This window comes from Perca flavescens, chromosome 2 (genome assembly GCF_004354835.1).
Source record: "Perca flavescens isolate YP-PL-M2 chromosome 2, PFLA_1.0, whole genome shotgun sequence".
Taxonomy (NCBI): domain Eukaryota; kingdom Metazoa; phylum Chordata; class Actinopteri; order Perciformes; family Percidae; genus Perca; species Perca flavescens.
The window spans coordinates 36,708,146-36,780,234 of NC_041332.1; the positions used below are offsets into that span (position 1 = coordinate 36,708,146).

A 72,089-nucleotide genomic window follows, 5' to 3' on the forward strand; every position below is an offset into this window, starting at 1 on the left:
TTGTTGAGATATTGATGCGTTCAAGTGCGTCACAGCTACTGTTTTACAATTCATCTACTATTACAATAAAGTAGCCTATTACACGGCCCCAGAGCCTTCTGAGCAGTCAGCCTTTTAATCACATGCTTGTAGCCACATGCTGCACTTCTGATCGTGTGCAGACGGTTATGTTGATGTAGTATGGTGACAGTTTAGCCCCCATGTTGTGGAGTGATTTATCTATTTTGGGACTCAACGTCAAAGGCTACCTTACAGATCTTGATGAGTTAATTCTGTTTTATTTTTTGTAAAAAGCCAATCTTTAGTGGCTTGTGAGTTTGGCTTTTGAGTTTGCATCTGTGCATCATCTTGACATGCACTTGCATTTGTATAGTCCTTCTGATATCCACAACACTTCACAATAAGAATACTGCTACTGCTGTGTGTATATGTGTGTGTGTGTGTGTGTGTGTGTGTGTGTGTGTGTGTGTGCGTGCGTGCGAGCGTGCGTGCGTGCGTGTGTGTGGTTTCTGTCATACTGAAGGCCACATTGTGGGACACATTTTATACCTCACACCATTTAATTGGGGACGTCTTGTATAATTGGGGCCACATTTGGTGTACCTCATTTGATTTCAGTGAAGTTGCATAGAGCCCAATGTAAAATGGCTTCTGCCCTAATTGGGGTTAGGTTAAGGTGTGTGTGTGTGTGTGTGTGTGTGTGTGCGCCCGCAACTTCAGAAAAGAAACACACACAGGGGCCAAACAGTTGGCAAAGTACTGTTCAATCTCAGCAACTATAGGAAGCATGTCTATTTGGAAAAGGCTAAGTTTCCTCTAACCTTAGAACTGTATAATTCATATCAATATGCTAATCTGTTTGAATCTGTCAGATCATTCAGGAAACTGGGGTTAGGTTAAGGTGTGCCTGCGTGTGTGTGTGTGTGTGTGTGTGTGTGTGTGTGTGTGTATGTGTGTGTGTGGCTTCAGAGAAGAAACACTGTATGGGAAGGTGTAGCAATCAACTTTATCCCTTGCGTTTACAAAGATCAAAAAATAGTCCTAGACCTAATTCTTGACTATTTTCCCCCTAATAAGCTTCTTTACCCACCATGGGATCAAGCATATCCTCACATATCCTGTCTCCAATCAGAATATTTGTTATGACACTGAAGCGAGTAGAGAATGTGTCGTAGGGAAACGAGTAGCCTATCTTTTCAATACGATTGGAAATTGGAACAGGTCATTCTGCTGTGCGTCACAGCAGAAGGCTTCATTGCACCCTGACTGTGTTTACAACACACACACACACACACACAGACACACACACACGTATGCTCATACACAAATAGCTAATACCCAATCCAACAACACAGATACACACTCAGAGACAGACAATAAACCGACCAACTGTCCCGCGGTCTATTTAGCGATGTTGGGTTTTGTCCACTGTAAAAGAGGCGATGGCTCAGGCCAGTCTACCGGACAAAAGGCAACAGAAGTCGGGGAGGTGGGCAGCCGGAGAGTTGTGTTCTGCTAATAATGGGGAGGAGGGTGCTGGCATTCAACCTCGTGGACCAGGGCCACAGAAACAGATGTGAAGGAGGTAGCCGGGGGTGGGGGCGGGGTGTCTGTGTGTGTGTGTGTGTGTGTGTGTGTGTGTGTGTGGGGGGGGGGGTCAGTGTGGGGGCAGAGAGCTGGGACCGAGAGTGATTTGGTGGCATAGAAACGCACAGGAGATAAGAATTAGAAAGCAGTAGGACAGAAAATAGATGACAGTCAAGCGGAGATATGGAAAGGTAATGCTGGGCAGAGAAGGGGGAACGATAGTCACAGCTGCTGAGCAGACAATAAAAAAGAGAAAAAAGTAGGAAGAGCAGTTTGCAACAACAAGCAAAATATGCGACTAAGAATCAGCCAATATATTAGCGCGGGAGAAAAAATAGCGGCGAAAGAGGAAGCAAAGAGGAGCAGAGGCTGAGAACGTGAAAGGGGTCTTTGTTTCCCATAGTGCTCTGTTATGACGCCAGAGTCCAAACCATTCATTCTAAATGGCGACGGCAGCATGCCACTAAACACACACACACACACACTTAACGTAAATGACAATCACACCTCTCTCCCATTCTCGCTTCTCTCATCTCTCAGCTCATCTTGTACCACTTTCACACGCACTCCTCCAGCTGCTGCCAATTCAGATACACACACACAGACACACACCCACCGCATAATCAGCAGATAGTTCTTTTTCTGTAGCCTTATCTATCTTATGCAACGCTGTGTAATAGTGTGACCATCGTGGAGCAACCGTGGTGACGGCTGCAGTGGGTTAGTGGGAGCAAAACTGGCAGAAATCCCTAATGTCTCCATCGCTTTGGCTTGGCCTATTTTCTCTCCTTTGTAACGCTTGCCGTCTCACACTCCTTTAGCCGCTTGCTGTCATTAAAGTCAGAAGCACTTACATGTATATGTGCTGTTATAGAAGTCAGAGGCACTTATCGGGAAAAGAGTTTTAGTTCTTTGCGCTCATTTAAATAAAAGGCACTTTATAAGCAGCGCTTTTGTACACACTTGCTTATCGCCACTTACCTGCATAGGATTAGAGTGAAGGAAATGGTTGGATCAGAACTGCGTGGATTGTTGCTATCATTTAAAAGTACGCAATTTCATGCAAAGCCGACGTGGATGAAAACTGTTTTTTTTTTTTTTTTTTTTTTAAACCATCTTTAGCGCACACACACACCCACACATGGACAGAAATACACTTTCACATGCAAAACTTCAGAAGCAATAAGAGGCTAGTTCGTAACACTTCCTGACCTGCTACCTCACTGTGTGCTCCCTGCTTTGGCTGTCAGATGCGGTTAATGAGAATCTGTCTACTCCCATAGATCGGTGTTCCTATAGAGAACAGCCTGCTGGGATACACACACGGGTACATATACGCACACACAGGCGCCCGCATAGGAGTCCGAGAGCCTTGTCATCACACAGAGAGGGACCTGCTGGCCTATTGTAGATCCCCGTGGCACTGGGATCACCTCACATCCCCCGCAAACACACAGCACACAGCAGGCCAACGCCAAGCCACAAACACACAAGCGCATGCGCTCCACACACACACACACACACACACACACACAGTCCTGAGCCTTTGTAAGCACACATTGCGACTTTTTTCTCACATGTGCTTTCTCTTCAGCTCTCATTTTAATCACAGTTCTGTCTGCCGCTCCCCCCCCCCACCACCCACCCCCACCCCCTTTTCTCCATCTACCCCCTGTCTCTTTCATTATCTCTCTCTCTCTCTCCTAATCCCCCCCCCGCCCCCCCAACATCCATCTTGCTAATGCCCCTCATCATCCAAACACCAGCACCCCTCCTCTTTCTGCCACGTCCCCCCCCCACACCCCCCCACACACCCCCCACACCCAAGACAGACGACTTCTCCGCGGCTTCTGCTCTCCCATTCAGCCTGGCTTGTCCTCATGTATTCATAGAGATCGCTGATGGAGTGGGGAGTCTTTGTGAGCGGGTCAGCCTCCTATAACCCCCCTCTGACCCCATAATCTCCTCACACACACACACACACACACACACACACACACACACACACACACACACACACACACATTTGCGCATGCACACACACCTACACTGGATCCTTCTCACTTGCCATATGGCATGGCCAATAAAGGGCTAACAAAAGAGAGCTAAAGAGGTGTCAGGGAGGTTTGTATGTGTTTGTGTGCGCTGCATCAAAAGAAGGCTAAGCAGCCAGCCATGGGGCAGGGTCCAATAGATGAAATTGATTTCTGTTGTTCTGTTTTTTTTGGGGGGGTTTTTTGGACACGGAGAGGAGAGGGAGGAGACTTTACACCTTTTCTTCCTGCCGTCAAACTCACTGGCTCAATGAAGAGTAATGAGAGGAGGCCCTGATTGGAGCACAATAGGGGCACACTTGATGGAGCGTTGGCAATGCAGATCTATCTTCATCGCCAGAGCAGATTTGTTGGTATGACAACAATGCCATCTTCATCGCCAGTGTGTCATCATTGTGTCATCATCATCATCATTATTATCATCATTACAATGTTGGGCATCAGAGTGTCGTCATCGTCATCATCCTTACTTTCTTCATTCTTACAGTTTAACGGCACCCGTCTTTAACGCTAAAGTATTATTTTTAAGTTGCCAGCCACCGCCAGTTTTTTTTTTTTTTTTTTTTTTTTATAAAGGACAACACACATTAATCAACATTTCTGTGACTGTGCCAGTGTTAGCCAGCCGGCTAATTTTCAACTGCAGTCCTTTTGGCCAGATGATTTTAGACCAGAGCAACAGGAAGAAGCAAGACATTAGTACAGGTTAAATTATACAGACAGAAGTCAACAAGACAACACAGATAGCTAGAGCATCAGAGAAGCTATCCCTGTTTGCCATGCAGAGCCACAAGAAGCAGCAAAGCACCAGCATATCTAAACATCAAACAGCATTCACATTCAGTACAAGATATTATACAAGCATCAAAACGCGGCCAAGCAACATAGGCCACAAGCCATCTTCTAACAGCATTCAACCATGCAAAACAATAACAAGCCATAACGAAAAGGTAAAATAAGTTACATCACTCGTGAGGGATGCGTTAATATAGGACAGGTTAATATGATGGTAAAAATATGTAAAATACAAATTTGTTATTCATACATATTCAAGCAATGCAAAGCGAGCTAAGTTTAATACCTAGCAAGATATCAAAACATTAAACATATTAGCAGGAGGTTAGCAATACTAACAAAATTAATATAAAAAATACTAAGAGACTAAAAATGTTCACAAGTCTGACTATCCAAGAGCCAGGTGTTGAGACTTTGTGTGAAATTATGGTAGGTGGTGCAGTTTCTTATTTCATTTGGTAGAGTATTCCACCTATTAGAAGCTCCAACAGAAAAGCACGATTGACTAAAGGAACTGGACTTGTAAGGGGTTACACAGTCCCCTCTCAGAACAGACCGAGTGGTTCTATTCTTAGAGTTTTTTTGTTTAATAAAAGAATTGAGTGGTGGTGGAGCTTTACCATTTAGGATCTTGAACATTAGACTGATGTCATTATATTTAATTAGATTTTCCCAACTAAGGATGTCATATTTGTTAAGAATTTTACAATAATGATAAGTATTTTCTTTTCTGTCTAGCACTTTGAGGGCCTGTTTATACAGAGAAAGAACAGGCTTAAGGGTTGTATCGTTCGCTTGCGTCCAGGTTATCATACAATATAGTAGATGAGGAATAATCATTGAATTCAAGGATAATTTTGCTGCTGAAGTTGTTAGGCAGCTTCTTATATACCTAAAATTGGCAATATGGTATCTAGTTATTCCAATAACTTTTTTCACTTGTTTTTTGAAAGACAAGTTGGAATCAAGGATGATACCAAGATATTTAACATGAGAGATGACTTGAATATTCTCACCAGACACATGAACTCTGTGCTCACAATCTGAAGCGGAGTGTGTCTTTGAAAAAAACATACAAACAGTTTTCGATACATTTAAACACAGGTGAGAATTTTCAAGCCATGTAGTTACATTTTCCATTGTTGAATTAAGTTTAAGAGTTGCTTCTTTTTTGGTTTTTGCATGGACGTATATTATAGTGCCATCTGCATACATCTGAGCTTCACACCCTATACCAATTGATGGCAAGTCATTTATGTATAGGCTAAACAAAAGACGTCCGAAAATTGAACCCTGGGGCACACCCATCTCATTAATCATAAAGGGTGATGTTTCATTACCCACTCTTACACACTGAACCCTATCTGCAAGATAAGACTTTATCCAGTTTAGCACGTTTGATGAAAAATTTAAATTTGCTAATCTAGAAATTAGTATTTCATGATTCACAGTATCAAATGCCTTTTTTTAAATCCAGGAATATAGCCCCGACAACACCTCCTTTATCTAGTTTAAGTTTGATATTCTCCAGGAGGAAACAGTTTGCAGTCTCAGTGGAATGATTTACTCTAAAACCAAATTACATAGGATGCAGTGTGTAAGGACTAGTGTTGAGATGAGTGGTCATTTGTTCAACAACACATTTCTCGGCAATTTTTGAAACAACTGGTAAAATGCTAATAGGTCTGTAGTTGCTCACATCAGATGGGTCTCCTGTTTTATAGACTGGGACAACTATTGCTGACTTCCAATCTTTCGGAAATTTCTGTTCTCTAATTGAAGCATTTATTAACTTTGTTATTGGCTCAATTAAGGTACCTGTATGTCTTTTTATAAACATGGCATCCAGTCCAAAACCATCCCTAGATTTGGAATTTTTAAGAGAGTTCAAAGTTGTTTTTACTACAGATTCAGTTACATCTGTTAGGGAGAAGACTGGTTGAGAGTCATCTATAGATGGTAAATCTTGAGGTGCAGAATAATTACAGTTTACTATTTCCTTAACAGAGTTTACAAAGTAAGAGTAAAGGAGAGTTGCTGTTTCTGCAGCTCCTTTTACCAGGCAGCCGTTGTCATTAATTTCTGGCTGTTTTGTTATGTCATTATGCAGTTTTCCAGTTAATTTTTTTAAATTGTCCCAGATTTGTGTAGGATTTCCCTTAGCTTCCCCTATCAGGCTTACAAAGAAATTAGCTTTAGCCGCTCGGATGTCCTTTATTATCTTATTTCTAAGTGAAGTAAAGATGTGTCTGTCATTCAATAGTTTTGTCTTAAGAGAGGTTCGCAGAGCAAGGTTCCTCTTTTTCATTAGTTTCCGTATATCACCATTTATCCATGGCAGAGAACACTTACCGTCACCTTTAATTTTACTTTTCTTTAGAAATTGTTCTGTTATATTTTGAATTGTGGATAAAAACACATAAGTGTCAGCATCCACATTTGAGCCAGACAGTAGTTCATTCCAATTAATGTTTTTAATTGCATTTTCATAGTTACATAATTCACTCTTTGGTATTCTAAATTGGCCGCGCTTTGCATTAGATGACATATAGACCTGCTTTTTTGTGAGTTTCCTAACTATGAGGATTAGATTATGGTCTGATAGACCTGTGATCATGTTGAATGATTTAAGTACTCTGTCAGGTTTATTGCTGAAAATTAAATCAATTTGTGTTCTGGATAATGACGTTATCCTAGTCGGTCCCTTCACTAGCTGTCTGAGATCAAATTTACTTGTGATTTTTTCCAGTGCCTTTTTCACTGATTTATCATCCCAGTTTACATTAAAATCACCCATTATAATAACTTCCTTATCTGAACGGTATTGTCTTAGTATAGCATTTAATTTTTCAAAGAAAACTGATTTTGCAGAGGGTGGTCTATATACACCAATAAGAATAAAACCCATTTGCGGGGACAGTGTTACGTTTAAACAAATACATTCTATGTCATTCTCAGCCGAGTAATGAATCTCTGTACATGATATTTGATCTTTAATATAAAACAACAAACCTCCACCTCTTCCCCCAACTCTATCTTTCCTAAACACATTATAGCCATGGATAGACAGGGCAGAAGATGGCGAGTTTTTATGAAGCCATGTCTCCGACAAAAAGAGGAAATCTAGATTAGAATCTGCAAGATGTTTAATTTGTTCTCTTTTTGGGACAATGCTGCGAATATTCAGGTGCTTGTGATGAATAGAGCCTGCCAAGTTGGACCCATAGACAGTATACAATGGACCAATAGACCCCGTTGCTCTGGATGGAGACCAGTGAAGGCTATTAGAAGCACTTTTCCGGTGATGGCCAGCTTTACTGCGCAGCCTCCAACTGAGAGAATGTGACGTGAGCAACGTGTCTGAAAGTTGGAAGTCTTCTGGTAGCTGTGCCGAGAGAAATCTCAATCATTCCCAATCTTACAGATACGGAGAGTGTTGGTGTATGTAATGAGATAACATGGGCACAGGCTAATTATTGCTAACTAACATGCTAGTTAACATTAGTAATCACCCCCCCCGTTCACGCCCCCTACGTTCGGGTGTCAGCGGCTCTCCGCCACACACCGTCGGAACAGCCATCTCGCCATCCAGGCCCCCAGGTCCCGTCCATCCAGCAACCGAGGCCGACTCGGTCCACATGGCACTAGGGAAGCACGCAGCCACCTTATGTGGGTAATCCGATTTTAAAATCTCAGCATTGCTGATGTTTGTTTGTAACTGTAAAACGGAATACTGTGGTGTGTTTGGAGACCGTCCATAGGAGTTTCATTTGCAACTATGGGGCTAGACAATGGGCCTGGGCATTAGGGGTGGGGGAAAAAATCGATACAGCATAGTATCGCAATACTTTCTGTGGCAATACTGTATCGATACACAGACGCCAAGTATCGATCTTTTCTAATATATGTGTTGGTCAGTTTGTCTGCTTGACAATCTGATTTTGCAGCAATACAGTTGAAGTGAGATGAACAAACAGAGAAATGTATCTTTTTAGATAAAACAGATGTCGACAAAGTTTCCTTTTGGGGACATCATTTGAAATCGTGAAAAATTTGAAGTTGTAAAAAAGTTAATGATTTGCAATATATCGCAGAATATTGTAATATATTTAAAATCGCAATAATATCGTATCGTGACATAAGTATTGTGATGATATCGTATCATAAGGCTTCTGGTGATTCCCACCCCTACTGGGCATTGATGAATATCACCCGCTAATAGTAGGTTAAACACAATTAGAAGTAGGTCCCCTCGTTGAAGGTCTGCCCGGATTAGATACTTTTTGTTTGTAGACCGGTTTGCCATACCTGGCCAGATAAAAGTGTTGAGCAGGACACTTCTACCAAATCCAAAGTGTTTTTTTTGCACCCTCCTGATTTCTTTGTTGGAGCAACAGATTTAGTTCACATGGATTGTCATAAAAGCAGCATTCCACTTTAAAATGGGGGTTAAACGATCCCCAAGAACCGTAAAAGTTTGTAAGAAATGCATAAAAAAGAACTGCTGCTAATGCGCCCGTCCTGCCTGCCGCCATCTTGCTTCACCTATCTTCACCTTTTGATCACATTCACTAACATTCCAAGACACCCTCCCCCCCCCAGAAAATTTTGTTCCATGAATATGTAAACAGTGAATATATCAAAAGAAATAACAGACCTTCTGATTTTATACACAAAAAACAGTCGAGGGCAGTCATTTTCAAGCACAACATTGATTTCATATTAACATTGTTTTTCACTTTCTTTTTTTAACCACGCCAACCCCAACCTTTCAGTAGTACAATGACCGGGTGCCCTTGCTCTTTGTTGACGGCTATATGGATGTGAAACTTCAAGCATCAAGTGACAGACCCGTTTACAACTTCATCCAGCGCCGAATGTTGAACAATAATTATCAGAGTCTGAATCCATTAACAAGTCCAAGGCGGGCGCAATTGTATACCTCTTTGTGGGCGCCAAAGTGTTGTCTGACTCAGGCCAGCAACACAACTGAGTAAACTCATGGGGTAAACTCCATCCTCTTCTTCGCTTGTTTTTGGACCAGACAGTGCTCTACTATTTCAGAAGATCCACAACAGTGCCCCTACAGTGTAACAGTAAAAATCTCGTCAGTGGCTGGGAATGTGTTAAATGGCAGTCACCGTCGTTCCTTCCAAAAATAGAGTTTTTCCAGCTTGTATTTGCACTCGCAGATTTTTTTTTTTCAATGTGAAACTTATAGGGTCCTATTTTAACGATCTGAAACGCAAGTAGCTTTGTGGGCGGCGCTGTTGCTATTATACCGGCGGGATAAATGTCTTGCGCCCGACGCAAATCTAAAATGGGTTGGTCTGAAGTAGCTACATTACTCATAGACTGCTGGATCCGTGATATGAGAGAAGCAAAGTGTATGCACGGTGTGCACACTCTACATTACAGCCAAGCATGCGCCCCTAAAATAGCATCTAAATAACATGCCACTGACTTTAGACCCGGTTTTTCCTGGTCAGTGGCGGAATTGTTTTCTGAAACTGCAAAATAGCACCAAGTAACGTTTGCACCTGAACCCACCTCCTCTTTCTGCTGAACCGCCCCCAGGGAGCGCAAGATCATTCCCTAATTTACCGACGTGCGTCTGTGGAGGGGAAAGTCAGCTGTGCGTCGGGCGCAAAATAGGAATGATACATGCGTCGGTGTACAAAGTCAATTGCGCTGGGTGTAAGATAGGGCCCGTAGTCTTCAGACCCACCCGATGCTGAGGCAATTCATGAGATTTTGCACAGCTTCCTCTGGAGCTGCAAAAGGCATCCGTTATTACATACGTACGGTACACTGTCCCTTAGATCTGCAAACAGACTTTTTATGTATAAAATCCCTTTAGATACGCAGTGGTGCCACAGCTAAAACTGGTGAGGACAGCTCACAGTTGCCGGTTGTCATAGTAACGCAACGCTCTTTCCATTATCCACATGTTCCAGCTGCACAGCAGTCACAAACAACGAATGTCAGAGTAGTGATGGAAAGGTGCGTCAGTGAAAGCAGAGCTCGAACAAATACACTTCAGCCCTCAGCAGTCTGAGTCCAATCGATAGTACGATTAAACTACAGATTGTCTTTGTTAGGGGGAAGCTGGCCGACGTCCCACACCTAAATGCCCTCATCTGCAGGAAAACATGTCAAATCAAACAACAGCGCCAAATAAGTTCAAGAAACATCTCAAGACCAAACACACGCTCTCACTCCTCTTTAGCCAAAAGAATCAGTGTGTGATGTGTGTGCATTTTCTATCCTTGAAAACCACATAACACATAAGCTCATTTCACATTTCAAGTGACATGTGTGCTCGTAATTTAGTTTCCAGTTCAATATTTATCTGCAACTCTGCACAGCAACGTAGCCTAAAGCTGCTGCATTTGAGTGGTGCCGTGGAACAAAAATCCCCATAAAGGGTCTTGTTGTGGTTTAAAAAAAAAAACAGTTTAGGAAGCACTACTTTCAGTCAAAGCTTTTTGTGTGTGTGTGTGTGTGTGTGTGTGTGTGTGTGTGTGTCCTCAAACATCTGTGTGTCCACAGCGGGGTGGGCCTCATGGCCTATTTCAGTCAGGCCTGATATGATCAGACATCAGATTGTGAGCTCCTCGTCTCTCGTTGGCCCTTGGCATTTCTGCTCGGAGGTGAGAAAAGGTCTAAACGCTGACATCGCGCAACATTGGCTTTGATACCCTGGCACCACGGAGATATATATCCGCTCAAAACAAGCCTAGCACATCCAACAGTTGGAACACGGACATTCTGTGTTATAACACTGATAACATTCTGCTGCACAAAAAGGAAGGAGGGAGGTCAAGTGGGCTTAGACAGCCTTGGTCTATGAAAATGCTCTGAAAGGTACATAAAGAGGATGCTTTATGTCATTTTGAAAGAGTCCATGCAGGTTGTTTCGCAAGGTCAAAAGCGTCGCCTTCTTGAACATGATATATTTTTACCACCTGTAAATAAATGAGACAGATCTTAGAAATATTCAAGGAGACGCTTTATCTCCTCACCTATCCTTTTCATCTCGTAACATTTGTGAACTCGAGCCATTTAAAAACCATCAGGGCATACACTTTCCGCATCAATAGACATGTCATCTGGACAATGGTACACAGCAGCTAAACACAAGATCCTCTGTCTCCTCATGCAAACAGATGAGGGACGATTAGCCACAGGATACGTACAGTTAGGGACAGATGTAGCGCTCTGATCATAGTAATGTTACCACACGCTTACTGATTCACGTTCAGCAGTTGGTGAGGATATGGCTTTCCTTCTTTGGTTTCATAAATCGGTCTTATACTGTGTTGCAACCAGTCACATATAACTTAAACCAAGAATATAATACAGCTTTTGCTTTGATAGAACAACTTTAGGCGTGGAAAAGACATTTTAATGTCCCTCTGAACATTTCCACCAAAACATCTGGCCATCACACAAGATTCAGAGCACAAGCAATTTACAGTATTGCTGTATGTTGTTCTGTCTATGACACATACGGACTCACACACACACAAACATGGAGTCACTGACGTATGAGGAAATTCAGAAATCCAAATGGGTCAAATGAGCTCATGTACAATAAGTGGTCATTTAATTGATATAGTGCTTTAATGAAATGCATTTTCATGGTGGCTCATTTGATGAGCTGGGGGTGATGCAAGCACGGGATTTTTGAAACAGTGTAGGGACAGAAATGGGGGGAAATGTTAGCTCTTTCCAGCAACGACACTAGGGGGGTAAAGAAGAAGAAAGAAATTGGATTATTCAAGGTGAATGGCAGACTTCAGATCAGCACCATCCCCTCAGATACCCACCACATGGATTTTTCACATCACACATTAAACTATTTAGCTCAAAACATTTGATGTGAATTCTGAACAGTCTGTGATTCCTAAGTAGTTAAACTCCCACACACTTGATTTCAAAGCACTCAGATGAAACGAATAGGGGTTAAAAAAACAACAGGCATACAACAGTTTGGCTGGCATACTTCCTGTTCACACTTTCCCTCCTTTCTCACTCTGTTTCTCTTCGCCAATTCCCTTCTCTCCTCCCGTACTTAATTTAAACAATCATTTCCCTCAGCAAAAATCCATTTTTGTTTCCGCATGCGTGCGACATCTGTCAGAAGCCCCGGATAATTGTTAGCACTTTATTTTGAAAAGGAGCACCTGACTGTTTAGCATTCTGTCGACTCTGACGTGCACACACAAGGTCTAAGATAGGGGTGCTCACACATACATACATACATAAAATCCACAAATCACAGGTCTCATTTAGTTCCCTTTCTGTGTTTCAATTAGAGCCGAGGCATGCTAATCACCTCCTCAGTAGACAGCATCGCTAATGAGATGGAGGGGGAGGAGCTAAGAGGGAGGGAGGGAGGGAGGGAGAGAGGAGAGAGACGCACGTAATTGAGAGGAGCGAAGAAGAAGGACGGCAGAGGGGAAAGTGGCAGGGAATAAAGAAATAAGACATGAGAGGGTTGTTAGGAGTAAGTAGATTAGATGGAAGGAAGCGTGGGGAAGGCAGGGAGGGAGGGAGGGAGGGAGAGAGGGATGGATGCGCGACGCAAAGAGAAAAGAGGAATGAAAAAACAAGAGAGAGAGGGAGAGGTGGGTGGGTGGATGAAACAAATAGGGGCCGTGGAGAAAATGAAGCTTGAGTTGAAGAAACGGATCGACTCAAAGAGAGAGAGAGAGAGAGAGAGAGACACGGGGAGCGATGGAGAGGGACTCGGAGGAAGCAAACACAAAACAAGAACAGCAGAGGAAACTTCAACAGTGCAGTGGGATAGTGAGAGCGCAAGAGAGACGCCTGAGAGAAATAATGAGAGTCCCTTACCTCCCACAAAGCCAGCCATGTCTGCCCTAACTCCCCCCCCCTCCTCCCTCCCTTCCCTCCCTCTCTGTGGCAGCTCCTTTCATGCTGTCACCCAGTGAGTGTCTGAATGGCCTTTTATTATTCAACAGGCTGGGCAGGTCACTGGGTCATCTCACGGCCCACCACCCTGCCACCAGCAAACATCCTCTCAAACACACTCTCCAACGTGACCCCGCGCGCGCATTCGCGCACCCAAAAGAAGAATGTGCGGACGCAAGCTCCCACAAAACTTGGAAATCGCTGCTGGTAGGCGCTCAGAGCTACGCTAACGTCAGCCGCGGCGCGTCGACGACGCGTGGCGGTCCCTGATGCATTCATTATAACAGTTGTCCACTCCTTGTTAGCCTGCTATGTGCCCGATGCACGTGTACCGCTGGGAGCTAGTGTCCTGGCATTTCTTTTCCCCAAGTGTGTGCTCATGTGGTGGCGTCGGTGCTATGCGTGAAGGTATATCTGTCTGTGTGTGTGTGTGCGCGTGTGTGTGTGTGACAGGAGGAAAACAGAGATAACAGTAGCCTGTTGGTATCAGCTCCATCTTATCTCCTACACAGCCAGAAGCAGGTATACAAGCTAATTGGAAAGTGGCAGACACGCGGCAGACTGGTGAAACACGCGCTCACCTCGAGCTCAGCGAGCGAGCGAGCGAGCGAGGGAATTGGCAGCTGAGGAGAGAATAAGAGAAAACAGGGAAGGACCCAATTGATGGGAGAGACCGGAACGATAAGGTGAAGGACAAATGAGACAAAAGGGAGAAGAAGTGGAGGAACAAGAGGAAGAGATAGAGATGGAGATAGAGACGTTGGGGTGGGGGGGGACTGCAGGAAGACAGCCAAGCGCGGCGATACAATATCGCCCAGACAAACGGTAACTAAGGCGCAGTTGACTTCTGAGACAACACAGGTATTGTGCCTATCCTGTCTGTAGCTGTGCTGTCAGCACTGAGCGGAGGGAAAGTAGGAAAACAAATCGCATCTCCTGCATTACTCTACAGCGCGCGGCTCTTTCCACTCCACTCGGTAATGAGTCACTCTGTCAAATCCTCTCTCAAATGCCAGGCCCGACGTATTTACAATGTGACATCTCGTCCCGTATACTTCCCCTGTGATGGATGTCAAAGTCTATCCAAATTTTTTTTTTTTTAAAAAGACACCTTGACGGCTGAGGGGACTGGAGCTGCAGCCTCCGTTGCCTTCTTTGGCCCCCAGGACCACGTTATACATATATACTGTTTATTATCAGATTTTTTTTTAAGGAAGATTACGGTATATTTCAACACTGTCTTCTAAAAATTGTCTTCCCATACAATAAAACTAAATCAATCAATTAGGTTTTGAAGGAAACGTATTTAACGCCCGGCGCACGTTGTGAAACGGTCACTGTTTTAAACGGTGGTTAACGTGAATCGAAATCAAACTGCTTGGTTAGGTAAAGGCAACAAAATTAGGTTGCACTTTACTTGAAGGTATCTACGTAAGAGTGACATGACACTGTCATGAATGTTTCATAAACATTAAATGTTTATGACATAACGCTTCTTTTAGTTAGTGTCATTCGTTTTTTTTGTCATGACAAGTTAGGTTTGGGTTAAAACGCAACACCCGGAATGGGGCATGGGCACAAGGGGACCACTGGTGTGAATAAAAACACTTTAAAGAACTCCTTAAAAAACCAGGTTCGGTTAAATAAAAATGACAGGGCTGTTAAAAAGGGGGGGGGGGGGGGGGTTTGGATATTAAAAGGAGGTTAAAAGAACCACTGGAAAGGCAGGGCAGCGGGAATTAAAAACTTTGAATAAAAGGTCAACTCCACAACAACTCCGGTGTCCCAATATAAAATATAACTATTATAATCTTAAAACCATGTTATTTAAATTAAAAAATAAATACTGTCTGCGTTACTTGCTCTTGAGGTTAAAAATATCCATACACATACCATTCAGGGTTAATAATAAGTGCGATGTTAAAAGTGCTTTAAGAAGTAAAACATAAATAAATAAAAAAGTGCCACACAATAAATAACATAAATAATAATTTAAAATACATCATATAAATAAAAGCAAACTGTTAGTAAAAAATGCATAAAACCAATGGCATGTGTATAATTATGCTAAAATCTTGAGGCAAGTAATTCAATTCGTAATAATAAAATAAAACAAACAAAAAATTAATAAATAATAATAATAATAACAATAAATATAAATTATATATTAGTGACAGACAAAACAATCCAATCTTAGGGTTAGGGTAAGGGTTAGGGTTAGGGTTCATGTGTCATGACTGTGTCATGTGTTCATGACAGTGTCATGTCACTCTTATGTAGATACCTTCAAGTAAAGTGCTACCCAAAATGACTTGGTTAGGTTTAGATCAAGATCATGCTTTGGGTTACAATAAGTAAGTTTGTTACCTAGTTTATAGTCTATATCCACGACCGATGTCACTCTTTTCGGCCGGATGTCCGTTTCCTTCCGCTTTCTCTGTGTTGGAATTTTAAACTCTGGTGGATTTGTGAGGACTATGGTTAACTGCTCCTCAGATCTCTGCAGGGTAAATCCAGACAGCTAGCTAGACTATCTGTACAATCTGAGTTTTCTGTTACACGACTAAAAACAACCTTTGAAAGAGGCTATTTTGCAGCAGCACCGTTGCTCCGTCTGGCCCTTGGCGCCGCCCAAGGCGATTGTGATTGGTTCAAAGACAATGCCAATAAACCAGAGCACGTATTTCTCCCATCCAGGAATGCTGTGTGGACTAACCAGACCCTCATTCGCAGCGCTGTGGAGGAAGGTCTGGCAATGTGAGACTACCTAGTTTAAGTCAGGACGTACGTTAAGTAACCTCTGTTTCATAAAACCAGAACTCACACAAAAAAAAAAAAAAATGACTTAACTGTAGTCCGTTAATAATTGCTTTCCTTGTGATGTGGAGCTTAATGACCTTTCCGATGTAGGATAGCTTTGTTATCTGATATTTTCCTGGAAGCAGTTGGCGGTTTTGTAAATGATATAATGTTCATATTGCGTGTTGTACATTACCATGACCATGCAACCCGGTATCAAAGCAAGTTTCTGATACCAAATTCTAATTTTCTTTATCTCTATTGAAGTTTGTTATGATTCTATGGGCAAGAAACATAACTACAAAATTGGACATTGTTGTTCTATGCTTATCATAAGATATATTTGGCATTCCAACATGAGGAGCAGGCCTGGGGACAAGCAGTGTTTGTGGGTGCACTGTGTTGTTGTGTTTTTTTTTTTTTTTCATCTTAAAATGTCTGTGCAAGTCTCTGCCACACATTATTCCACTCTTTGCAGAGCTGCATTTCCATTTCCATTTCTCAGTCTTTCCAGCACATGAGTCACCATGGTGCATCTCCTCAGAATAAACCCTCAGACCCTCAGAGCAGGCGTTTCTCGAGGCTGAAAGGCAGGTGAGAAGTTGTGACGATGGTTATTGATCAGCGCACTAGCACACTGTGTCCCGTCTCGGGAAAAAGCCTCCGTCCCTCCGAGGCTGCCTGTAGGGGAATGTGTGGGAGAAAGATGTTCAATTGGAGGTAGCTATTGCTATATATAGCGTAATCAAGCGTGAACCAGTGCTGGTGTTGATGATGATGGAATTTCATTTGTCTAAATTTGACGGATGTTCATGAAAAAAATAGAAGAAAGAAAGAAAAAGCAGAGGGCATGATAATCGACAAAATGTGCTCGTATGTATTTCGATTTTTCCGCGTGCACATTGTAAGTGTGACTGTGTGTAACCTCGCTTTGGATCAGCATGTGTTTGTTTTGTGCCCGCGCTCTCCCGCCTCTCCTCCGCCGCCTTTGATGAGGCCCCTGGGAGCGATGCTCTGCACTTCAGCAATATTTTTTTTTTTTTTTTTTTTCTTCAGTCGGAGTTTCTCGAAAACTAAAACCGTGCAAGAGCCTCCTCGCCATTTGCTGTTTACTTGGCACAGAGGAGAGCTCTGATGTGAATTAATTGCTCGTTAGCTGAGAGCAGCCAATAATAACAGCCTAGCGAGTGATGCAGACTTGACAGGACACGTCTGCTGATTAGCCACGGTGATGAACGTTACTGCCCATCCTTTTTTTTTTTTTTTTTTCTTTTTAAGGCAGGATACACGCACATTTTAATGATTGAAATAGTATTTCTCTTGAGCATTTTTTAGTTGATGAACAAATGAATGCCTACTTTGCAGTTCGTTGAGTTTTCTGCCCCATCCCTAATTGTTTTGCATATGAAATATCTTTTTTTTTTTTGACATTTATTTGATATTCTTTGATTTCTCTCTTCACGGAACCATTACCATAATCGCAAGTAATGAAAATGATCGCCGTCCAGGTTAATAAGCACGGGTTGATCGAGCGGTTAAGTTTGCAAATGACAGGTTTTTAATGGAAAGTGTCTCCACAAAGTCTTCCATGTCTCTGTGTGAGTGAGTGATTGACAGTTGTCAGACGGTAATGCAATGCACGCGCCCGCGCGTCTACGCCCAGGTGAGGCGATCAAATCGATGAGGCCAAACGCAACGCGGGAGCGTTCACTCTAATTGGCGAGAGAACGAGGAGTGGAATTGTCTAAAATTGGATCCACCGCGGCGAAATGTCACTCCTCCATCCATCTTTGGCTCCATCCATCCATCCATCCATCATCCGCCGAGTCAACTTTTCCACATTTTGTCCGTTTTCTGTGTCTCGTCTGTGTTTTCCTCCAGTCATCCGTCGCGTTGTGTTCCTCCCCCTATCCCTCTCCCTCGGCAACGCGCCGCCTGCTGAGCTGATTGAACGTTTGCTGTTCGCCGTTTGCAGGATTCTGCCCCCAAATCCCCCCCTGCGTGAACTCAAAAACACCATGTTAGGCGTTCCTCGGTAGAGTCCGACAGCTTGTGAAATAGGCGGTCAATCTGTTCTCTTCTGCGAGGGAACGATTGACCAAAATTCACTTCATCTCCCCACTTAGAATCACCCCTTTTCAAGGTTTTCTTTCATTTCTTTTCATTCTGCAAACCAAATCAGCATTGAGATCAGGTGTGGGTAGGCTGCTGTTTGTCTAATGGATGCTCTAAACACTGCACGCACACGCGCGCACACACACACACACACACACACACACACACACACACACACACACACACACGAAGGGAGCAACACCTAAGCGCGCACATACACACTCGAGCCCTCTCAAGGTTGTCACAAATCAATTCGCAGTTGTGTTTTCATTAAGCAAAGGTGAGAAGTGGAGTGTGTGAATGAGAGAGGAAAGAGGTTTTAATCATGAACACCTGAAGGGCCACAGGGTACACCGGAGAAGTCACCATCTCTTTTTTTTTTTTTCTTCCTCCCTTGCTCCACTCCTACGCCTCTCCCTCCCACACATCCCTTCATTTCTCTTCTCTCTCGGCGCTTTCAATTCCTTCTTTGTCCCCCCCCGCGTATAATTCCACGCTCCCTTCTAACCTCCTACCCCCTTTACCTCCTCCTCTCCTTCCCCCCCTCTACTTCCTGACCCTTCCTCGCCACTCTCCTCCACTTCTCCGCTTCCTTCCCTTCTTCCTTCCCTTCCATCCAGGCTCTTTATCAAGCCCGAACATATTTCAACTGTAACCGCAACCTCCACCTTTCCACGCTCCCGTCACTTCATCACGCCTCTTCTGCTTCTTTCCCTCGCTCCTTCAACCCTTTTCACTCCTCTTTATCATGCCCCCCACCCCCCTTCATTCCATTTCTCCATTCCACAGCTGCCAGCTCTCGGAACCACAGGAACCGTAAATCTGGTGCAACCCCAGGAAGTGGGTCACAAGGGGGCCCTTAAACATGCAACACTCTGGCGAGGGCCTAACCCCTGCCACAAAATCGGCTCATGCGTGCACGCGTGCGCGAAACACACGCGCGCTTAGTCGAGCCCACACGCGGACAGGTTTTATGGATGTCTGGGCTTTAAACAGAGCAGTCTAAGTATAGGTCTGTGTTATTACAGCTCATGTTCTTACCTCTAATCAATCCAAGTTGTTAGGATTTGTGCGCTGGGGAAACAACGGGGGCTTTGTGTCACACAGACCAGGCGATGCTGCAGCACTTTCCCTGTTCCTGGTTTCCTCCTATATAAACCCACACCCATCAGAGTCTGGTGTGTGCCAGCAAGTCTCTGGAGATAGTTATGTTGTGTGTGTGTGTGTGTGTGTGTGTGTGTATTCTTGTTTAACTATATTCGTGGGGTCCAAAAACCAGGAGCCCAGTATACTTGTGGGATCCCGACAGCTTTGTGGGGCCAAAATGCTGGACCCCACAATGGTAAAGGGCTGTTTGAGGGTTAAGACTTGGTTTTAGGATTACGGTTAGAATTAGGTTATGGTTAGGTTTGGGTTAAAACGCAGCACCTGGAATGGGTGCTGCGAGGGGCACGGGCACAAGGGGAAAGGGTTAAGGTTAGGCATTTAGTTGTGATGGTTAAGGTTAGGGTAAGGGGCTAGGCAATGCATTATCAATGACGGGTCCCCACGAAATAGTGCCACAAACCTGTGTGTGTGTGTGTGTGTGTGTGTGTGTGTGTGTGTGTGTGTGTGTCTGTGTATGGGTCTGTGTGTGTGTGTGTGTGTGTGTGCGTGTGCGTGTGTGTGTGTGCTGCAGAGCCTCTGGTTTGAATTAGGCTGTGTGCTCTGCGGCTCATGTCACTATTTGTTCCACGTCTTTAAACACTGTAACTTAACAAGCTAGCATTTCCTAATTCAAACACGACGGGAAAACTCGCAAACGCTCTTTGATTTCTCTTTTGAGTCCGCGGCGGCGCGCACATGACCTCCACCTCCTCACGAGCTCCCTCAATCAAAACCACACTGCTGGAAGAAAAAAAAAAAAAAAAAAAAGACGACTTCTGTCCGTGCTAATAATCAAAAGGGATTCCCTCGCAGTTTTCAGTGCCAATGCTCTGAAACCGTTTGCACATGTTCAGTGACATGTTCCGAAAAGCAACTGTCACCGCGCGCTCAAAACAGATATCTCGGGGATGACGGGCGCCTTCATGTGAAAGAATCCTGGCCGGTCCTCATTACCGGCCTGACACACGTGTTTCCGTCAGAGCAATCGCACCAAATTTGGATCAATTCCGTTTTTGGCCGCGGCGCATCTCCCAAAGAGTTCCTTTTTTTCTAAAACACTAATCTCAGGACCACAAATTAGCTGTCAGTCATCAGCTGTAGACAGACATCGTATCGGGGGGGGGGAAAGGCAGTCCCCAACAAATCAGCAACATGTCAATCAGACACACAAACACGTGCTCGCCGTCGACACGAGGCGGTGCACGCAGACACGCACGCACGCACACACACACACACACACACACACACACACAGGCACTGGTGGTTGTGTCTTACATGCGATCACATGGCCTCCTTCATACTAATAGGCCTTAACTCTTTTGGTTTTCTCCATTAATTCAAGGTGACTCCTGCAAGGCATTAGAGAAAGGATATGGAGCTCAGGGCTCTCAAGTGCCTTCCTAATAAATATTAATTTGCAATTTATATTTCCTTGCTATCATTTTTTTTTTTTTTTTTTTTTATAAAGGCTTCAAAAAGGAACAGTTTAAGAGTCAAGGAAATGTTAATAAGCATCCAATTGACACCCATGTCTGCAGATATTAGACAGTGTCTTGATAGGTTGTTTGGCACTGAAGCAACATTAAATGAATAGTAATTTGTTTTGAAAACCACCACAGCGGTCATGGGATGACAATGGACGGATGTGGAGGTGTTGGCCACAGGTTTGTCAGACACACACAATGTGTGTGTTTAATCCGTGCAAAAACTGAAACGTTAAAAACGACAAGTTGAGTTTTTTTTGGCTCGTCATCGCCACGCTGTCACCAGGCAACCAGAGGAGACTCCAGGGCTTTAGAGGTGCATGTTTTTTTGTTTAGTTTTTTTTTTACCTATGGATAGAGAGATTTTCATTCTTTATGCTAAGCTAAACTAGTGTTGAAGCACTGCCACACAACACCACCAAGTCTGCGCGACTGCATAGAACCTTCCTTCTACTTCTCTTCCTCTCCTCCTCCTCTCCCTAGTAGCGCGAAACCAAAACGCGGCGAAGCGAACACCAAAAGCTGACAATTTTGTCTGGACAGACGAGGAGGTGGAGTTATTGCTGCAAACAGCCTTTGATTACAAAGCCTCAAAGGCCCAACAGGGCGTGGACTGGACTGGGAGTCCTGCCAGTCAAAACATATAGACATATGGACCGAATGTCTTCAGCAGTATCCTGTACCTGGAGGGACGTCATATCCACACGAGAAAGACGCCATCTGTAAAAGTCAGATATCATCCAAGCTGAAAGCCATCCGGACCAAGTGCAGAGTGGCCATGGGCGAGTAATCACTCTATATATTGATTTATGTAACGAAATATAGTACACCACCGTGAGCCGATCAGAGCAGACTTTTTGCGTTTTTACCCTGTAGATGTAGAGATTTCCATTCGGGAGGGTGGTCTCACTTCTTTTGGCGTTTTTAAGCCGCAAAAACGCCGTCGCCGTCCAAACAAAAGGCACATCTGATCAAATCTTTTGTCGTTTTCACCCGCGAGCGTTGTCGTGTAAACAGGGCCTAAGCCAAACGTCTCCCCTGACTCTTTCTCATCTAACTTTTGGCAAGAATGCAAATAAGCGTGTTTCCTAGGGTGACCAAACGTCCTGTTTTGCCCGGACATGTCCACTTTTTACCTACTGTCCGGGGCGTCCGGGGGGGTTTTATAAATTCATTAAAATGTCCGGTTTTCACTGTTTTTCATGGGACCATTAAGCGTGTACTTAAATTGACTGGCCCTTTGCTCAACACAATACTACGGTAGGCTACTTTGTTGTGTGACGTAATACCCGAGAGGCTGACTTGTGAGCGGCTCTGCGACGTAACGCGCACATACACAGGAACCAGGGCAGACAGACAGGGACCAGGGCAGACAGACAGGGACCAGGGCAGACAGACAGGGACCAGGGCAGACAGCGGAGCAGCATTACGCACAAAATGCCGAAGCGTTTCCTGCTAAAGATTCCCCACCGTGGTCAGAAAACACAGGGGAGACACTTTGTTTCTCTCACTGTGACTCTAGAGTCGGTAGGACTCGCTCGCTGTCACTCTCACTTCTCCCCCGCTCCATATCACCCCCCCCCCACACACACACACACACACACACACGCCGTCTCGACGCACACACTAGCGCACAAGTATAAACATCAGGCCACTTACAACCATAAAACAAGACTAGTGCAGCTTCACAGTTGAACTGCAAAAAATGTGTCCCACGCACCGCCCGGTGGGGACCGGACAAGTGGGAGGCGGAGTGCACCGTGTGCAAAGCTGGCACATATGTTTCAGTGTCTTTATTATTTATCTTATTACATTCAAAAAGGTATTAAGAGATATTTTGTTGAAGCTGGATTTTCTAACACAGAAGAGGTCATATTTAGAACATTATTTCATATTATTTATTTATTTTAAAAGAGAGCTATTATTTTGTTACATGTTGTTACAGATTTTATTTTATTACAGAAGTTATTTTTGCACAATTGAGGCATAATAAAGCATGTTCATTAACCTCTGAGAATCACCACTGTCTGGATTTGTCTCGAGGCCAGGCCGAGTGTCCTCTTTTTTGGAAATCAAAATATGGTCACCCTAGTGTTTCCTCATATGGGGAATTATACCGTTAAAGGATCATTCCGGTTTGTTGCAATTTGGATTTTACTTTCTTAGAATTGGCCCTTAAATTCCTCTCGGTAATAATAACATTTTACTCAGTCAGATGATCAATTAGGTTTCAAACAAACCCCCTCAGCGTACTCGCTGTAGTTGTGTGAACACAGATTTCCTGTGCAGTGAGTGACCATTAGCGCAAAGTCCGAAAAATCTTTACCTGACGTTGTTGTGGCACATTCGGTGTGTTTCCAGATCTCAGCAACCACTCTGCCGAGTACAACACTATCAACGGCAAAATATAGCAGTAGCACACACGAAAAAAACAATACAATGGAATTATCCTTTGAGGTATGACCGAAAGAAGAAAGAATACCAGTGATTGAAATGAAGTGTTGTATTATTGCCTTTTAAATGTGATGCTGAGACTTGCCTACATAGAGACACCGAAAGGGAGAGTGGCTCAGTCCTGAGTGCTGTGGTGCTGATTGTGTGTGAAGCCTTTGTGTTTCTCTGTGCCATGTCTTGGTGGGGCAAAGCACCTCGCTGTCAGTGCCATTCAGTCACATAAAGTGTGTGCGTGTGTGTGTGTGTGTGTATACACTTAAAGTCAGCTAGGTATGAATCAGAGAGAGAGAATGAGGCCAAGGAAAGAATGACTGCATGATTAGACACCCAAACTGCTCCTGCATGTCATGCAAACAAACACAAGAGCCATCCACCATGACCATCCCAAAAAAAATAAAAAAGTAGAATAGAATATCATAAAGTGGAATAGAATAGAATTAGAGTTTTTCATTTGATTTGACAACACAGGAAAAAGTCAAGTTCTACAGGGTTACATTCAACTGCCGAAACTCAAAGCATAGCATTCATAATCGTCCAGTCACCACGGCCCTCAACAGTAGAATGGAATAGAATAGCAACTGTATAGGTCAACCATACATTATATCCATACCAGAGTTAAAATTACACTTTGTACTGGCCCAGCAGAGGAAAGGCATGAATATTTTATACACCTTTCCTCCCGCATAAGTCAGTAAAGTCTGTCCAAAAAAAAAAAAAGTAATAACAGCCTGTTCTTTTCATTGGGCGCTGTGCAGAGCAGTGCAGTAATGCGCCCGCTTCAAAGGTGGCCAGACGCATTCTTTCTCTGCCCCATAGTTCTGCCTGGGCTATAAATTTGTTGCGCGACTGTTGACATCGCTTGCAATATGCTGCGCTCCGAATGTGATCGCCACATGCACTGTGAGCAAGAACAAGGCAGCGCACTCTTTCTTGTCTGCTCGCACAGATAAACACGCACAATGGTGGCCGACCAGTCATAAAGTACTAAAGCTCCATGGACACCTAATGAAAGCGAAGGAAAAGGGGGGAGAGTGAGGAAGAGACTCGGATGAATAACAATAATGATTGCTGTGATGGGGGTGGTAGGCCTAGTGTGTGCACTATGTGTGTGTGTGTGTGTGTGTGTGCGTGTGTGTGTGTGTGTGTGTGTGTGTGTGTGTGTGTTTGTGTGTATCCTCTTCTCCCTCCAGCATCAGTGAAAGCAAACTCCCAGTCTCTGTCTGTGGTCCTGCCCCTCCCCTCTGGAATGAATTAATGACAATGAGCGGGCAGACGAGGCGACAGATGCTCGCGTGCCTTTACAACCAGTATCACACACACACACACACACACATTCCTCTTGACTCCAATCTGAACCGGGGGGTCCAGTGGCACATTTCTATGGCCGCTCCACCTGCTGCTCCTATTGACTTGATGGGAGGGAGGGAGGATATTGCGAAGATCGCCATGAATGTTCACGACAGACGTTCAATTCACCACTATCACGTTTATGGCTACAAGGCCCAGACACACAGAGGCAATAAAGAGCAGAGCTGCACCCAGGCGTTTGAGCTGTTTGCGCGTTTTATGCTGATCGCATGCATTTGTGGAACCACCGATGTGGGCATCGGAGCTACCTATGGGTCAATAAAAGAAAGATTTTTTGGGGGGGAGCAGAACGCAGGAGAGGTTAACCAAAAACGTACTAAATCACAAGAGCACCAGCTGCAGAGGATGCATATTTTCGGCTCAATTATTTATGCACTCAAAAGGGCCATGTTTGTTCGGCTCCTCTGGTTATGTAGCGTGCCTAAATGTATTAAGTCTCCATCTGCTTTTTACTTAGATTATACCCCCTCTATACATTAATTGTTTTTATTCTGCGCAGTGTTTAAGACCCCAGCGAACCACCCCCTCCAACTCCGTCTCTTTCTTTCGCTCCCTTCTTCCATAAACTCCGGAGCTGACTTTGTTCTCCAAATGTGATTAGCTTCTCTGGGACGCATGAAGTAATTGCATTACTGCATTGTAAGCATTTGGGGCTATGGAAATGCTGGGCGCCCGTATCAAACCTGTTTAAATAGCCTACCAAGCGCACTGTGGTGAAAGACGTGCAAAAGAGGAGTGAATGCAAACATTTTGCAGACATGGCTCAGGCCATGAATAGACACTGGGAGTGGGAATAAAGGTTTTCCGCCAATTTAAGGCACCGGTTTAAAAAAAGAAAAAGAAAAAGAAAAATATAGGCAGCTTCTGGTTGGTGTCCCTGCACGGTTGGAATATGTAATAAGTTATTGTTTTCAGACAAATGCGCAAAAAGCTTTAGAAGCGGCTGTGCAGATGCGTTAAAAGATCAGCCCACCTCGCTCAAATGGATAACATCATCAAGCCCTGAGATGATTTTTATATTACTCATGCAGACAGTCGGTAGCAGCTGGTGGTAACTTATTCATTTGGTTTTGCAGATTGTGTGTCTATCTATTTCTTAAGGTTGATTCTGCTCTTCGAAAAGGATTCTGAAAGTGTTGCATGAGAAAGGAAAGGAGAGTGAGGGGGAGCGGGACAGCGTTATTCGGGGCTCCAGATGGTCACCTGCAGTCGCAGGTCTCATCTTCAACTTCTACTGTTTGATTTGAATATGTATGAACCTGTTATTGCAGTAAACTCAACTCCCTATTAGTCGAGGTCGTATTTATTTACCTCTCTGTCTCTCCTTGACGCACACACAAGTACATCGCGGCCTCATGCACGCGCGCGCAATGTGTGAATGCATGTGGGAAAGCAGCTTGGTACTCTCCAATCCCCCATGACAACTCATTTCCTCACAGTTGTGTGGGGTTCGGGGCTCCGCCGGAGTCTTGTTTGGTCGGCTGTAATCGCCGGGTCCTGGTGCCAAACAAACCGCGCCAGATGGTCTCCAGAATGCACGGTCCCAGTTGTGCACATTCGTTAAACCTTAGATCTCTCTCTCTCTCTCTCTCTCTCTCTCTCTCTCTCTCTCTCTCTCTCTCTCTTCGTTTTATTTTCATGGTTCTGTTTCTCTCTCTCTGTGCGTGCGCATTCACATGAATGATACCCTTTTTTCTGGGGAACTAAAATAAATGCCTGTCCGAGCTGGTGAGTTTTGGATGCTGCATGCGCTCGTTATCATAAAATAAAAAAAAAATAAAAAAATCCTGCGGGGAGTTTGAAGTGATGTTGAACAGATTTGTGCACGGGGACAGAGCTGTTCCTCGGCGTGACCAACTCTTTAAAGGCATTCATTACAGTCCGGCTCCCTTTCAACGCGATTCGCCACACAGCTTACCCGGCTTGTACTCGCACCCAGACAGACACAGATGAGACGCATGTGAAAAAAAATACATATTGCACTCATCTGCCAATTTGAAAGAGCGTAACAAGGACTAGATACAGTAAACGCTCATGGCATGCATGTGCGGTGCGTCAGTCACACATAGCAGAAGTGAGTGGTGACAGCTGGTTATAAAAGTGTGCCCATCGAGGCTTTAGAGGTGGTGTGTGATAATGCTGGTGATTGAAGTGACTATACATTTGTCTTTTCTAATGAGAATGTAGACTCTGTGTGTCTCCATGCTGTCTGGGGAGAACAGACCCGAAGCGAGAAACTCGTAAACCTTCCTGTGGTTTTATAGCAATGAGAAACGGCAGGGTAAGCTTTTTGAATGAATGTTTTCTTCCCGAGTTTATTTTCTCCCCTGTCCATTGTAGGGGGGCATGGTCGTTACTCTGAAAAGTGGGGAGAGTTTACCCCACAGGGCGGGGTTTCTTTATTATCCCCCACTTTCTCTTTTTCCTTCCCTCTTGCGCCGCCTTCTCCTCTCCTCTGGAGTTTGAGTGGCCACCAGCCAGCTTTTGATTTAAGAAGCGTTTGTCTTTCCCGGGATGTGAATAAGGGGGGGCCGTGGCTGTACAAGTAGTTGATTTGAGGCGGGTTATTTTGGGCAAGTCTGCGTGCAGAGGCACCTCAAACGGAGAGAGGGAGCGAAAGAGAGCGCACGGCGCACAGACCAGACGCAGGGAAGAGAGGGAGAAAGGCGCACAGATTTCAGTGGCATTCAGATGGTTCTCCCGCACACATAGGGCAGACAGACACACGTTTGGATGTTTGTTTGTTTAATGGAAATTAGAACAACTTGAGCGAGCTTACATTTGACATTCTAATGCTTTTTTTTTCTCCTTCTCGCTGCGCGGAGAGAGACATGCAGCTGCTGATTGAAGGAGCACAGCATTTAGTAAGTTAAAACTGGGATTGACCTGTACTGCCTTTTGGAGCTATTTTTGTGGATCGGGTTTTTGTCTCCCCATCCCCCCAAAAAATGCAACCAGGAAAAATGAAAGGACTATTTCTGACAAGAATGTGGAAAGTTGTGACTGTTTTGGTGCTGGCGACCCAACACGTCGCCGGAAAGACATTGAAATATCAGGTTCACGAGGAGCAGAAGGTCGGCACGGTTATTGCCCGTTTGAAAGACGATGTCGCGGACGTTCTGGCTAAACTTCCGAGCTCAGTGTCGCTCCGCTTCCGAGCTATGCAAAGAGGGAGCTCGTCTTTCCTCACGGTGCGCGAGCAGGACGGAGAAATCAGCATCAGGACCAAAATCGACCGCGAGAAACTCTGCGAGAAGAACCTCAACTGTTCCATTCAATTCGACGTGCTGACCCTCCCGACGGAGCACCTGCAGCTCTTTCACGTCGAGGTGGAAGTGTTGGACATTAACGACAACGCGCCCCAGTTCGCCCGCGCCGTCATCCCCATCGAGATCTCTGAGAGCGCGGCCGTGGGAGCGCGCATTCCTCTGGACAGCGCCACGGACCCCGACGTCGGGGAGAACTCACTGTACACGTATGCCTTAGAGCCCAACAACTTCTTCAAGATTGACATCCAGTCCAGGGCGGACGGGGCTAAATATGCAGAGCTGGTGGTGCTCAGGGAGCTGGACCGGGAGGTGCGCTCCGGTTATGAACTTCAGTACACGGCCTCTGACAGGGGCGTTCCCCCGAGAACGGGGTCTACCCTCCTCAAAATCAGTGTTGCCGACTCAAACGACAACAGCCCCGTTTTTGACAAGTCATCATATGTCATTAATCTCCCCGAAAACGCACCTGTTGGCACTCTGCTCATTGACTTAAACGCCACTGACGCCGATGACGGCACCAACGCCAAAATAGTGTACTCCTTCAGCAGTCACGTGTCCCCCAAAATCATGGAGACATTCAAGATTAACCCCGAGAGCGGCCGCCTGACCCTCATCAGGCGCGTGGACTATGAGACCGTGAACTCTTACGACATTGATGTCCAAGCGCAGGACATGGGTCCCAACTCGATGCCGGCCCACTGCAAGATCCTGGTCAAAGTGGGAGACGTGAATGACAATAAACCAGACATCAGCATCAATCTCATGTCCGCTCAGGGCAATGGGGACGCGGCCTATATATCCGAGGCGTCTCCTTTGGACACCTTTGTAGCTTTGGTGAGGGTGGAGGACTTGGACTCCGGGTTAAACGGAGAGGTAGAGTGTAAACTTCACGGTCAAGGATATTTCAAACTGCAGAAGTCCTACGAGAACAACTACATGATTTTGACCAACGTATCTCTGGACCGAGAGAAGAGGTCAGAGTTCAGTCTAACGGTGGTGGCCGAGGACCGCGGGACCCCCAGTCTCTCTACTGTCAAACATTTCACTGTGCATGTCACCGACGAAAACGACAACCCGCCCCGTTTTGAGAAGGGGCAATATGAGATCTTCAAATCCGAGAACAACGCCCCCGGGGCGTACCTGACGTCCATCATGGCCACTGACCCTGATCTGGACGCCAATGGGCAGGTGAGCTACTCCATCTTGGAGAACTCTGTCCACGGGAGCTCCATCTCCACCTACGTCACCATTGATCCGTCCAACGGCGCCATCTACGCGCTGCGTACCTTCGATCGGGAGGACGTTAGCCGCGTCTCCTTTGTCGTGCAAGCCAAAGACGCGGGGAAACCGCCGCTGGTCAGCAACGTCACCGTTGTCCTGAACATTCTGGACGAGAACGACAACCCCCCGGTCATCGTGGTCCCCCAGCTGTGGAACTTCACCGCCGACGTGCCCGCGTCGAAGTTCACAGACGCCGGACACTTGGTGGCGGCGATCAGGGCGACGGATCGCGACACGGGGGTCAACGCCGAGCTCATCTGCTCCATCGTCAGTGGCAACGACGAGGGCTTCTTCGCCATTGACCCGAGAACGTGCGAAATCCACGCCAACGCCAGCTTGGCGAACTTCCCCCATGAGCACGTCGAGTTGACAGTTGTGGTCAGGGATCAGGGAAGGGAGAGCCTCAGTGCCAAGGCGGCGCTGAAGATCACCCTCCATGAGAACATGGAGAACCACGTCCAGGTGATGGACCAGGGTGAGTCTTCTCTCGATGCATCCCTGATTATCATCATCTCCCTGGGCGCCATCTGCACCGTGCTCCTGGTCATCATGGTGGTGTTTGCCGCTCGCTGTAACCGCGAGAAGAAGGACACGAGGCATTCCTACAACTGCCGGGTGGCAGAATCCACCCATCAGCACCATCCCAAGAAGCCCTCGCGCCAAATCCACAAAGGTGACATCACGCTGGTTCCCACTGTGAACGGCACCCTGCCAATCAGAGCTCACCATCGCTCACCTTCGGACACGCCCCCCATGGACCGAGCCCAGATGGGGAGCCGGCAGAATCACCACAGCCGCCAGTCACTAAACAGCCTAGTGACCATCTCGTCCAATCACATACCAGAGAGCTTTGCCCTGGAATTGGCACACGCAACTCCACCAGTGGAGGTGAGCGCGCGCACACACACACACACACACACACACACACACACACACACACACACACACACACACACACACACACACACACACAGACAGAAGTAAATTATTCTCAGAAATTTCAAATATGGTCCCTCAGCCCCTTTCCAAATGTTCCCTCTTACTCAGTTTCTCCCTCTCACTCTCACACACACACTCTCTCTCATACACACACATACACTCTCACACACACAGACACCACAGACACAGATACCACACACACGCACACCAGCCTTTTCATCCTCACATGTCTGTCTCCGTTTGAGCAAATTAACTCATCTCCATGTGTGACAGTGACTTAATCAACACTGCCCCGTAGTTCAAACTGACTCTCATTAAAACTGTTTATGATTATAGATGTGTCTTTGTCTTTACCTTGTTTACACCCTGTCATCATTACCGCCATCATAACCACGGCTCACCCCTCAGCCATATGTCTCCATATTCATCTAGACCCCACCCCCCACACACCCTTTTCATTTAGTTTTAACATCATCCATTTTGTCTCATTCATTTTCCAGCAGCCTCTCCATCATCCATTTTGTGTTTACTCACCCATTGTTTTGTCTTCTGTGTTGTCTCTCTCTCTCTCTCTCTCTTTTTTTTCTTCCTCTCTTCAATTTCCCATCTGTTATTCATCCGCCCCTTTTCTGTATCTTTTTTTTTTTTTTTTTTTTTTTTTTTTTTTTTTTTTTTTGGGGGATGTAGCAAGTCTCACAGCTTCTGTCCATGCTCCATCAGGGCCAGTACCAGCCCAGACCCAGTTTCCGTGGCAACAAATACTCCCGCAGCTACAGGTAATTTACCCCTATCCCTCAGCTCCCCCCCCCCCCCCCCTCTAAAAAAAAAAAAAAAAAGATTATCTTTCGTTTACTTTTTCAACCACTTGTTTTTCATTGTGTATTACATGTTCCAACAACCTGTTGTGCGGTTTTGCCTGTCAGTTGCTCAGTTACGTGTAGATCATGGTTTTGATGGCGTGTAAATGTATTTTTATTTTTATTTTTTCATATTCCAGTTGTTATCATACCAATGTCATTCAGTTCAAATGTATGCAACTCATTTGTCTGAATGTCACAACAATTTGCTTGGTACTTCTTTTCTTACTAAAAGAAAAAAAATGGTGCATCCATCATTACTTTGATCGTAATACCCCTGTATGGTCTATGGATGATAGATTTATTGATGCCCCTAGTGGCTGTTGAGATAGATTTATTGATGGGCTCTATACCTGAAAAGTAAGATTCATGGGCCCAAGGCTTGTCTCCAGATTTGACAGATTCCTGAAGCAGCCTTAAGTATTATGTGATGGATTTATTTGCTCATTGGTCTCTGTCCTCTTAAGGACAGATGGAGTCGATCAGCCTGCAAAACACAATGCATTCAGCTTTGGATTTGCAAAATGTGAACGTGCAACATTGTTTTTTTTAAAGATACAGAGTGATACCTGTATGTGTTGCTAATTAGTTTTCTTGTGTTGCTCCTCAGGTATGCATTACAAGACATGGACAAGTTCAGCCTGAAGGACAGTGGCCGTGGGGACAGCGAGGCGGGGGACAGTGACTGTGACATGGGTCGGGAGTCCCCCGTGGACAGACTGCTGCTGGGGGAGGGCTTTTCTGACCTGATGCACCTCGAAATGCACCATCGACTCCACCCAGGTGAGTTTCTGATGATGTAACCCGCCCGTACCGACAGTCTCTCTGAAACTTTTTTTTTTTTTTTTTTTTAACTTAACTTTAACTTTAACTTAAGTTTTTGCACCCGCTCCTCATCACAACTAGCCAGATTGTCTCGGCTCAGCCGCATCGCACACCTTACACCCTTTTGCTGCAGCGCCTTAACACGCTCGCCAATCACGCTCGCGCTCCAGCTTAATCCTACCTTGCCAAAGTTGTGAAGTGGTACTTTCTGATGGATTTTGTCTCAGTTTGATTAATACGACTGTTATTCCTGATCTGTTAGAAATTAGAGCAAAAAAAAATAAATAAAAAATAGCACTAGCGGCGAATTAACCTGAGCTATCTTGCCCGATACCACACCTAATGTACCTCCTGCGTGACACATTTCAGCACCATGGACAGTGTCAGGCCTAAGCCCATTATTTGTCTGTACACCTGCCTATACAGCCACTCCATTCATCCTGTTGCCAACACAATCCCTATTGTACCCGGCCCCATTCTTCCACACAGTCCTCATTTCCACGCTCGTTATCACACAGAGAGAGGTTACAGTGTGTCTGGCTGTTTGTGTTACTCTGTGTGTGTGTGTGTGTGTGTGTGTGTGTGTGTGTGTGTGTGTGTGCGTTTTCTGCCCCTAAGTTAAAGTCGTGTCTGTAAAATCCTCCCCGGAGCAGAGATGAGTCGCCTGTCACTCATCGGTATGCGTCTCTGTGTGCTGTTTTTTTCTTTTCTTTTTTCTTTTTTCTTTCTTCAACCCCCCCCCCCCCACACCCTCCCGTTGAGTGACAGTGGCGCACTTTCATGTCTGAACTGAGGAGAATTCATCGTAATTGCTTTTAGAATGATGTTATTCTCTTCCTCTCTCTCACTTACTCTGGCCCTCGCTCACTCTCTCCTACATGCCTGAGAGCTCCTCAGCATCTCTCTCTCTCTCTCTCTCTCTCGCTTTTTTCTCTCTCTCTCCTCTGTACTTATTAATGCATTCTCCATCTTTATTGAGATGGCTAAAGGGAGGGGTGGTGGTGGTGGTGGACATTTCTGTATCTCTTTTTTTTTTCTCCCTTTGAGAAAGACTTGGAGGTGTTGCACCCCTCCCACCTCCCCTTCCCTTCCTCTATCTCTTATGCTAATATGTATAAAAAAAAAAGGGAGGGGAAGGAGATAATGGGCCGAGAGGGAGGATTATCCCTGTTTCTCTTCAATAGATTTAATTTGTTTAGATTTTTCTATTTAGATGGGCAAATGTGGCTATTCATGCTAGATATGATAAAAGAACTAAACAAGCAAATCCCTGCCTCAGCCGCCTATAGTCGGGGAGACGCAGGCACGCTTGGCAGAGCAGCCAAATATTACATTAGCATCAGCCTGTAATGCCATTTTGGGTAGAATCTTGCAATTATTCATTTATTTATCTAGTTCCTGTGCTTGTTTTTCATACCTGGCGCTAGCTGGATATTTGTGCTGTAAGCTGTAAATATCACCAATCTGGTCCTCCGAGCGAAGGAATATGAAGAGATCAGGAGAGGGAAAAAAAAAAAATCAAGGAAACTAACCGCTCACCAACCTGCACTGTGATGTGCGCGTTTGATATTAATGAAAGCGTTGCGGTGTGAAATATTGAACAGGTTTTGTACATGTTGTATTTATAAGCAATTGGCATACGAAAGGGTTAGTCAGACTCAACAGCATCCGTGTCCTTGTTCCCTTGTTTAAAAGAAGAAAAAAGCAAAAAAGCCAAAAAAAAAAGCACCTTGACCTACAGCTGAACTGTACTTCCATTCAAAAACAACACTGCCTTTCCCTCCTTTACCAAAGTCCCGGGATGTAGGACTTGTATTATTGAAGCGTATTGACTTTTAGTTTCTACCAAAGAAACAAACATGTTGAACTAACCCCAGAGTTTGGACATGTGATTTATCGGAGTTGCGGTGATTTGCAGTCGTTCCTTGGTTTTCCTCCTGCAGCTTGGGCCTGCTCCTAACTCGTTCTATGTTCTTTCTTTTTTTGTTGTTGTTGTTCTTTCTGCTTTAGCTATGCGACTGTGCACGGACGAATGCCGCGTCCTGGGACACTCCGACCAGTGCTGGATGCCCCCGCTCTCCTCGTCCGCTTCCTCCGACTACCGCAACAACATGTACATCCCCGGGGAGGAGTCCTCCCAGCAGCCCCAGCTCGACGACGACCAGTCCTCCGTTGACTCCGAGCGCCGCAAGAGCTTCTCCACTTTTGGCAAAGAGTGCGGGAGCGAAGAGGGCGGCGCCGGGGGAGTCAACGGGAGCGAGGCCTGCGCGGCTGGAGGAGGGGCCGGCTCCCTCCTCACAGAGATGAACTCCGTGTTCCAGCGGCTGCTCCCCGCCAACGCGGACTCGTACGCGGAGTGCGGCGAAACGAGCCCGCCCTCGTCCTCGCTGACCACTGAGAGGGGGAGCGGGCGCGGCGGAAACGCCGCAGGGAGCCACGGCAACAACGCCGTTCCTCAGGACAACCGGCGAGGGCTGTTGCCAGGTGGGAAAGGTCCCGCTTACCCGCCAGGTGTGGCCGCGTGGGCGGCCAACACCCACTATTTGAATCCCGGGAGCGGATGCGTGGGAGCCAATCACGTCTCCTCGTCCTCCTCCTCGTCCTCCTCATCTTCCACGCCCGCTTCCAACTGCGCCAACGGACAGCCGCCGCACCTCAAATGGCTGCCGGCCATGGAGGAGATCCCGGAGAACTACGAGGAAGACGACTTTGACGGTGTCTTCCATCAGGGTCACCCGGGCGCCAAGCGCAGCGAGGGGCGCCACGAGGCCAGCATGGACGCTAGCGAGCTGGTGCACGAGATCAACAAACTGCTGCAGGACGTCAGACAGAACTAGAGAGAGAGGGAGAGGGAGAGAGGGAGGAAAAAAAAGAGAGAAGGCATAGCATGGTTTCACATTTCACCCCCATTCTGGCTTGTTCTTTGTGCCAACATATATAAACTTTATGATGATGACTGTTTTCGTGTTCACTGTAATGGTTGTCTTGTCGATTTGACCAGATCTCCTCCTTTACCGCTCGGTGCTGAGAGACTCGCAGAGAAAATTCAAACACGGCACTGAAATCGCAATCGAGGTGACTTAAAGGCATCGAAGCGAGCGCCTGAAGAACAGCTAGTTAACACACGTCTCTCCGAACGTTTGCTTGAATGAGCGATTTGAAACGGAAGCTGTTGCGCTTTTTTCTTCATTTGCAATGTTTACAGCAGCGTGAAGAGACTCCACAGGGAGGAACCCACAGTCGTGCGATCTAATTTCTGCTTTTACAGTGTACAATAGTGTACAGTATCTGTGAAGAAAAAAAAGGCAAACTCACTTGAATATCGTGCTATGTCTCCTGTTTTGTTATTATGGAATGTAACTGTACAATTTGACCTTTGTATTTTAAAAAGACACGCTTTTTTACTTCTATATATTTATATGTGTCCGTGTATGTTTGTACAGAAAAAGAAAACAAATGTCTATTTTTTATATTTGTCAGTGCATGTCTTAATATCACTTAACGTGTCTCTTTTTTCCTCCGTTTATTTTATGAAAAAAACAACAACGGTATTTAATTTTGGTATTGAATGTGTGTGTGCGTATTCAAAGTAATCACATTCCAATGCAGTTCCATGTTGGAAGTTGGTTTTGTATGGTAACATTGTGGCCATCCGGTGATAAATAAAGTGGAGGGATTCATAACAGCGTCTAAACATTATCATTGGTGCTACTTCTTGCAGTCACTTCCTGACTTCCTTTTTTATTTTTTTATTTCTCATGTTTTCCCCACCAAGGGCGTCCATTTGCCCCTCTGTGTCTTAGCACCCTCTAATGTCCAGCATCAGAACTGCAGCATCTGTCTGTGTGTGTGTGTGTGTGTGTGTGTGTGTGTGTGTGTGTGTGTGTGTCTATGCACAGCTAAAAATCTGCCATGTGCTTTCTAGGCAAACCTCATTATAACACAATTCACATGCATGACTCTGCTAATAAACACGCCATTAGCTGTAAATTTATTCCCAAATGATCTCTTTAGATTCAAAATGCATTTAGGCGTTAATTTAGTTTCAGAGTAGGGAGGCTCTGTCTCTAAGTCACTCATCCATGACCGCATCACGCTTATGGTAAATATGCTTAGCAAATGAACAGCATCTGATAATAGTTGCACATGATGAGAAATTAAAAAGGACGATATTGTACACCGCAGCCATATGGGCTGGTAATGCAATTAAATAGAAGGTGGGTAGTGAGACCCCTCCTCCCCTGCCCTCCCCTGCCCTGCTCTCAGTGACTCTGCTGGTGTTTAACTCGGGGATAACACACTCGTGAGCAAGACGCACACAGTTTAGCCACACACAGTCAGGAGAAAATGGAATATTGAGTTGTGCTTAAAGTGTGAAACTTCAACAACCGGGGCTAAATGAAGCAATTAACCTCATGAGACAGAGCTTTAGCGAGGTAAAGGTTAGAATTTGCACACACACACAAACACACACACACACACACACACACACACACACACACACACACACACACACACACACACACACACACACACACACAAGCACTAAGCAGACACACACATTCGCCCACCCGCAAAACAAGACCACACATACTTATAGACACACATGAGAACATACAGTAGAAAGGCAGATGCATGTGAAAACACACAAACACACTCACACACACACACACACACTTAATCTCACACGCACATGCAAACACTTAATAATGAGCTCGTTTGTCTTCATCATTAAAGAGGCCAAGCCTCAATAAACAACAAGCACTGGCTGTGTGTGTGAGTGAAGGAAGGAAGCTAAAGCATGCTAGGTGCTAAATTGGCTTAGCCTCCTGTAAGCTAGCTTAATAGTAGGGGAGACCGGGTACAGTTGTCACACAGGGATAGTTGTAACACTACCAATTCCATGAATCAGGGATAAGATAGTAGTCATGTGACAGTTACAGTTTCCTCAGGCTTCCTTTATGATCCCACATGGAGGTCTTCCAGTCTGTGTAGCTATCTCTCCTGAAGCTACAGCAGAAAATCTAATTCTGAGGTAAGAAAGTAAAAAAAAAAAAATAACAAGATAATATTTTGTTTAGTACTTCTACCGTCGCAGATACTGTTGTATGAGTTATATCAGGTCAAACTGTAGTTTCTCTAGTAAAAAATGGTGTATCAACCTCCTGCTAATTTCAAAGCACCATGCTAATATCCATCCATCCATCCATCTTCGTCCGCTTATCCGGTGTCGGGTCGCGGGGGGAGCAGCTCCAGCAGGGGACCCCAAACTTCCCTTTCCCGAGCAACATTAACCAGCTCCGACTGGGGATCGAGGCGTTCCCAGGCCAGGTTGGAGATATAATCCCTCCACCTAGTCCTGGGTCTTCCCCGAGGCCTCCTCCCAGCTGGACGTGCCTGGAACACCTCCATAGGGAGGCGCCCAGGGGGCATCCTTACCAGATGCCCGAACCACCTCAACTGGCTCCTTTCGACGCAAAGGAGCAGCGGCTCTACTCCGAGCTCCTCACGGATGACTGAGCTTCTCACCCTATCTCTAAGGGAGACGCCAGCCACCCTCCTGAGGAAACCCATTTCAGCCGCTTGTACCCTGGATCTCGTTCTTTCGGTCATGACCCAGCCTTCATGACCATAGGTGAGGGTAGGAACGAAAACTGACCGGTAGATCGAGAGCTTTGCCTTCTGTCTAAGCTCTCTTTTCGTCCTGGCGGTGCGATAGATTGAATGCAATACCGCACCCGCTGCGCCGATTCTCCGACCAATCTCCCGCTCCATTGTCCCTCACTCGCGAACACAACCCCAAGGTACTTGAACTCCTTCACTTGGGGTAAGGACTCATTCCCTACCTGGAGAAGGCATTCCATCGGTTTCCTGCTGAGAACCATGGCCTCAGATTTAGAGGTGCTGATCCTCATCCCAACCGCTTCACACTCGGTTGCGAACCGATCCAGTGAGTGCTGAAGGTCGCAGGCCGATGATGCCATCAGGACCACATCATCTGCAAAGAGCAGCGATGAGATCCCCAGCCCACCAAACTGCAACCCCTCCCCACCCCGACTACGCCTCGATATCCTGTCCATAAATACTACAAACAGGATTGGTGACAAAGCGCAGCCCTGGCGGAGGCCAACCCTCACCTGAAACGAGTCCGACTTACTACCGAGAACCCGGACACAGCTCTCACTTTGGTTGTACAGAGATTGGATGGCCCTGAGAAGAGACCCCCTCACCCCATACTCCCGCAGCACCTCCCACAGTATCTCCCGGGGGACCCGGTCATACGCCTTCTCCAAATCCACAAAACACATGTAGACCGGTTGGGCATACTCCCAGGCTCCCTCCAGGATCCTTGCGAGAGTGAAGAGCTGGTCCGTTGTTCCACGACCAGGACGGAATCCGCATTGTTCCTCCTCAACCCGAGGTTCGACCATGCTAATACAGCTAGCTAAACAATGAGTGACAGTGGCGGGGTAGGTTGGAACACGTGTTATGAAAGTGTTACAACCATCAAGTGTGGGTCAAGTGTATTTTATGTAGCTTTTGGGTACACCAGGCATGCACTCCAGGCCTAACCAATTTCATTAGTAAAAAAAAAAGGTAGTTTTAGGTGCTGAAGAAAAAAGTGTTACAACCGTACCTGGTCTCCCCTACTGTAGCGGAGCAGTTAGGGAGCTAATACTCTGCTGATGGATATCTACGAGATTTTGGTCACGAGATGCTGTAACTGCCTCAAAGGAATAGTTCTAGTTTGGAAATATGCTTTATGTTAGATAACAAGACTGATGCTACTCTTGTTCGGTAAATATGAAGCTAAAGCCTTAGCTTAGCATAAAGACTTAAAACAGAGGGGGGGGAGCTAGCCTGGCTCTGTTCAAAGGCTACCAGGCCCTCTAAATTCAGTAATTAACATTACATGTGACATGCTGGTATCCGCATTTCCAGTTTTCATGCTATGCTAAGCTAGCTGGCTTTAGCCTCATATTTTGCAGAAACACATGAGAGTGGTATCAGTATTGTCGTCTAAAACCCAAAATGTCAAACTATTGCTTTAACTAAGTAAAGCTTTAGCAATATAAACCCGGGTAACATTTAACCTGGTACAATTTCACAAAGCAGCATAAGCGGGATATACAGTATTTTGTTTGTGTGTGTGTGTGTGTGTGTGTGTGTGTGTGTGTGTGTGTGTGTGTGTGTGTGTGTGTGTGTCATTTCAAAATTAGATTGGCAATGCGTGATGGATGGTCTTTAGCAACAACACATTTCTGTGGCATAGGGTAATGGTGTGTGTAATAAAAAAAAAAAAACTCTCCTGGTGAAAGATCCGGTAGTGCTCATTTATTACTACTCAGGTAATTAATTTTACACAAATGCAACAGAGGCACTGATATGATGTTGAAATATGAACTCCAGCTTATTATTGTCACAGCAAATCCACCAATAAATTGTGTGTCAGTCTCACTCGCCTTTCACTCATTTTTCTTCATTTTGAAACTCTTTCTCTCCATCTTCTCTCTCTTTCTCTCTCTTTTCTCTCTCTCTCTCTCTCTCTCTCTCTCTCTCTCTCTCTCTTTCTCTCTCTATCTCCCCCCCCTGTATACCTCCATATCTTGCTCTCATCTTCTGGCTATTGCTCTCTGTCCATCTGTCTGTTTAAACACACACACACACACACACACACACACACACACACACACACAAACATGCACAGCTCATATCACAGTCCTGTGTCCCCGTACACATTATAATGTGTAATGCTCCTCTTTATTTCATCTCTACTCATCTCTGTCACTGTCAGATTCCTTCCTAACCGTTAAAGGTGCACTAGGTAAGACTTATAAAACTAGTTTGATATTTGCTGAAACTGACCCTATGTTCCAGTAGAACTACATGAAGCAGGTCATTTATTAAAAAATAAATCCAGCTCCTCTGGCTCCACCTCCAGCCTGTAGTGCACCGCTCCCTGTTCAGATCAAGGGGGGGTTAAGCTTCGCTTCAGAACTCGAACCTCCTATGGCGCCATTTTGATGCTACAAAGCGATCACCTCCCGTTAGCATCCCATTGACTGCCATTCATTTTGACGTCACTTTGACAGCGAATAACTTTACATCTGAAGCGTTTAAAGACTCTATTTGTCCATTGTTTATTTTTAAAGAAACACGACAATGAATAAAAGTGTGTCTAACTGCGTGTCAGTGAACACGCATTCATTCTTCCTTGTGGGGGGAGGGGCTTAGGAGACCGTTTGGGCTTTAGCAGAATGGGGGAGAGGGACTGAGAAGTTGTCGATGTTCAAATTCTTTGGCTAAGTCCTGGATCTTCACAATCCTACCTGCAGCACCTTTGATTTGCTAATGCTTTTCCTATTTACATCACTGGGACACAAGTATTAAGTCACTCCTATTATAGCTTTACTTATTTCTTTTAGCGTGTTTTAGACAAACTCCTTAACAAACACCAAACTCCCTCCTAATATCATTTGCTTCCAGAATGCGTTGATTGCTATGATGACAGGAAATTAAGAAGGTGAGGGCGTGTGTGTGTGTGTGTGTTTGTGTGTGTGTGTTACGCAGGGTTATTGGATCTGCTGACGTCAAGTCAGCTCTCATCTGAAGTCAAACACCGCGCTGACCATCAGGGCTCACTTGTGTGAGGAAAACAGGATATTGGCAAGCCTGTAATATAAACAGAGCTCAGGTGTTGTGTATTCCACAGCAAGTCACTGGGATAATACTGCCTTATATGTCTCAGACCTTATTGATTAAAAGCATTCATATAAAATAATTCTATGCAGCTGGTTTTGTTATAGTATATTTCTATTTAGATAGATAGATAGATAGATAGATAGATAGATAGATAGATAGATAGAAAGATGGATAGATAGACAGATACTTTATTCATCCCGAGAGAAATTTTAGGCATCCAGTAGCTTAGATAACCACAACACAACAAACACACATACACACATATATCTCATATACATAAAAATCACAGAAATTTAAAGAGTTAACAATTTGTGAAGTGATTACACTGTGATACCATGGACTGACCATGTGACGCAATGACCATGATAAGGTGCTATGGTAGAGTGTCTGCAGTGGTGGTAGTGCAAAAGAGAACAGTGCAGGGATTGAACAGTACAATAGCTTCTTATTAAATATTAACTATGACTATGAAAAGACAAGAATGTAAACATAATAGAAATGCTTGACAAACAAGAAAGACATTAGTATTTCTTAATTCGCTCATTCATGTGTGGCAGGGGCTTTGTTGTCCACCAGCCTTCCAATCTTTAAAATGGAGGAATAATATGCAGCTTAAATGCAAGTGCAGCCTGAGAGACTCCACTCGGGGGGGGGGTGGAAAAAAAAACTAACTTTTCAACTGAGAAGTGGAGACGTAAAAAGGACAGAGATGAACGTCCCAGGCAGAGCATCAGGTTGGAAATGATGAAGACGACGATGGTTTAGAAAGTGCTTCCAAAACTTTTGCTGTCACGAAATGTCCCGCCCACCGCGAAGGACAGCAGGCTCTCTCGGTATATACACACAGGGTAGGCGTCTTTTGACTCGACTATGTTGTGACATGCTTGATTGATGGGCTTCACTATTCTGTCTTTGTTTTCCTGTCAAAAGTCCGTCCACCTCTGTTCTGTCTGTCATTTTGTTTGTGTCTGAAACGCCGTAACCCAAAGTATTAGATATAGAAGGTCGTGAGGCCTTCCTTCCTCTGCAAATTCTGACCAGGCAACAAAAAAGATTTTGGAATATATGAATTTCTTTGTTTTATTTCTTTGGTTAATCACTGGTTCCTAACCTGATTGGCTGTGACCCCTCACTAACAAAGCAGTATATGCTTGCAACCTGAGTGTCTTTTTCTCTTATAGTAATAATAATAATAACAATAATAATGGGTATACGTGCAGTTTAGTGTCCCAAATTCCCCATAAATGTCCTTAATTAATTATGAACCTGCTAAACCTACCCCTACCCCTAACCTTAACCCTAACCCTAACCCTAACCCTAACCTGACATGTATAGTTTACCGACATGCTTTTATTTAACCGAAAAAGTGAAATATCTTTGACTGTATTGTTGCGTGTCTCATATAGCTTTCTCCCATACAGTTTGGTTGATATATAACCCTAAAAAAAGTTTCTTAGCCATCACAGAATTTAGCAAATCATAAAAAAACAAAGATAAAAATTTTTTTTAAAAGCAGGCTCCCACACAGCTGACCCACAACAACCTGTTTCACAGCCTGAATATTGTCGTGGGAATTTCTGAGGCTCAAAGTCAGCATATCTGCCAAAATGTGTTTCCTGACTTTTTTTGACTAGTCGTGCCAAAATCTGAACCTAAATATGTGGATATGTGGACCTAGATATGCAGGCCTGGATCAAAATTTACGAGGGGCCGGATTTGGCCCCCGGGCCTCGAGTTTGACACATGTGCTTTAATCATATTGGGACGAGTTCCCCCAAATTAAGAATCCACCGAGTGAAGTGTTGAATTATATTTTCCGGAATTTGAACATGAATGCTGTTTCAAGGCCTCCTCCACACTGTTGGAAATAACACGGTGGTGACAAAATGTCTTTCTAAAGTAGTCAAATCTAACAAGTTGTGTAAACGGCTTCTAAAATACAGACCATGTGTAAATGTGTAATTGTTTAGTTTTTTTATCATTCCCAAATTAATTTTTTTCATATGCCCCTAACAAAAACCAAAACGTGCCATTACATAATTTGTGCCGAGGAGCATTCGGTTACTGAACAGATCAGACACAGTGGTGGTGGTGGCGCAGTGGATATGATGTATACCTTTGGTGTGGGAGACATGGGTTCAATTCCCATTGTGATACTTCAACCAATATGTTCCTAAGCAAGACACTTACTCCCCTAGTTACTCCAGAAGTGTGCAACCTCTGATATATGTAACACTTGTGGGTTGCTTTGGATAAAAGCATCAGCTAACTGACATGTAATGTAACACAGGCACATAAATGTTTTACAATGTGCGCTACTAATTATTTATTGATTCGCCTTAGCTATTGGACTGATGGTTTCATGTCACCACCATTGCTGCGTTGTTGTTGCTGTTTATGTTCGGTTTTCTGTATCCTCTTACAATGTCGTTGGATGTTTGTTGTGGTTTTTCAGTCCCTCCAGAAAAACGCGATGATGCGATTGCATGATTGAATGCATAATCAGCCAAAGTCCGCATGTTCATGTGGGGGCCGCATTTTTCCAAATACGCCGCACTTTCGCCGCATAAATTGCCGATTTGCAGGGCTTGCATGATTTCATAATCCCTGCATTTTTGTTGCAAAAAAGTCACATATATCTTAGCAGAAAGTTGAAAAATGTTGCGTTTACTTCACACAAGAGCAGCCATTTTCCCCTGTTGCCATGGGAACGTTATGAAGTGATGTAATTACGCGACGTGAACATCACTGAAAAGCAGTCTGTTGGGGAAATCACTTTTTTCTTTCATCAAACTGCAGTTTTTGCAAGTTCCCGCAATTTCATCGCATAAAATTGCATAAATATCCCGCGTATTCCAGCATTTTTTAAGAACATGTGCCATATAATCAAGGATTTTTGCCCAACAATCACAAAAAAAATCCCCATTTTTCTGGAAGGACTGGTTTTCACTGTTATTTACTGTTGTCTGTGCTTAATGTTCAATGTGGCTCCCTGGAGTGCAAAACAAAATCCCCTCGGGGCATAATAGACCTTTTTCAGCTCACATGTTGACATGTCATAGTAGGAAAAGCACAGGTGTATTCAAAACCATTACTGATGGCTGCATTCCACTTAGGAGAGGCCCTGGTATTAAACCATTACTGATGGCTGCATTCCACTTAGGAGAGGTCCTGGTATTAAACCATTACTGATGGCTGCATTCCACTTAGGAGAGACCCTGGTATTAAACCATTACTGATGGCTGCATTCCACTTAGGAGAGGTCCTGGTATTAAACCATTACTGATGGCTGCATTCCACTTAGGAGAGGTCCTGGTATTAAACCATTACTGATGGCTGCATTCCACTTAGGAGAGGTCCTGGTATTAAACCATTACTGATGGCTGCATTCCACTTAGGAGAGGTCCTGGTATTAAACCATTACTGATGGCTGCATTCCACTTAGGAGAGACCCTGGTATTAAACCATTACTGATGGCTGCATTCCACTTAGGAGAGACCCTGGTATTAAACCATTACTGATGGCTGCATTCCACTTAGGAGAGACCCTGGTATTGTGCATGCTGACTCACTGAAATATCTTACTGGGACACTTGATGGAATTGAGCCATCGTTAAGGTTATCACTTTCAGTTGTGCTTTTCCTACTATGACGAGTCAAAATGTCTGCTGTGAAAAAGCTCCACAAAGGTTCCACTCATTCATTCCGCAGCAGACATTTTGGCTCGACAGGAAGAGCACAGGTTTTACTGATGACACTAACGATGGCTCTGGTACGGCAATTAAGGCAATGCAATTAGCGACGTTATTAGTCACAATTTAGGTTTAGTTTGACAAGTGTGACGAGTCTGCGTTGGAAAAAAGGTGTTCTCAACTTACAATGCGTTTCATTCCACACTTACAACTTAACGTTCACAGGTATTTAGACTGCACGTGCACTTCCACCAAACTACTGAAAAATGTGACTGAAAACGATACACTAGTGTTGTTGGTCACAACACATTTCTGTGACACATTCAACCGTTTTAACAATACGCCCTGAAGACGATTGTACGTGCCCAACTGAACACTGAATGAAACCTGTCTTCCACTGTGAGTGACTTAGGTTGTGAAGCCTTTAGAAAAATGGATTTGTCCAGCAGATGGCACTGTGGGACCTGTATTCTAACAACGGGGGATGTGCTTTTACAACACTCCACTTGCCGACCTTAAGATAGTGCCACGGCATCAACAAGGGATGCTGAAGAGCTGTGGAGAGAGGGAGGGAAAAGTGCTGGGGCTGACTCATTTTTGTCAGTCTAATTGTATCTTGGTTGGTTTATGCACCTACAGGTTTTTGTCCCCTTTGATTTCATGCTGCCAGGACATGTGAGATGTTAATTCCTTTTGTGCATTTGAGCTCATCGTTGTGGCCATGTGTGTGAATGAGAGCTTGTTTATGTGCCTGTGTGAAGCATGTGGGCATGTTAGTATGGGTCTTTGTGTGTGTGTGTGTGTGTGTGTGTGTATGCATGTGTTTGGGTGTGTGTATGTATTAGGAGTTGTGTGTGTTTCCTGTACTCTCACCCTCTAATAGATATCCCCATCCAGCTTCCCATTTAGAATTGGAGAGCAGCCAGCTGTAGAACGCTCACCCTCACCAACTCTCTCTCTCTCTCTCTCTCTCTCTCTCTCTCTCTCTCTCTCTCTCTCTCTCTCTCCCCAGTCTCTCTTGCCCCATCTCCCTTTCTCACTCCCCACTCTTTCTGGACAATTGGATTAGTGCAGAGTGATAGAGAGTAAAGACAGAATCTCACTGCTGCAGCCAGTAGCTTGGCCTTATGCCACATCATATAGACACACACACATACTATACACATGCACACACACACACACACACACACACACGCGCCACTGCTGTCATTCCACCCCGAGGCTAAGCTAGCTAGTTTGATATCCAGATGGCTTAATTACTGCATGCATGTACGGTCACACATGTGTGTGTGTGTGTGTGTGTGTGTGTGTGTGTGTGTGTGTGTGTGTGTGTGTGTGTGTGTGTGTGTGTGTGTGTGTGTGTGTGTGTTTGTGTGTGAGTTGGAATTAAAGGAGACTGTTATGTTGTGGGTTGTGCACTTTATGCAGGGGCCAACTAAAATTATGCAAAAGTGAAACATGTATTAAAAAGACAGAATAATGAGGGTGAGGATGGAATCTGATGCAGGTTTAAGGTTATTCCTGTATTTTAAAAAATGCATAAGAGAGAGACGGAGTAAGTCGTGTCTGTTGTGAAGAAAGCAAAACACAGTAAATCTGATTGGCGAGCTGAAGTCCGGACTTCACCTCCGGGCAAGCTGCCGTTGGCTCCTGTAACTCAATGCAATCTTTCATTGAGCGGTTCTTTCATTTGAAAAAGTCGCACGTTCCTGGGATTTACTATCCATATTTCAAGTCAAGTCAATATCTTCTACAGCACCTGCTATTAGAATTGTAATCCTTTGTGATTACTTTGGGAGCATTTAAAAAAATAAAGAAAAAGAAGATTTACCAGCGTGTGTCATGCTCTCTGTCACTTTCTTCTCTCTCTTCAAAGGTCAACTTTTTCGCTGTAATCTCTGCTTTCTAAAAAAAAAAAGAAAAGAAAAGTCCCCCGCTAGTGGCCACTCCACTGGCCTCAGTCTGTCAACTTGGTGACATTTTATCTGTGAAAAGCTTGGGCTTGTGGGAAATGGTGTCTGTTAAGTGTAGCTATGAAAAAAGAGTCATATGAAAGAAATAGTTTGGCATTTTGGAAAATAGGCTTATTGACTTTCTTGTGGAGAAATAGATACAAATATTGATACCACCCTAATGTCTGTGCCTAGTGTGCCTGTATGGAGCTAAAGCCAGGAGGCAATTAGCCTAGCTTACTAGCATAAAGACTGTAGGTATGTGGAAACAGTTTGTCTGGCTATGTCTGAAGTTCAATAAAGGGACTTCCAGCATCTCTAAAGCCTTAATAAACACATCAAATCTAATTCATGTAAAACAGGGTACGACTTCTTGTAACAATGTATTGGCCCACTGTGGCGCGGTGATTCCTGGAGTCTTGTTGTCAGCTGGAGGTTGCCATTATTTAACCAGCGGTGAGTCCAGGATGTGATGAATGATGAATAAGCGTACCTAATCATATGGTATTTCCCCAAATGTCAAACTATCTGCTACATTTTAGGACAGGCTTTTTGGTATAGGTTAATTTGCATTATTGCAAAATGCTAATGTTATTCAGAATGAGGTTCTCTCTCTTTGACTCTCTATAGGAATGAACTGACTGCATTTCTTTTCACAGCTTGAGACATAAAGGGAAGACAGGAGCTTTACCAGTCAGGTTCATCTTCAAATTATCAATTTGGAATCTTCCATTTTGAATACAGCTTTAGCAACACTATTGGCTTTTATTAGTAGATAAAATAATTGAAACTGAAGTGTTATAAGAGAAACATAAAAATAAGGCAATAGGGGAGGATAAGTGGAGAGAATAAAAAAAGACAATGATACCGAGGGGGTGATAGAGACAGAGAGAAAGGTAGTGCAACTGCAGTGTTATTTCCCTGATGACCTGTCTCCCCCCCCATGCGACCTACTTCCACTATGGGTTACGTCAGATACCATCCACTCAGTAATTCATCTCCCTTAGGTGTGTGTGTGTGTGTGTGTGTGTGTGTGTGTGTGTGTGTAGGCAGGGGGGAGCATGCATCTGTGCTTACGCCTCGTATTTTAGAATTATTCGTCAACCTTTGTAGCTGTATGGAAATCTATGGTGTGTGTGTGTGTGTGTTCGTGTGTGTGTGTGTGTGTGTGTGTGTGTGTGTGTGTGTGTGTGTGTGTGTGTGTGTGTGTGTTCATACATGCAGAGGAGTAAAGTGATACCAGAGGCCATTTATCCAGAGATCACAGCAACCCTGGGTCTGCTTCTATTGCCTCATTCTTGTAATGCGCTTGCGTGCGTGCGCGTGCGTAAGTGCGTGTGCGTGCGTGCGTGCGTGCGTGCGTGCGTGCGTTCCCAATAGTAAAGCATCAAACAACCGCGCTACAATGCTTCTCTCTTGTCTAGTTGAGCATCCTTCATGTTCTACTACAGCTCGAGCATGGTGTCATGTATTCCTCAAGTAACCAACTTAAGCTATTTTGGACATGTTGTTTGAGTTGCACAAAGATAACAGTCGGCGTGTCTGTAATGTTTACAGCACAGTGTCAAACATGCTAGCTCACGACTGTTTCATTATCTCAACCTTTAGAAAAATGTCACAGTTCACAGTTGAGTTTCAAAACATCAGCAGTGCAGATTAATTGCGCCTTGAGTTTTTGGTCCACCACACCTAGACTTCCTCCTCTAAATGTACCAGCTGCCAATCCAGCGTGGGAAAAAGGCGGACCCCACCATTAACAAAGCTAAGAATTTCCAAATTCTTTACCACACGGCCCATTTTGCTTTGGTCTGTAGGCTCTAGCTTGCTAACATGACAATGTAATACCAGTGAGAGCTAGTAGCTAGTAGCAGCAATAACCCAGAATTCACAAAGAGAAAATAGCAATGTGTACAGTCAGTTTATCATTTTCTTTCTTGAAACAGCTAAGAAGAATGGAGTTGGGGCTGGGTAACCAAAATAATGATGCAATATAACTCATTACTCCACTACAAAGTTAGCAACTAGCTGGTGAAGATAGTTAAAGGGATACTTCACCGATTTAGCATTAAGCTTTGTATCAGACCGTGCTTCCCTCCCTCATGTCCCCCCTGAGACAAGAGATTTCTGTATTGTGGGTCTGGAAGATTTTTTTGCCCAGAGGCAATGGACTACAGCCAGTAGTAGGAGCTACTACCTTACATGTTTTCAACCCGCCCATAAGGGGTTGGACTGTCGTCTTTACACAAAGTTTTCCGAAGCAAAACGAGCGTCGGCCATCTTGAATCGTTGCTAAACAGGCATGTAAACAGGCTCCGTCTTTTCCATGCTGTCTATGGTCTTTATGTTGTGCCCTTAAAAAGGGGATTAGTAACGGGAGAAGGATGAGAAAAACACACGCAGCTCTTTCCTTCACTCGTCTGTATTGAATACATTTTAAACAATACATACAAACAACAGACAAATGTATATATGCGCACACTCAGTTTTAGGACCACAGGTATCATGAGTGTATTTTCAACATGTTCTAAATTATCTAAATTATTGTTTTAACCAAATAAACATGACATGTAAATTAGATTTTTAACAAGCTAAATTATCATGGAATTTTCGAATAATGAAATGTATTTTTAACCTGTTTACTTATCAATTTTCGTCATTATGACATGAAGTAGACACAAATGTATACATATATAAATGAAACAGTAACACGCTTAAACACCAACGTCAACATTCAGACTCTACGGCGTGGCCACGAGGTATGCGGCTACTAGCTTACATTTCTGAGTTAGCAAGAAATTCAACAACAAATAAGTCTAACAAAACGTCTTTTCCAAGCATTTAGAACCACAGTAACATAAAGAAAAATACTATCAGCATGTGTTCATAAGTATACAGTTCTTTGCAAACGGTAATTACCTTAAAAAGGGGAATAGTAACGGGAGGATGAGAAAAACACACGCAGCTCTTTCCTTCACTCGTCTGTATCGATTGAGAAAGAGGAGCGCGATCCTACTGGAGCCCCTAGGCATTACCAACAGATCGACGAACCATTAAACCACACAGATAAGGATCTGAATTAGCTATCTGCATTCCTCTTCTTGGTTGATGGTTCTGTGTTAACGCGCTAGGTTAGCTAAACCGCTACGTAGAGTGGAAGGGAACTACAGTCTGTTTTTTGTTTGTCACATTAAGCGACCCCTTTCGCATTACATTAATAATTTGATAAATCTTTTATATAAGACATATTGAACATACACATATTGCAGCGTTAAGGAAATGATCGAAATACTTCTTTCACAACTGAACACATTTAAATCCCTTAAACACCAAAAAAAAAATAGGAATGAGAACCCTGTGTGCCATGAGTCTGACGAACGCTGTACACAAGATGAGGCCTCACCAATTAATTCAGCAGCTACGGTTTTAAAATGTGCAAGTTTTTCCCGCACCCAAAGCATATATCTAGTCAATACTGTGTTTGTGAGGGAGGTTTTCTTTATCCTTCTTCACAGTAGTTTGTGAGAAATTCAGAGAAATTGTGGCGACTGAGACCGGCTGACTTTAGGAAATATGTTACCATATATTTCATGTTAACAGAAAAAGGCACAGAGACACTCTATTTCCCCTCTGGGGACACTCCAGCAGGGGTACCTTGTTATGGACATCACGTTGGTAAGAGTTTTTGTCTATCCACCCATGCATTTTTTGCCACTCATCCAGGTAAGAATTGTGCTGGTTGGGAAAAAAATAGAGCAAGCAAAACAAGCCATATGTCATTTTGATGGCAACTTCATCCAGCTGCTTCCGGGGAGTCACACTTCACACTTCCAGGCCACCTGAGAGATGTAATCCTTTCAGTGCTTTTTGGGTCTTTTTCACTGGTCTCCTTCCAGTCAGCCTTTACCTTTTTTTTTTTTTTTTTCTGTCCAAACGGGAGACGCCTGAGCACCATCCTTGTCAGGTTCAACTGGCTCCACTCAGTGCCGAGGAGCAGCTCGACTCGCAGGTCCTCTTGGATTTCTGAGCATCTCGCCCTCTTACAGAGATTGTGCCAGCAGCCTGCTGAGAAGCATCGGTCCGACAGCTTGGATCTTTGTTCTTATTCTTTCAGTTACTGGTGGCCGTAAGTAAAGGTTTGACAGACATAACACTGAGGATATATATCGAGAGCTGTGTGGATAAGCTCTTTATTTACCTCCACAAGCCAATACAGGACTGGCATTACTGCAGACTTTGCACCTTACTGGCATTCAATCTTAAGATCCCTTTTACACTCATGTCAGACTCATGAATAAGCTACTCCTTCCCCACCTGAATTGACAGGATAGTGTTTTGTCTATAAGAAACAGCACCCTGACTATGAAACAGCATCCTGTCTATTCAGGATAGTGTTTTCTCTATAGGAAATCATGCTGCTGTATGGGCATGGATCCTCTTAACAGCAGTCAGCGAATAAAATACAATAACTGGTCAAAAGAACGGTATCATCTGCAAACAAAAAATCTGATACGAAGGTTTGCCCAGATTGCAGTTGTAGATGCAATTTACAAATTTCCCAAACAGAGGAGATACAGACATGCTTGTCAGACTTTGATGCTGTCATTAAGTCATTGAGTCTAACTAAATCAATAGTATAGATGAAACAATTAGTTGATTAATTGGTAAACCGCTGTGATAATCGTCCTTTTTCAAGCAAAAGTGCTCACCATTTTCTGTTTCCAGCTTCTCAGATGTGAGGATTTCCTGTCGGTTTTTGTATCATTGAAAACGGGATATGCTTGACCTTTTGACATTTGGACTTTGACCGGCCTTTATGCTATTTTACAAGATACATATTCATTTTTAGATTTTATTAGAAGTATCCGCAGTAACCTAAACCTGGAAGTTTTAATTTTTTGCCTAGGTGGGGACTTAACTGAGATTAACATTATGATTAACATTTGTGTACTGATGATTTAAGATGTACCTTACTGCAACTCTGTTGGACTACTCCCAGTGTTATTGTAGTAGTAACCTGAAAGTTGTTCTCTCAAAAGAAATCCATAACTAAGGGAGACCTGATGTATGTATATGTGAATGTATTTTGTATTTACTGTTCAATTATTTTTAGGACCCCCTCGAAAATGAGATGATTCATCTCAAGGGGCTATCCTACTAATAAATACTAAAATACATCTAGCTCACCCAGTAGAGTGTGCACCCCATGTAAGCTGAGTCCTTGGCAGTGGCTTGGGTTCAAGTCTGACCTGTGGCCCTTTGCTGCATGTTGCCCCCCCTTCTCTCTACCCTTTCCTATCTTCAAGCTACCCTATCAATTATAGTCCATAAAAGCCCAAACAATAATCTTAAAAAAAAATGCAGAACTGTTTTGTTTTACAACACCTCTTTACACTGAGTCCACTTTGCTGTGTGCTTAAAAAGACATTTTAGAAATTCTGCTGTTTGCCCGTCAGGCTCAGGATGTTACCATCAGCCTTCCAAAGCAACAACAATATCTAGAGTCGACAGATCTTCTATTAAAGACTGCACTTTGATGGAGAGAGAGAGAGAGCAAGAGAGAGAGAGAGAGAGAGAGAGAGAGAGAGAGAGAGAGAGAGAGAGAGAGAGTAAGACGAGGCAGACATTTGCAAGTCTAATAGCGGCCTGGCTGTAGTGAACAGTGTTGCTGGTCATCTGGGGAGTGTGGAGGAAGTAATAGCCTACAACAGGTTGGAAATAAGCAATGGACTAAGAGTGAGGTGGTCAGGTCAGTAAAGGGTGTCAATAATGAATACCAAATAGGACAGGATCAATAAACAGCCGTGTATTCGTTACAAGGGGACACAGAGTGCTTTTGTGTGCGCGTTTGTGTTCATGTTCACGTGTGTCTGTGTTTCTGCATGTGCTTGTTCATCCGTACGGATGCACATTTTTGAAGACAGCACACCAATGATTTTACATAGCTCACTGTGCTTCATTTTTCCCAAACCAAATTAAAAATTGATTTTTGCATGCTGACAGTGTGTGTGTGTGTGTGTGTGTGTGTGTGTGTGTGTGTGTATATGTAAAAAGACTTAAGTCCACCCACTAATGTATTGTGTTGTATGTGTTTCCAGAAGACAGCTTAAAGCATGTGGAATAATCTGCTCTTCATGAACAATTTTTCATATAATACCATCCATATTTAATTGAAATAGAAAGAAAACCCACATTTTCATTCACAAATCATCTTTCCATAGAGAGTCTGCATGTGTGTGTGTGTGTGTGTGTGTGTGTGTGTGTGGGGTGTCGCTGTCATCCTCTCAGTGGCAGCATGCGTGGGTCCATGCCTTCCAATAGGTCAATACATATCCCATTTGTATTTGATTATCTGAGAGCAATGTGTTGCATTCTTAATAAACTGATTCCCTGTGCCACCAGAAGATGGCAGTAAAGCCTTTCCTCACAGATCAAGCCGTGGAACGCCTCTTTAATCAAGCTCCGTGGCATCAAAATAGAGACTTCTTTGATAGCATATCCACAGAGCAGAAGGTGAGTTCCTAAAATGATTTTCTTTTTGACCTGACTTTTACTCCATCTCCATTGTGTGACTAAAATCTATTTTTTCTTTTTGCTGTGTACCATCCTGTGAAACTAATGCTAATTGCTATTGATAGGTCACACGCATTATACGTTGTTTCTATGTGATGAAGGTGCAGCAATAATGATCAGATCACTGAAATAACAGAAGATGTTATCAACCCCTCTCTCTCTCTCTCTCTCTCTCTCTCTCTCTCTCTCTCTCTCTCTCTCTCTCTAGCTATCTCTCTCTCTCCCTCTCTTTCTCTCTCTCTCTCTCTCTTTTGCAAAACAACCCCCAAAAAACAAGACATTAGGGTTTTGCAAAATATAATTCTGGAGGTAGACAAACAACATGTGTTAAATACTGTCACCATAGCAACAGCTCACAGTAGGGAAGAGCATCACACACTAAAAACACTCCCACACACACACACACACACACACACACACACACACACCTAGAATCACACATATATTTTGGATATAGTCTTACAGATGATAGAGAGCTACAACATGGAGGTTTATTTGATTTAATTGAGAATTGATGAATAAATGTGGGCAAAATATTGTGCCTATGTAATAGTGTAAATACGTGTGTATGTGTGCATGCATGCATGAAGCCCTATGTGTTCGTATAACGAGTGTCAGTTCATGTGGTGTGTTTGTGCTTGCATGCTTGGGATTCATTAGCACTAACAGGCTAGCCGCGGCTGCTGTGAGTTAACATACAGTGTTTGACACATGCAGACCTCGTTTAAGCCTTTTATGTGAAACTGTGGTAACAGCAGCAGCAGCGCGGTTTATGAACTAATAAGATCAGTACGGGTGGAGTGGAATGGGAATGAAATACACATTCCAAAAGAAATGTTTCTGGATGAATGTATGCAACATCAGCCCGTACTCAACGTTTTAGTTTTCTTTTGCATGATGTGTGCACTGCATGCCATACAGTCTTAGCTGCTGTGCTATAGTGAAAAAAATAAAATAAAATAAAAAAAGTTGGGAAAATGAATGAAAATAGATTCAATTCGGATATTCATTTATAATCCTTGCTTTAAGCATAATTGCATGGCCTTTGTCAATAATGCCTTAGTGTTCTTGTTCTTTCTACATTTTCAGATGTTTGTGTGTGTGTGTGTGTGTGTGACCCCTGAACACCAGAATCCTTGTCACTTTCCTGTTTTCCTGTCTTTTAAAATGATTAGAAACGCTGATGTGAGCCAAGATCACATAAACCTCTCCTCTAACGCTGCTTTATAAATAGAACCTGTGTGCAGCTGTAGGAGCCCAAGAAGTGCTATTGAACAGTTAATCCCATAAAACCAACAGATTACTGAATATTCTTTGCCAGTCAAGGCAGTAGGCCATTAGCCCAAAGTGCCCTCTTAGTCTCTACTTGTTTCCAGAATACTTTTTTTTCCTCTAATCCACTCTCACTCTTTCTCTGTCTGCCTCTTTTTCTCCTTGTTGCACATAAATAACTCACAGGTGTCTTATAGCCTAATTATTACTAGCACCATGATCACTTAATTTATGATTCCCATCTTTATTTTTCCACTGCTCAAAGGTTTAAATTATTCTCCCTCCACACTCGCCTATCTTTTTTCTTTTCTTTATTTTTTTTCCTTCAGCAAGTGTAATCTCAACTAATCAACTTTGCAACCAATCCCTTTCTCCCCTACGTCTTATAAACTGCCATCCACCATTAGGCAGCACTTTGGAAAATAGTAAATTTTAGCCATCACTGTTGGAAGAAACTGAGAAGAGAAACATGGCTCCCGGTAGACAACATCCTCATTAGCCAGAGAAGAGAAATGGACAGAGGGAGAGAGCAGAGGGAGGCAGAAGGGAGAGAAAGATCTTAAGACGAGTTATAGACACATGGACCAACTCTGTTTCCATTGAGCTAAATGGGTCGTGGAAAGAAGAGGAAATGAGTATTTGTCACTTTAAGTCTCTTGGAGTGCCCCGAGTACTTCAGAAGGCTATATGTTCACTGTGTTGTCTGCAAGCACATTCAAATTAGTCACGCACTGTAGGCTACACACAGTTCCCCCTCAAATGTGATTGTAACGACATCATTTAAGCGTCACACAAATATGACAAAGCGTTAACCATTTAACATAGACGTCCATGCTCAAAGACTGAAAAGTATAGATTTCTGGTGTTTTGATGACCATGCAACTTTGCCTATCTGACACCAGATTCTCACGGTTGATCGCACTCATGCTGACAGCGCTGCTGGTGTCAACATGTTGTCATCAGCTGTCCATACGTGTGTGTGTGTGTGTGTGTGTGTGCGTGTGTGTGTAGGCATGTGTGGATCTCTATGAGAGTCCAAGATAAACAGATGGGGGGAGTATTTCATTATCAAATGTCTCTTATCTGCCTGCTCATTTGTATACAAGCTAAAATCCTACTTTATTAACTCCGTTATGCCCATCTCACCCTTTCCCTTTTTTTGCTTAGATTACGGGGAGAAGCTGCAGAGGACAAACACAGAGGGAGAAGAGGAGAGAAGGGTGGATGGACAGCTCTGCTGATGGCGCAGGCAGATATGTCTTTGGTTATCTGCCGTTTCTTCCTCTGGCAGAGAACTGGGGTACACACATTCACAATAACACACACGCACACACACACACACACTGGACAGGACTAGGCGGTAGCCACTGGTGCCTGGCTGTATTGATTAGAAGAGTAACACAGTTATTTCTGCAGGTCTGTCTCCAACAGCTGTCCCCCTATGGCCACGGGTGAAATGAGGAGTGGGCTGTGGGGCTCGGCAGAAGGTAGGAGAATGGATGGGTAATTGGAGTGAATGGGATGGGGAGGGTACCAATGTGCACATGGAAGCACAGGGAAGAGAAAGTATGGAAGGAGTGAGATGAAAGGCTGAGAGAAAAGCTAGAAAATGCAATGAGAGTTGGGTGATGGAGGCAAGCAGGAGGGACGGGCCACGGCACAGTTAAGAAAGGACTGGACAGGAGAGATGGAAGAGGAGGAAAGAGAAGAAGCTTATGTGGAGGGAAAGAGAGTAAGGGGCAGATTAAAGAACATGAGCCAACAAAGGGAAATGAAGTGAAACAGAGATGCAAGAGAGTGGACAAAGTGGAGTGGAGAGCTAGAGTGTGGGGGACAGTGAAGGGAAAACAACAGGGGAGGAAAGAAACCACCAAGGAATCACCCCCCACACCCCACCCCCTCCCTTTAACACATGTCCACATCTTTGGATTGGATGTGGCTTCATGTGAGACGCTTCTGATCAGTGCTGGCGAGGAGATTAAACACTAACTCACCCAGTGTGTGTGTCTGTGTGTGTGTGTGTGTGTGTGTGTGTGTGTGTGTGTGTGTGTGTGTGTGTGTGTGTGTGTGTGTGTGTGTGTGTGTGTGTGTGTGTGTGTGTGTGTGTGTGTGTGAGTGTGGGGTTTAATCCCACATTTTCCAGGGGTAATAGTCAACTGCCAGAGTTGATTGCCATTGACAGAAATACGTTGACGTGGGACAAAATTTACAACTGCCCTCTCCCACCTCCTCCCTTTTCCCTCACCCTTCCCCATTTCAGCCGCCCTGATGGCCAAGGTCGGCCAATTACCCTTTACTGACCCACACGCACACGCACACACACACACACACGCACACACACACACACACACACACAAGAGCATGGCCCGTCAGCTCTTGTGTGTCTGAGTGTAGTGTAGTGGACAGTGGCCCGGCATGCTAGATTCATGGGAAATATGTCAGCCATCAGCCTGGGCATTTCAAACAATGCCTCACAATGTGCTTGACAGCCCTCAAAAACAGCCTGGTGCTTGGAAACTGCCAGCCCATCATCTCAACTCCCCCATCTGGGCTCTCTCTGGCTCTCCATCTCTCTCTCTCTCTCCCTCTCACTCTGTTTGTGTGCTCATCTCTCTGCATCTCTATCTATATCTCATTTTCTCCCCTAATTCACCCTCCAAGCTGTCATTTTCTGTCACACACAGCCTCTCTCAAATCCTTCCCCTCATATATTTTCGTTTTACCCATTCCCCATCCTCGGACACATCCCTAATGTTAAATTCCTCACTTCACAAAAGCACCTTTTTATCCACAGCCTTTTCCCCCATTCCATCCCATTCCTCCTCCACTCCTCCGTCCTGTAAAACAGCACCAGATGCCCCTTATTAGGAGCTGAGCGGCAGGTCACCCGGTAGTTAAGTACATAACACACACCGACGCGCGCACACACACACATACACAGGGTAGTTATGTACATGATGGTATTATCTGGCCAGGCGGTGATATATCTTGGTGAGGTGCCAGCCCATAAAGCCGCGGGGACATGCAGTCCCCTTCTCAGCTTTCTCCTCCCAGCTCCCCTTCCAGTCACACGCAGTAACAGCCGGCCCTGATTCACGGCATTCAATTTACACTGGCTCGTAACAGCAGGTGATGGGCTCTTGGAGGATGGAAGAAGGGCTATGGGTAGGAAGGGTTGGAGGCGGGGTGGGAGAAAATGCGTGTGAGAGAGGAAGGAAAGTGGAAAAAGTGAGTTTTCACGTGAGAAAGGATTAGCAATAAGCCAGACACTGCAAACTGTTTCTAAAACCATTGTGATTAGCAAGAGTGATGCTAGTACAGATTAGGGTGATGAGAAATGTAGAGGCATGTTGACTAAACATACATTTAGATTAAACAGAAGCCCAAGTAGACAATTATGTAACTCTGTTGATGCCAAAATGCCATACCACACGCTTAGAAATTTGTGCGTGTATGTGTTTGTGTGTGTGTGTGTGTGTGTGTGTGTGTGCATGTTTAGAAGTCTGCACACAAGTGTCAAAGCGGGCACTGAAAACAATCCAAAGAACAGGCCGACCCCAATCCCATCCCCCGTATGAATATGTATCATTCCAAAAACCCTGATCCATATCTGCTCGCTGTAATTCTAAACTCTACAGTCCCATCCCTCCTCCTTTTCCACTCCCTGCACCCATGCCATGCATACATAAACTTATAAATCTGTTTCGGTTCAACAGCACATCCACATCTGAGAATTTATTTGGGAACATAGTTCTATACTTGCTTCTGCTGAAATGCCTTTTCAGATATTGTGTAATTTTTTCTTTTTCATTGCCCCAGAGAGAATTATGCACTGATGGCTGCTCTTGGAAGAAAACAATAAAGAAAAGAAAGTTCCTTTTTTTTTTTTACAGCCTCCTAAACTTCTGAATAGACATATGGTAACGTGTATTCGTCAATGAATCCAAGGTGAGATTTAACCAGCGCGCGTCCTTTCCTCAGTAAGAAGAATAGAATAGAAGTAGAACAAGAATTGTGTAAATTCTATTTGTTCATATGACTCATTACTCTATTTATTTGCATGTATTGAGCATGTGCAAGCATGCAGAGTGTGTAAATAGGAAGTAGCAACATAATGTAGTTGTCTTAGTGCAGTAGACTTAGCTTCATCACAGTCTCTAGACAAGTATTATGTGATATTGCTCCCCTGCCTATGGGCATTACAGTGATGTGCATGGTGGGAGGTAGTAAACAAATAGCATAGCATCTAAAATGTAAGCCCGCTGGAATGTCGAAACATCCACTCCTGTGAGCGAACATCCGTGGAATGATGAATGATGTGAGCTGTGTGTCTATGTCATAGCGCGCTGACGTTTAAGCAAAATTTATATGCCTGAATGTATCCAATCAAATGTGACTGTATGGAAAAGGTGATGAAATCATGTTTTTACTATCAGCGTGATGGATAGATATACAGTGCATCCGGTCCAGAGAGATATGCCAGTCAACGCTGTATGCGTATGCACATGTATTCCACGTTTTGATGTTATTTGGATAATTGATTGCGTGTGTAAATGACAAGAGCTTTGCACACATATCACTCATAGGCTGAGCGAGGCCTGATCTTTTGACATATCAGCGTATTTGAATGATGGATACACATGTGGGCCCGATAGTTTGACATTCATGCTCAGCTGATAATTCATGAGCTTCATTGTGCATGGATCTCCTTATTCTCCCCGAGACTGACAGAGAGGACTGGTGCACTGGGGTGCACCGAGGAGATATTTAGCATTCAAACTTTTGTGTGTGTGTGTGTGTGTGTGGGTGTGTGTGTGTGTTTGTGTGTGTGTGTGTATATGCTTCAAATGGTCAGTGACACCTACGGCGGGTGATTCATATTCACAGTGTACATTTGTGCCATGCAGGTAATGGTTTCTGATGCGTGCTGGATCATTCAGATTCAATGTGTGCGTGGCGCTGTAGCCGCAGACCTGTCAATAGACGGACGTGGGACGGAGAGAGAGAGAGAGAGAGAGAGAGAGAGAGAGAGAGGGACGCGAGCAGAGATTCGGCTGTCTTCTCTGTCACCTCTTACTGGAAGAGGGAGACCCTTGGGACCCCCCTTCAGTTGCAAATGGACAGAACTCACACACTCACAGATGCACACAACGTAGTGGGCACAGCGTCGGTGGCAGCCCAGTGAGACAACGTCCACGTTAATGATATGTGCCCACCGGGAGCGCCATCCCTGCTGACATGTCGGCGGGGCCCGCCATCGGGGCTGAAAATTGTTTGTGACAAATATTTGTGAGTCACCTCGACAGTTCTGCCTTCTATTCTCCATACGCAGTCACATTAGCAGCAAGGGAAGCAGGAGAATGAGAGACCGATTAGGAAAGCTTGTGACACTAAACACGAGGAATGTATATATATATATATATATATATATATATATATATATATATATATATATATATATATATATAAAGAGAAAAGAAGCATTCGGCTATTTGTTGAAACACAACTAATGCAAACCCCTCTTCTCAAATACACACAAACACAGACACACACCGTCTTTTTTTTTCCCCCTCTGTATCTTTGTCCCACTGTCTGCACACTCCTCTACAATACTTGTGATGCCTCAGAGATTTGATGCCTAAAGCACCCTTCTACGCGCATCCACAAACACCCACGCTCAGACGCACATGGTAGATATACAGAACATCAACTTTCTTATGAGGCCATTGTTTTAGAGCTGCTCATCCCAGAAAGCCATCCCGGCAGCATCAATGTTTATGCTCCGTTAGAAGGGATTTTTACAGTGCGTCATATTTCCAACCACCTCAGTGGACTCCTTGTATTAGATGCTGCTTCAGGTTACAGATGAGTGATCACGAAGGGAATAGAACTAAACAAGACAAGGTCAACAGGTGTGAATTAAGTATGTTTTGTTCCTGCAGCTCGGCCTCCAATTGACCAGAATATATTATCGTTATGCTCACAAGAACAAATGTAGTAGTAGTAGTAGTAGTAGCAGTTTGTTTATTGTCCCCATGGGGAAATGAGGGAGCAGCAGAAATCACATGACATTTTTGGGCAACATAAGACAAGAAAAGAGAACAACAGGAACACAATTTCAGATATATGTGCAAAGATATGAAAAAAACATAACAGGGAACGAATGAACATTTGGATCCGTTTTTTTTGGTGAACAGAAAAGCACAGTATTGTCGCCCAGAAGGCAACAGTTCAAATCGAGTCAAACGGGAGTCTCTGATGTTCTCTATCATATCGAGAGGGAACCAAGGTTACAACGTAACCAAGTGTTCTCAATCTTATCATGACTATCTCTTCAGCGTTACATATTGCATATGTCCCCGTGCATATGGAATATGTAATGGTGGAGAGATTGTCTCTTCATTAAGAGAAACAAGGTTACAACGTAACCAAGCGTTCTCAATCGTATCACGACTATCTCCAGCGTTACATACTGCATATGTCCCCGTACATATGGATTATGTAATGGTGGAGATATAGTCTCTTCACTCAGAGATCCAAGGTTACAACGTAACCAAGCGTTCTCAATCGTATCACGACTATCTCTCTAACGTTACATATTGCATAGTCCCCGTACATATGGAATATGTAATGGTGGAGCGATAGTCTCTCCTTACTCAGAGAACCAGGGTTACAACGTAACCGAGCGGTCACCCACAATGCTGTTTGCCATTTTTTTTTGTTTTCTTTGTTTGTAGACACATTCCATACACTTGGAAAACAGTGTGAATATTGGACTTACATGAGTAAAGTAGACATTAGCAAGACTCTAAATGAATGCTAATGTCGCTCTAGGATTTTTGGGCGCAAGTAAACTGGAAGTTTTACCAACATGTTTGCCACAACTTTGTACGATTTCTACTGCTAATGTGAGTGTAGTGTTAGCATATCGTAGCCTACCACTGCCTCCAATGCCGTTGTAAAGATGAAGCAGTACCATGTACAGTACATGTTTTGCTTACAGTTTAAAGCTGAACAGCAATCATAACACATTCTAACAATGCTGTGAGCAAAATCAGTTTTAGTTAAATTAAATAATTTAAAAAATCTTGAATATATTATGATCAATACTTATTAAGTGGTCCTCCATTAGCTTTATATTATGTGGATCATTTTAATGTGTTTTATAATATTAATGTTCTATTATTATTATATCACAAACTTGCTATTGTACCTTTCTAAAATATAATAATAATCCTTTCTTAAACTTACATTCTTACCAAACTGATGTTCCTCACGTGCATTTAGCAGCTTTCAGATATTCCAAAAGCTAGAACAAGCGTATTCGGAAACTATGGTAGTTTGGTAGTTAGTGTGTGTGTGTGTGTGTGTGTGTGTGTGTGTGTGTGTGTGTGTGTGTGTGTGTGTGTGTGCCAACACACATGTTGTAGTTTATGTGGTAGTGTAGGAATAGGCCAGGGGTGAAATATTTTATATATGTATTTTTAAATATGTGTTTTCCTGTTAAGCACATTGACTTGACCTTTGTATGATACATACAATACAGTTGACTTGGCTTGAAAACACTGCATTGAATTGCACAGTATATCCCGTTTGAAATCAAATGAAAGGTCACCTCACATTCATTGCTTAACATTATTCAGTAGTGAGCTTTATTTTTCCACCACCAATCATTTCCGTCAGGCTAGGTATCACATTTCTTTTGCAAATAATAAAAATGAAACAGTTTAAGTATTGTGACCTTTGCTGAAACCAGTGATGGGCTACTGCAGTGCATGGCAGAAGGTACAGATGTTCCCTCCTTTGTCAACGCAAATCTGCCAGTCTATTATAAAGTGGTCTTCCTCTTGGGCAATGTTAATGGTTGCATAGTCAAGTATACTTTGCTGTAAGAGCTGTATAGATGAAGGGTGACTCGCTGTCCTTCAAGCCAGCAGAAAGAAGAGTTTTACTAAACACTGCATGGTTTGTAATTCCAATGCCAAGATTTTACAGCCAGCTCTGCAGATCTCTCCAGAAGGATTGCACTGACTCACACAGGAAAAAAATACATGTTCTAGATTCTCAATTTCCTTTTCGCAAAAAAACAGTTATTTGTATTATAATTGAATCTCAGTCTTAAGAATTCGTTTGTTGGGTAGATTTCATTTAAAATGTTAAAGTTGACTTTTCCTTATTTTCTTAACCTCTCCATCTCCAAATTCTTTCAACATATATGTTCTTCTTACTAGGTTAGTGTAATATTTCTTTAATACAATATTTCAAATAACTTTGTTGGTACATTTATAGTCACGGAAATCAATTCCTTCGATGCAGAGCTGCCTCAGACTAGGAGAAACTTTGGAGTACCTAATGTCTTCTCTCAACATTCATTTTAGAGACATATACATATAGCATATAGCTTTCAACCATCTATCATAAGGCTTGACAATACATTCAAGTTGATATTGGTTTTTCGAAATGTTAATGCAGGAAATACATATTATACCTTTAACTGATTTGACATGGCTTATTTAATCAGGTAGGCACGTTTCAGGTAGTATGGTCCTACCAGAGTCTGGTACATTTCATTTGTACATACAGTTAACTTCCTTGAAGGCGGGTAGTCTGTTGAAGTTTAAAACTATTGGATCTGCCCAGGGCCACTCTGGTAGCCTGGCTCCGCCCTCCTACGTACTGTCTGGTAGGGCCAGGCTAACAAGAGGGGAGACAACAACAACTATCGGTTAAGCATTGATAGCGTTAGCCTTAGCCAACTCCTTCACCACTAACGGAGCGAGCTGGAAAATCAAAATTTTCCCGAACCCCGTGGCCACCAACAAAACTCAGCAAAGATTGTTCTTGCTTGGGCTTTAACTTCTGGATATTCGGCAGCATTGCCACAGTGTACCGCATCGGACCTGTTAAAATTTGAACGGCAAAAACCCAAGAATATAACGCAAACCCAGACGTAGTACTGAAGGAAAATGAAAATCGAGTGGAAGTACGTAGGAGGGCGGAGCCAGGCTACATTTCAGGTGGCGGGCTAATCAAATTCAGGCCCGTGGAAAAACGTAACAGAACCGACGCATTTATTGTAAAGAAGAAACAAGCAAAAGCACAGATGACAACAACAACAACAAAACCACCACAATGCAATTCAACAACACTGCGATTCTGGAGCTGATATTGATGCTCCAGTGCCCAACTAAAGGAGAAAAACTCACCTGTAGCCTACCACCGGCTAAGCTAGCTCAACCACCCTCGAGATGGGCGAGTTTTCCAGCCTGGGACTGAAAGATGAACTAAAAAGCAAGATGTGGCAGGTAATTGCCACGGGATTTAAAGCAACAACAAATAACAGAAGCGGAATTGTCCATTATATTACATGGTCCAGTTCATTCGAACAACAGATCCGCTACCCGATCTGGCAAACTTGCATAATGTAATGTTCCGCTTCCAACCTGTAGGGGGACCGAAGCGGGAAAAGTTCTTCAGTGTTGCTTTAATATTGCGGTGAACACCTCTACGTCGAGGAAGGCCAAAAACAACACCTGGTTCAAGGTAAGACAGCTCGCTCGTGTTCCCGCGTGTTCATGTTTACTGCTGGTTTAATGAGCAGTGTAACGGTTTGTCAGGCTGTCTACGGCTTTGCTAATTGGCAAACAAACTGCCAGTGGTGGCCTGTGCACACTTTCATTATTGTGTGACTGGCAGGTGCCTGTTAGGAGTCATTCGAAGGTTGCACAAACTGATTGCTTTGGATGGAAAATGCTGCAAACAATAGCAGAGAAGGTTCCACAAGTTGCTGTCTCCTTGGATGCAGCTGATTTAATTCTCTAGGTTAAGAATACTGATGGGCTCGTAAGTGAAATGTTGCCTGAAAGGTTGTCAGATATGTATGTGTTTTTTTTTGTTGGCTTGAATTTCCTTGAGCATGATCCTTAGGTTTGTCTCCACATGGGTGTGTTGACCCACAGTCCTGTGTAATCTGTGCTTCAAGTGGACACTAGAGAAGCTGGTGTTTGTGTGTGTGTGTGTGTATGTGTGTTTACCCATCTGTGTTTGTTCTCCACTAATCTGTGTGTGTGTGTGTGTGAATACAGACCTTTCACAAGTTTACACTGCTGCAAAACTGAAAGATTCTTACTTTAGCCTACATATTTCTTGCACCCTAAATATTAATGTTTAGGTATTTGAGGTCTGTGGGCACTCTTGAGATTTTATTTTACTAGATTATTATTTATAGAAGTGATTCAGTATTAGGGGTGTGAATCTTCACTGATCTTTCGATTCAATATCTCAATGCATCACGATGAGTCAAATACATTTTTCTATTAAAGCCATATAGGATATTTGACTTGACAGAATGCATTAAGATACTGTATAGTTCAATATAATACAGTTTTCTATCTTACTTCATATTGTTATGTTTTCATCCAAAAATACAAGTAGTTAGATATAAACAATCTTTTTTTATTTAAGTCTGAACACAGCAGACAGCACGTGCACACACACACACACATATACATACACACACACACACACACACACACACACACACACACACACACACACACACACTTCATAGCTTTTCAAGCTTCAAAAACAAAACATTCTGCAGTGCTCTAATACTAAATAAGTTGGATACATAAAACTACAGCACTGAGCACATGGCATTTCCTGAATGTTCAAAACATAACAGAATATTTAAACAGAAATGTTGTTAGGCCTACATTAAATTGTAAACAGACCGACCCGCGTATGGTCAATGGGAAGTTAGCAATCAAATGTAAATAAGTGTACATGCATGGAATAATGACCCCCCCCCCACCCCCGGACTAGAGTCTATCATAGGTCTAGATGAAACAGGTTAGGCTACTGAGAATGTTATTTTTTAATTTGAATGTTTATGCCGCGGCCGGAAAATTAACGAGCGACATCATTGCGTTATAATCGGATTATGGTCGGCCCCTGCATCGATGCAGCATCGTCCACGTCCGCATCGCGACGCGTCGATTTCTTGATTAATTTCAACCCCTCTAGTATTAGTGTTGTAGATCAAAAGAGGCAATTTGACTGATTCAGATATTCTGCTAATTAAATACAAGCGTGAGTGTGTTCTCTAAAAGATAGTGGATTCGTTTAGCATTTTGAAACGCTAGAGTGCTGGCAAATTATCCCTTTGTCTAGTTTTTGAGGCGCAATTGAAGTACTAGCTTTTGAGTACACACGTTTTATACTTTCTGAATTATAGATGTTATTTCCTTCTTTTTACTCCGAGTGACTGGCTGAAGAGGTGATATACCGTATCTGCTGTACACTCCAGTTAAATGTTGCTCTTTTTACATCATATGAGCTTCACCCTTCCAGATAATCATGCCACTCCGCAGCCACTGTACCCCTTTGTGAATAAAGATAAGGAAAGACACTGCCGTAGATTTTCACTTAAAGAGACACACTCAGTGTAAGAGTGAGTGTGTGATCTCTGGCTGAGGGTCGCCTGTCTGTCATCTCTCTGAGCACCCATGGGTCTCTGATTTCTACCACACAGCTGCCATACATTCACTTATGGCCATTTCCCTTCTCGTCTGCTCCCTCACATTTGAATCTTTCATCCCCACTCCCTTTTTTCCGTTTTCCTCCTTTTATGGTAATCAGGCCTAGCCGTGCTCTGCCTATCTGTTAATCTCTCCCTCACTCACACACCCTGACCATTTCACCTGATCCCATAAGTACCGTTTTCTCTTGATCTCCCCGCCCCCCGGCTACACATTTTTCCTCTTTGCGCCCTCCTCCTCTCTCAGCCCATCCTCTCTTTTTCATGCTCTCTTCAACCCGTCACCTAATTCTTCTTTAAAAAAAGAATTGTTTCATTTGAATGCAAGCCCATCTGGGCTACAGTCTCCACTTCTCGCCCCTTTGTCTGCCTCTCTTTCTCTCCCTCTCTCTCTCTCTCTCTCTCTCTCTCTCTCTCTCTCCATGCCTGCAGCCCTCAGCGGTGACATAATTTAATATTGGTGGTGTCATAGTTTTTGCGAGGGACCACATTGATTTAGCGCCAGCATCACAGAGGGAGCATCTCTCTCTATTTTATTAGTAGGCTACGCTCAATCTGATGCAGTGACTGGGAAAAAAAAAATTGGTGGAAGTAGCACCATGCACTCAGGGTGGGAAATTGACTTTTTTCAGCCACAGCGGCTGGTGGATGCCCAATTTTACCAGCCACTTATATTTTTTTACCAGCCACGTTTTCCGGAATTCAAATTTATAAAACGTGCACTAGCATATTTTGAATTGCTTCAATACATATTTTTTTTTTCATTACTAATACATATTTTATTAATATAGGCAAATAAAAAGTTATGTGCAAAAAAAAAAGCCTGCGAGACCATGGTAAAATTGTGTTTTGGTCAGTTTGGTCATATTCTGATCGTAACATAACATGAAGAGAATATCGGTTGAACCAACGTTCTGCACTGACTATCTTGTATGATTATCTTCGAAGCAGCAGCTTACGAGGATGCCCTGAAAGCAGCATGAGTCCCGTTCCTGTAGAGACTCCCGGTCCTGTTCTTACCAAGGTGGTAATTCTCTCTCCACAAAGCGTATCTCCTATGGCGCCATTTTGATGCTAACAAGCCATCACACGCTGTTAGCATTCCATTGACTGCCATTAATTTTGGCGTCACTTTGACTTTACATCTGAAGCGTTTAAAGACTCTATTTGTCCATTGTTTATTTCTAAAGAAACACAACAATGTATAAAAGGCTCCATTACCTTGTACCTCACGTTATGGCTCTGTAGCAGAAGTTTTTGTAAAAATAAGCTAACGATTGTGTCATAACCACACAACTTATTGTTGCATAGTAGAGGAATTACCGTACAGTACAGGAGAAGCTCACAGGCAGTTTTGACTCATATTAGCTGTTTAAGTTTAATTACTAATGTTAGCTAGCATTTTAGTTAGCAATAATTAGCCTGTGCCTACGGTATACCTATGCTCTCTGTCTCTGTAAGATTGGGAATGATTGAGATTTCTCTTGGCACAGCTACCAGAAGACTTACAACTTTCAGACTCACGTCACATCTACATCGTCTCTCTCAGTTGGAGGCTGCTCAGTAACACTCAGCCATCACTGGTAAAGTGACTTCTAATATCCTTCACTGGTCTCCGTCCAGAGCAACGGGATCTGTTGGTCCATTTCTTTAACTGTCTATGGTTCTTACACCGACTCTGACTCCATGTTGTTCCGAGAGCCAAGGAGCGAACAAGTGCCCTGGCCAAAAACTCTCGAAAAAAAGTAGTGTGTGTGTGTGTGCGTGTGCATGTGAGAGTGTGTTGACCCTCCAAAAGAAGATGGCAGACTACCGGGACGACACCGGAGCTCGAGCCCTGCTCGCTTTACAGTCGGCACCATGCAGTCCCGTGCGCGTCGCGGTGACCTCCTATCGCCAGCCCTCCTATCGCCAGCCCTCGCTCGCCCTCCTGGGTCCTCCGATGATGGAAGACCGCGCCGACGCCGGGATGTTTCCCGTGCAACTCGCTTGTCCTCCTCTGCAGGCCTTGGCCAGACTCGAAGGCCGGGACTTTGAGTTTTTGATGCACCAGAGGACGGTCACCATAGGCCTGGAACTCGTCTCATGGCTCCGTGGACGTCAACATGGGTCACTCGAGCTTCATGTCACGAGGCTGGTATACAAGGCAAAGTCACCCACCACTTTGAAAATGTACCTGCTGGTGGCGGGTGCTAATTCCCCACCCTGCATGTACTGTACAGTGTTTCCTGCACATTCACAGTGAAACAATGCAGGCACCATTAGTGTGAAAGTACTTAAGGAGTTACCAAATACTTTGTGTCTGCTGTCATACTAGCAGTTTTTTTTCTCTCATTTGTAGTTACTCAGTATCTTCCGTCTATGCAGTGATTAACATAGGCTCTTCCGTCTATGCAGTGATTAACATAGGCTCTTCCGTCTATGCAGTGATTAACATAGGCTTAATGTCTGCTAAGCAATGTGTAATGTACGTGTTTGACAACAGTTAAGTGCTGCTGTCAGGGGCCCTAATGATAATTGGCATTTGTGGTTAGGTTTGAGTGGTTTAAGAGTCTATTTCTCTACACCTTATGCCACTTTGCTGTGTGATTACCGCAGAATCGCGGCTCACTCCAGCCCGCCCTCCGACTTTCTTTAAAATCAATATTTTCATCTGCTAGGTGATATTTAAGCTCGGTGCTGGTGTTCAGACATGTCCGCAGGTGTACGTGTTATATGTCTGTGTGTGTATGTGTGTGACTGTGAAGCCACAATACTGCAGGTGTGGAACTGGGAGCAACAGAGGCTGTGTGACATGGAATGTAGAGGTGTGTGTCCATTTCAACACTTCCCATTCTATGGGAGCAGTCGTGCAATGCATTCTGATAGCGTCACGGGGACTTTGGAGGAGCGTGCGTTTGCATAAAGTTGAATCCAGCCAACTTTATGCAAATGAGGATCGGGCCGGCCCGGCTCCACGTCTCTCAATAGCTGACGAAATCTTTTAAACTTTTTCAAATTTTAAACTGACTTTTGTCAAAAAATTTATCGCTTAAAATGTTTTCAGAGTTAGGGCTGCTAAAAAAAATATAATCACGATTATTTCGGTCAATATTGAAATCACCGATAATTTAACACGATTACATGTTGACTTCTGGAAAGATGTTGCAATTATTGAACTTAAAAAACTGTGGAAAAAGTTAAATAAATCCACAGTACACTACAACTGTGAAATTTCCCTTAATACTACATTTCAAGAGAAAATAAGAGTTTACTTGCAAAACCTAATAAGCTAAATAATTGTCTTTCTCGATTATTCTGTTTTTGTGATCATTGGGAGCCAAAATCATAATAACTATTACATTTCGAGCCCTATTCAGAAACACATTTCGGTGAAATATTTTCGTAAAATAAGAGATTGTATTCCGGAGCAGCCAGACCCACATGAGGCGTTTGTCCAATCAGCTGCAGCCATCGCGGTTGTAGGAGGGTGTAGTCTGTTTTCTTTGCTTGTCAGTGTCATTGAAGAGAAACTGGTGGCAAGCCCACTAGCGTGCAATGCTGGGAAGTGGGGCTACCCCTTCCATGAAAATCACGCATATATGAAAGTTAGAACGCCCCACGGCCACGTGCCCCTTTAGTGTTTTTCAACAGCGAATATTCAAAACTGACCAAATTACATCTGTACTACCGAGGACTGATTCACGTTTAATGAAACGGTGCCAAATTTCGGTACCCGAGAGTGCATAAGCGCAAGCTTATCTGTTAGGGCTGCGTTGTGTGCATGCGCGATACTCACATCGCAGGACGTTGCGATGTTGATGCTAAAACTTTTTTGCTGCTTGATAGAAAAGTAAACTTTCACCGTTCTCCTTTTACATGATTGTTACCGGCCTTCCCCTTCCCCTTTAGACAGGTGGTCATGTGACGTAACGTCAGTCCGATGGGTGAATGTTATAGGAAGTGAGGCTCTCCGTGTGTAAAAAAAGTACGGTAAGTGGCAGCTGCCACTGATAGTGATGCACATACTTTTCCATGGGTAGTGAAGCTACTGTAGTCAGTGTTTTATGTTTGCTGCAAAGACGAACTGAATCACCTGATTAATGCAACCTTATCACCACATTTCCCGGCCATGTTTCACCGCAGAAAGCTTCTACCAGCCAGGCTAAAGCTAACACGTGTCTGTCCCAACTAAAATTATGGTTCGAAGCCACGACGCTGGAAACGTAACACTAATCTGCAACAACCAGTCTGTGTCTGATATAACGTCATTTACACTGATTTAAGTTCTTTGATAGACAGTTTGTTGCTAGTGGGTGACATGCAGGCTCTGCATGTACAGCCAACCACTAATCACAATCAATGTTGATCAATTTATCAAACAACTGAAGCAGGCCCCGCTAGTCGACCACAACCTAAAATTTAGAGGAAGCAACATGCATGCATCATTAATATCATTCACTTTAGCCTGGATTGATAGTATTATATGAATACAATGGTGTCATGTCAGTCAACCAGTGTATTTCTTCCTAATTTCCCTCTCCAAAATCTCTTCAGAAGAGTAGTCACAGCGCTTACTTGCTTTGGTTTTTGTAAAGCATTAAAGTTCAACAAAGAATGGTTCACATCAGAAAATGTCCTTTTTCATTTTTATTTTCTATGTAGATGCATTCCCCTATAAAGTCACCCAAGTAGTTGAGAATGATTTAGTATTTCTAAATAGGGCTATTTATGTCATCTTGTAAAAAAAAGATTACAGTTACTGGACACACCTTCTCATTCAATGCGTTTTCTTTATTTTCATGATTATTTACATTGTAGATTCTCACTGAAGGCATCAAAACTATGAATGAACACGTGGAATTATGTTGTAGAATTCTCGTAGGGTACATATTTGATCATTGGCAAATTATCAAAGATGTTTTATCAATATTAATAAAGTTATGAATATGGTTATTAATAACTTTATCAAATCGACAAACAATCAAAACGGGGCACCACCCTGCAAGTCAGGGACCAATAATCAAACTGTGGAACAGTCTCATTTCTGTGGTAATCCTTTAAAAAGGAAATAAAGGAAGGGGTGAATCCAAGCACGGACCTGATCGACCAGCAATTATTACAACAAGTACACAAATAATCACAAGCAACTGCCAATTAAGTATAATAAGATTTATTAACATCACAATTATCAGTAGCTAATCAATAATCCCTCGATAATAAACTTATATATCTTTTACAATATCACAACCAAAACAAAGCAAAAACAAAGCAGCATGGACACGTCTGTGTGTGTGTGTGAGTGAGAGAGAGTGAGTGAAAAAGGAGGGGCGGTGTCGAAATGTAGTTCTAACACAAAAACAACTCCAAAAATGGCTACTCCTGTGAGCTGCACAAAACTATTTAGCCTCAAGGGGGCGGTAGGGCCGAAGAAGCCGGGGGGTTGCTAGGCAACGCGCACGCTTAGCCGGTATGGTAGCTAGTTCCTGTGTTAGCTCTGTACGAACGTAAGCCGATTCCACGTGGCTAAACTACAGCGTTAGCTCGGGAGCTACTGTGGCTAGCCTGTGGGTGTGTGTGTGTGTGTGTTAGTAAAAGAAGAAAGAGAAGAAGAGTAAAGAAAAGAGGCACTCTGATCTTAGTTATCGATAATGACCCGCCCCCCTCAGCTACTCAGGTCTGGACCACACATGTAGTTAGGACAGACTGAGACTTTTGACTTACTGAGGGAAACTTTGGTCATTATAACCACTCCAGTGGCTAACAGCTGATTTTGCGATTCTATCGCAGACAGTAAATAAAACTCTGTGAAAGGAGTGATTAAGCAGGTAGCGCTTATGGTTTTAACCAGCTACTTAACACAACATCAACAGTACCATGATCTATTGATACATTCACAGAACAGATTAATAATCACATATGGACCAGTACATGATTAAATGAGATCACCTTAATGGCAACAAGTGGTAGCGAACCCTTTGCTCATTAATAAACACACTACTTATCTCTGCCCAGACGTAAGCCTTCTTACGGTGTGTTCAGTCTGTTTGTTTCTGTCCATAGATTTCCACAGAAATGAAACAGACGAATCTCCTGGCGCTCGTCAGCAGCCACAGAGAAACTTCCTCCAAAAAGGCAGAAAGGGGGAAGTTTAGTCGACTTTGAGAAGAAAACGTTTGTCCTTCTCCTGCAGATATGAAAACACTGGTGCGTTTTCAAGGATCCACCGAAATAAAATCCACTTTCTCCAGAAAATGGAAGTTCAGCACAAGCGCTTGCACGCTCCCCTCAGCAACGGAGTTGCAATGGAAGACGAGGATTTTCCTAGGATCAGGCTTTTTATAGGTTAAGACCCCCTGCTGTGTTTCTGGTCCCGCTGAACCAATAGGAAGACTCAAAACTCTTGAAAGGGTGAAGACTACAATCTTGTAGTTCTTTGACTTCCTTCCAGTTGTGAGGCGTTTCCCTTC

The 72,089-nt window shown here is 43.8% G+C and overlaps 1 protein-coding gene across 2 annotated transcripts; it reads left to right on the forward strand.

Moving 5' to 3' along the window:
* The first annotated feature begins 27,175 nt into the window (after nucleotides 1-27,175).
* Nucleotides 27,176-35,593, forward strand: pcdh18a (protocadherin 18a). 2 transcript variants are annotated; one of them, XM_028598069.1, is made up of 4 exons: nucleotides 27,176-30,180; nucleotides 30,919-31,007; nucleotides 31,699-31,871; nucleotides 33,924-35,593. In XM_028598069.1, exons 1-4 carry the CDS (start codon nucleotides 27,691-27,693, stop codon nucleotides 34,748-34,750), a joined length of 3,579 nt encoding a protein of 1,192 aa, XP_028453870.1. In that variant the 5' UTR covers nucleotides 27,176-27,690; the 3' UTR covers nucleotides 34,751-35,593. The 2 variants fall into 2 exon arrangements, with proteins under 2 accessions (XP_028453870.1, XP_028453876.1); XM_028598075.1 differs by having other exon boundaries at nucleotides 30,952-31,007.
* The last annotated feature ends 36,496 nt before the right edge of the window (nucleotides 35,594-72,089 follow it).

Excerpts from the sequence above, each read along its gene's own strand:
- pcdh18a (XM_028598069.1), top strand. The coding sequence starts at position 27,691 with ATGCAACCAGGAAAAATGAAAGGACTATTTCTGACAAGAATGTGGAAA. Across the intron at positions 30,181-30,918 it reads ACGCAACTCCACCAGTGGAG|CAAGTCTCACAGCTTCTGTC; the intron begins GTGAGCGCGCGC and ends TGGGGGATGTAG. Across the intron at positions 31,008-31,698 it reads AAATACTCCCGCAGCTACAG|GTATGCATTACAAGACATGG; the intron begins GTAATTTACCCC and ends GTTGCTCCTCAG.